This window comes from Haemaphysalis longicornis, unplaced genomic scaffold (assembly GCF_048455015.1).
Source record: "Haemaphysalis longicornis isolate Haplotype H1 unplaced genomic scaffold, Haemaphysalis longicornis Haplotype H1 scaffold_4, whole genome shotgun sequence".
NCBI classification, from domain to species: Eukaryota; Metazoa; Arthropoda; class Arachnida; order Ixodida; family Ixodidae; genus Haemaphysalis; species Haemaphysalis longicornis.
In genome coordinates, this window is record NW_027526361.1 from 1,376,658 (window position 1) to 1,448,746 (window position 72,089).

At 48.9% G+C, this 72,089-nt stretch overlaps 1 long non-coding RNA gene across 1 annotated transcript; it reads right to left on the reverse strand.

Annotated features, from left to right (window-relative positions):
* Positions 1 to 35,727: 35,727 nt before the first annotated feature.
* Positions 35,728 to 41,628, reverse strand: LOC144178111 (uncharacterized). The gene is made up of 3 exons (XR_013323946.1): positions 40,961 to 41,628; positions 38,428 to 38,512; positions 35,728 to 35,952 (listed from the first exon to the last, which is right to left on the reverse strand). It is a non-coding gene; the product is annotated as an uncharacterized LOC144178111 (long non-coding RNA).
* Between the last annotated feature and the right edge of the window lie 30,461 nt (positions 41,629 to 72,089).

Sequence of the window (72,089 nt, forward strand, 5' to 3'; positions counted from 1 at the left end):
AAATTGGCTCAAGATGTGCGACGGTCTGCAAGGTCAGCTGTCCGTGGGGAAGACGTGGAGACTCCTGCACCACCTCATCGACCCGACGAGCAGCAAAACGGTGACCAACCGCACCCTCACCAAGGTGATCAACTCGTACAATGGCGACGGCCGCTGGCTACTCAAGGCTCTCGCGGACAAATACCTGCAGACCGGGAAGGGCGTACACCCCATCCAGGAAAAGTACGAATGACCCGAGAACGAAGAGCTGGACAGACCGTTTACTACGGCGGAACTGTGGTCTGCTATAGACGAGAGCAACAAGAGAAGCGCACCCGGCAAGAACGCCATAACTTACAAGCTTCTCGCCAACATGAGCAGCACGGCGGCGCGCGAGCTCCTTGGGCACGTCAACGAAGCCTGGGAGAGCTCGCAGTTGCCGCGCGAGTGGAAGGAAGCAGAAGTGCTATGCATCCCGAGGCCCGGAAAGGCTCCCTCGATCGACAACATGCGTCCCATATCCCTCACGTCCTGCGTCGGAAAAGTGATGGAGCGCATGGTGCTACGTCGGTTGCAGGGGCATCTCGAAGACACGGGGCAAATGCCGGCGACGATGTTCGGTTTCCACAAGCATCTGAGTACCCAAGATGTAACGGTGCAGCTTCACGGGCTGGTGGTGAAAAAAGCCACGAGGTACGGTCCACGGACAATCCTCGCCCTCGACCTGAAAGGTGCCTTCGACAACGTGACGCACACGAGCGTGCTGTCGAATTGAAAAAAGACAAAGTGCGGCGGGAGAACCTTCAGTTACTTGAAGGACTTTTTGACCAATAGAACAGACACCATCACAGTAGGAGGGGAGAAATCGGATTCTATAGAGCTCGGCCAGCGGGGCACCCCTTAGGGGTCTGTCCTGTCTCCCCTGTTCTTCAACCTGCCTCTCCTCCCATTACTTCATTTACTCGAGTAAATAGACGGCATTCACCACGCCCTTTACGCCGACGGCATCACGGTGTGGACGGCGAAGGCCGGCTCCGATGGGTGGACCGAGGATTCCTTGCAGCGTGCGGACACGACCGTGCACGACTACGCCAAGTCGTGCGGGTTGAGCTGCGCACCGCAGAAGTCGGAACTTTAACTCATACTAACCGGGCAGACCCAACCGGCCTTCACGGTCAGAATCGATGGCATAGAGATCAAGCCGATGCTGCACTGTATGATACTGGGCCTGCTGCTGCAGAACAACGGGAAAGCGCACGCCGCCGTCGTTAAAATCAAAACCACCACGAAACAGGTACTTGGCATGTTACGCCGGGTTTCTCACAGAAACAGAGGCCTCAAAGAGGACGACACCATCCGCCTGGTGCGGGTGTTTGTCGTGCCGAGGGTCACCTACTCGGTCCCGTATCTCTAGTTGACGAGGACGCAGAGAAACAACATCGACACGCACATTCCCAAAGCGACGAAACAAGCTATGGCGTTCCCATATACTCGTCGACAGGACGACTGCAGGACATGGGCGCCCACAACACGGTGAACGAGTTGGTTGCAGCTCACCTCTCTAATGAACGCGTCAGACTAAGTAGCACAGAACACGGAAGCGCCGTCCTGCGCAAGCTGGGATGGCGGATCGAACCAATACCCACGACGGCGCCCCTACCCGAGAGGTAGAAGGAGGCAATCAAAACCAAGCCCCTACCCAGGAACATGACCCCGGGCAAGGATGACGGGAGGCGCGATGCGCGGGCCAAGGCCCTGGCCCGAAAGCTGGAGGAAAATCCCCGGGTTCTATACGCGGACGCCTCGCTTACGAAAGGCAGCGACGGGGCGGCGGTAGTCGTTACGATACATGACCGACTGATCGTAACGGCGTTGACGAGGAGGAGAGATCCCGTGACGACCGAAGAAATGGCTGTGGCTCTGGTGCTCGTTCAACCGGGCGTCGAGGCCGTGGGCACGGACTCCAAGACTCCATACGGCAACTACCGAAGGGGACGCGTTTCCTCCGCGGCATTTGCGATTTTGAACAGAAGGGGACACCGGGACGAGCCGCTGAGCTCGTGTGGGTCCCGGCTCACTCGGCGGTAGCAGGCAATACCATCGCCGACTACCACGCCCGCGAAATGACGCTCCGGGCAGCCACCGAGTCGCGCGATGATGCCGACACCCCGACCCCAACAAGCTACAGAGAGATTACCCGAGCGTACAAAGAAGAACGGCGCACCTTACCCGAACAGCACCGCACTCTAACCAGGAAACAGCAAACGATCCTGCGCAGAGTGCAGGCGGGGTCGCTCGCGCACCCCGCCCTGCTCCATCGCATGTATCCCGAGTTACACGACGCCACCTGTCCTTTCTGCAAGAATACCGAAGGCACCATATTGCACGACATTGCGGAATGCACGTTCCTCAAAAGTCCACTTCCCCCTACTCCCTCCCTTATACACCTCTATCCTACCTCCACTTTTCCACCCCCACTCCTTGAGCGATGGGAGACCTTGCTGCCCAGCCCCGCCCTGCCGAACCAGCTAGCCCTGGCGGTCAGGGGCCAGGAGTTGCTGGCGACATATGGGTCCTGTGAATAGGGAACCACCCCCGTCTGGTGCCTGTGGGCACCACCAAATCTTTCGGGCTCAAGAAATGTTGTTTCTTCTTCGTCTAGGTCTTGGTTGTCAGCCACGGTGGCAGCGTATGCGTTGCGTTGACTGTAGGGGGATGCGCCGGTGTCTCTCGTAGTGTCTTGGTGGCCGCATGTTGCCTGAAGCTATCTCGGCAAGCAGCGTGTTGCGTTGTGTCGGAGCCGTGTTGAGCTGTTGACGAAGGTGTGCTGGGCCTTGTGGGGTTGAGCTCGACACCAGAGTGATTTGAGGAGTTGCAGTCCGATGGTTGTGCGATGCACTTCATAGAGTTCACCCCCGTGTTGTGTGCCCAGCTGTAAGAGCGTCTTCGGCCATGTAGTGGGGCCAAGAGCAGTTCGATAGGCTTGTCGAATGAGCTAGCATGCCCACTTTCTTCATTTCAGCGGGTGTGCGGATAAAAAGATAGCGCCTAATAGAGCTTATTTGAGCTCCTACGCCACAGACGTGCACTTCCTTACTGCTAAACCCTGAGGTCTAACACTTTGTGCTGGGAGTTGCTATACCATCTATTTTCACATAATGAGGGATGTAATCTCGAAAATTCCGCTCACACTTGTACAGTGGGCCACACGCTTGTCTGTAGCACACGAGCGGCCTGCTCCGGACTGCACCGCCGACACCCACAGATAGCGCCCGGTTTGAGACCGGCAGCGTGGGGGCATTGCCGTCTCTTTGCTCGCTGCGCCCTTCGCCTTGACTTCCGCACCCACTTTCGCCCTGAGAAGCCCTGCCTGCGGTGCTCGGCCGGGAAACAAAAGGTGAGACCGTGAGATTACCGGACTGGGCTTTTTCGCATTCATTATTGCTCGAGTGCAGCCGATCGTAGCGCCACCGTCTTGTAATCCTCTGCTTGCGAATCACGTGCGCCATAGTCAAATTTCTGCAGGGCTTGGCTGTTACTTTCTGGGATACGACTCATTTCTCTTTATTGAAACGGCCTTTGTTTTTACTGCGTCAACATCACTGGAGCATCACTTGGCTCAGTTTGTGAAAAAAGCAGCCTCCGCCGATCCCCGTTTACAGAACCTTCTAGCGCTGCTGTTATGGTAGAGCCATGAAGAAAGAAAATGGCTGCGTATCTGCCTGCTTCACTGAAAATGTATTCCAAGGGCAATAGTCATCTGCCGGCGCCGGCCTAACAACTCCACTCTCCGCCTATCCCCTGCCTTCTCGCTCCTCTCGTGACATGAAGGTAGTTCAATTTTCGCGCTGCTCGAGCTCCATCCGTTGGGTCAGCGCGCCTCTTGTGCTTTACCTGCTCTTGCGTGTTCTGCAAAGAACAGCACGAGCGGGAGCTCTGTTCTTTTTCTGCTAGAGCCTTTATGCGCCATTTTTAAAGTGTTTGTTTTTTACTTGCTATCGCAAAAGCCAATCCAGTGCATATTCCTAACCAAAAGAACGCGGGTACTACCCATTGTGTTGTGCATTTATTCTTTCGCGCTAAATAATGAGGACATGCGTCACTTGCTACAGCAGCTTTAGTACTTTGGAGCGTTCCTGCCAATATGTATAGTTCTTTTTTGACATAATTTTGGCCGGAAGCATGAATCAACATTCAGACAGACGGACGGGTGAACCAAAATTTTCTTGTTTAAGAAGCCAAAGAAAGACTTTCGAATTTAAAAGAGAAAAAAGCAGCTTGTTGGAAACATGCGCATGTCATTTTTGTTATGTGGTTCTCCTTAATTGTCCCTCCACCTCACCTATTGCGCATTACAGCCATCATGGGCACTTAGGAAGCATAGATCCGAATGTTCTGCCGACTTCCTTGGGATCAGGGTGTTTGTTCTTGTTATAGATTTTTTTTATGGTTTTTCGCTCTTTGCATTTTACTGCACGTCCGAGCGCTGCGGACTTCAGCTTTGCAGCCTGGCCTCCAAGGTTAGAAATGGACTGCGTAGCCCTGTGGCCATGCAAGAACGCGTTCTGACTCAATGATGGGTGCATCGATGGGCCGAAGACAGAAGACCTTCGCACTTCAGGGTGAACAATGAAAACGTGCCTCGCATTGTGAACATTAATGGATGAGTATCCTTTTCTGTTTCTAATAAATTTTTAGCCGCAAATGCATGATTTATTTTGTCGGCGTCCTTCATCTTCTCGACTGATCGATTGATTGATCAATTGATTGATTGATTAATTGCTTAATTTATTTATTTATTTATTTATTTATTGCAAGTTTTAACGCGCCGAAGCTACACAGCCGAAGAGCAGCGCCATAGTGGAGGGCTCCGGAATGATTTTGGCCGCCTGGGATCTTAATGGGCGCCGAAATATCAAACACATGATTGTTTTCGCCTCCATAACAAAAGCAGCCACTAGTGTCACTAGATAAGGTTAGATAAGCTTATCTAGTGACACTAGCGGCCACCGCGGCTGGGAATCGAACCCGCGTCCTTGGGCTCAGCGGCGCAACGCCTTAGCCACTGAGCCACCCCGGCGGGCGTCCTTCATATTATGTTATTTTAGACAGAGAATAGCCTTTCTTGGGCTATTTAAACCCATAAATTTTGGTCTGTCTGTCTGTCTGTCTGTCTGTGACTCGATTCAGCCACCCGGCCAAAGTGAAACGAAGCCTACGCAATAGCCCTATATACTCTCAGCCAAATCTAAACGTCTTAGTCCAGTGTATATGTTCATACTTGTAACATTGTTGAACAACATTACGCAAATATTAGAGAGAAAATTAATACAGAAGATATATTTACACTGTTCCTTTATAAAAAAATTACGCCCATCTTCCCGCGAGGGAACCTTGGTGTGATGCGACGCATCGGGGGGTTCAATTGGTGTTTCCGTTGGGTTGATTCTCTAAATCGGGTGAAACGTGTTGTGACACGAAGTCGAACGAGAGCGAGCGCTGACTGAACCGCCGCAGCACGCTACCCGCTTTATATTCACGACAGGAGCGGAGCGAAGCGAGCGAAGCGCGCGCACGCAGCTGTTGTTTATGATAATGAGACGGAGTGAGAGTGTTGCGCACAGCTGTCGCAGAGAAGAGCGGAGGAGAGTCGCGCATGCGCAGGTGACGTGCGGACGCCGCTGACGCCGCCGACACCGACGCCCACGCAGGAGGGAAATGCCTCAAAGCAAGAGATGCGTCGCATCTAAAAAATCATAGATGCTTGATTTTTGCGAAATAAAATACTACGTCCATTGCAGAAAAAAAATCACACTGTCGACTGCTATCGCCCGGGCCACTATAGCTTCTGGCAGCATTTTAAGAAACCAAGCGGCAGCAGTTACCAAAGATTCCAATAGATAGGTTCTGATTGGCATAGACTTTCATACTAATATACGCTAGAGGGGACATTGGCGCTAGTGTCTATGCGAGCCGCTGAATAGCGGCTTCAACCTCCCCAGGAGGCGGCCATGCCTGAAGGATGCGTGATTTTCAAACTTGGCTGGACCCAGCCGTTATCTTACTTGACTCAAAATACTTTTTTAAATAGAAAAGCTATAACTTATGTTTATTAGTGTTAAATTCTTAATAGTGAAAACAAATTGTTCTTCCTGTTAATTTGATATTGCGGTTTAGAAGCATTCTTCGATCAGACGAGAAGATATTTGTGAAGTGTATACACGGATGAGCTTACCGAAGCCGACGACTAGGCTGACTAGGCGGCGAAGCGTTTGTTTTTTGACCGTGCGAGTCGGCGATGGCGTACGGCTGAAGCAGGGCGGCTGTACTGTATTCCACAAGTTTGCAGGGTCACGGGCGGTGACAGCGATTATGTGTGCGCCTTGTTCACTCCAATAATTACAGGAAGCTGATTACCGGCGGAAAAAGACAGCCTAGCAGGTGACGGTTGCATTGGCGGGATCTTTCTGGGCATGGTATACCTACCCTCGCTGGTAGGCGGCATGCGCCGCCTTTTACAGTGATAAGGTGCTGACCACGATCAACTTGGTGGTGACCCACCTGCTGGGTGAAGCTCCCGCGATATCGTTTTGTGATGAAAAATGAGGCGGCTGCACACATATACTTCCTGGTGTACGTGAGTCTGAGATGGACATCCCACCAGCAACGACAGAAGAAGTAAGGAAGGCTTTGGAAGAAATGAAAGGGGGCAAAGCACCTGGTGAAGATCAGATAACAGCAGACCTCTTGAAGAATGGCGGGCAAATTGTACTAGTAAGACTGGCAAACCTGTACACGCACTTGAACAATTACCGGCCGATCAGCTTAGTGTCAGTCGTGTACAAGGTACTTACCAAGGTAATCGCTAACAGAATTCCTGCCACCTTAGATTTCAGTCAACCTAAAGAATAGGCAGGGTTTCGTAAAGGCTATTCAACAACCGGCGATATTCACATGATCAATCAGGTGATATAGAAGTGCGCTGAGTATACTGAACCCCTATATATAGCCTTCATAGATTATGAGAAAGCATTTGACTCGGTCGAAACCTCAGCAGTCATTCAGGCATTAGGGAACCAGAGTGTAGACGAGCGTTATATAAGAATATTAGATGATATTTACAATGGGTCCATTAAAGATCGCTCTCTCTCTCTCTCTGTCTTCATCCTCCACAAGTAGAGCAGTAAAATACCAAGGACGTCACACAAGGAGACACAATCTCTCCAATGTTATTAACAGCATGTTTACAGGAAGTATTCAGAAAATTGTATTGGGAACAGGTGGGAGTAAGGGTTAATGAAGAATACCTCAGTAACATCAGAGTTGCTGATAACTCGGGGGACGAATTGCAAAGCATGCTTGCCCCACTGGACAGAGTAGAACCGTGGGCCTCAAAAATTAATATGCAGAAAACCAAAGTAATGATCAATAACCTCGGGACCGCCCAGCGGTCTGAGATAGATGGCTAGGTTATGGATGTGGTAAGCGAATATATCTACTTAGGCCAAGTAATGACCCCGGACCCCATCCATGAGGCAGCGATAGTTAGAAGGATAAGAATGGGGTCTAGTGCATTTCGGCAGACATTTTCATATAATTAATGGCAGCCTACCATTGTCGCTGAAGAGGAAACTGTATAACAGTTGCATCTTACCAGTACTTATCTACGGGGCGGAAACTTGGAGGCTCACTAAAAGGGTTCAACGTAACTTGAGGATGCCTCAGCGAGCAATAGAACGGAAGATGATAGGTGTAACATTATGGGACAAGAAGAGAGCGGAGTGAGTCAGGGAATAAACGCGTGTTAAGGACATATTAGTAGAAATTAAGAAGAAGAAATGGACATGAGTAGGGCATGTAATGCGAAGGCAAGATAACAGCTGGTCATTAAGGGTAACAGCGTAGATCCCTGGGGAAGGCAAGCGTGGCAGGGGCGGCAGAAAGTTAGATGGGCAGATGAGATGAAGTTTTCGGGAATAAATTGGTCGCAGTTAGCACGGGACCAGGATCATTGGAGATGAATAGGAGAGGCCTTTGCCCTGCAGTGGGCGTAGATAGGCTGGTGGTGGTGCTGATGATGATGATGATGATAACGACACATATACTTACTGCTGGTAAAGGTTCTTTATTTGGATTAGCCGCTACAGCACTCGTGCTCTCCCAAGCGTCGTCATGAATGGGACTAGGATGGAACAGCGTGCTCGTACCGTCTACGTTGTGCGATATCTCGAGTTCGCGCCAGTTTTCATAAATGTCGTAGGGCATGACAGTGACTAGTTCTAGTGTAGGGGCTACACGGCAATTCTACTGCATTCCCCATCAACTTCATTCCAGCCGAGCAGTATTTGATAATTGCAGCAACCTAAATCGGGGGCTAACAGCAATCCTGCCCCGGAACGAGCTCTCGACGCTTTCGACGCCGAAGCCGAAACTGATGGCGCAGAAACATCCGAAGCCAAGTGCACATAACAACCGCCACGCCTCAAGTTAACCCAAGTTCGAAAATAACGAATACACGTCACACAATCAGCCACGTGGTGGTTAAACGATTGCAGCGCCAGTGTTCCCGCTAGCTTATATTGCCGCGAACCATGCCTTGGGTTTGTTTATTTATGTCTTGCTTTTGCCGCCCGGCTACGCCGGTCTGTGTTATATGTGTGCCAAGGGAAGCGCGTGTTCCATTCTTTATTTCTATGCCGCACGTGTTATCTCTTTCTCTTTTGATAGTGAGAGCGTTTACAACTAACGTCAACAGCCTGGAATAATCTTCTTTGATCTACAAGGGTGTCAAACTGAAACGTCCGCCTCGCCCGCGCTGGCCCATCTGCACAAGCAACGGTAACGCGGCTGGTGGTCGCATCGACGGCGGCGTCCACGAACATGGCAGCTTCTTGCAGGTGGGCTCGCGCCGCGGCGGCGGCGGCGAGGTCCTCTCTGTGGTGGCCCTTCCTGCAGGGTTTGGGGGTACGGATAAGCTCGTCCTCCCAAGGCGGGATTGGATTCGGCGGTGGCAAAATCGGCGACCCATCGCTCGCTGTGTCGTTGATGAGACGCTGGATGTATGCCCCGGCATTGGTGGTAGCTCATCTCGTTGTGTGCCCTTTGTACCGGTCCTCTATGATGTGGCGTAGCGGAGGAAGCCTCGCAAACCGGTAGAACTCCTCGGTTCTGGTGTGCCTGGGCAGACCCGTGGTAGCTCGCAGGCACTCGCGCTGCAGCGTTTATAGTTGCGCGTGTTGCGCTTGGGTGAGCTCGAAGCAAACCGCCCCGTAGCATGTCTTCGATGTAAGCACCGCCTGAGTCAGCTTACGTATAGCTTGCGTCGCCGCACCACCGAAGCGGTTGCCCATCCGTCGGATGATATGGAGTAGTTGCCGCCATGTAACCTTCAGCTGTCAGACCCACTGATGGGCGGCACCCTGTTCGTGCAGTGGGACCCCTAGGATCCGGATCCAACGGGAGGCAGCCCGGTAGATGCGGCGACAGCCTATCCTGACGTCGATGGCCTCCCTAGTCTGCTCCGCACCACCTAGAACGATGTACTGGGTCTTCTCTGAAGAGGCGCGCATGCCTGTAGCCGTGCGCCCCCGTTCAATGGCGTCCAGTCCACGCTGCACCGCCGCAGCGGCCGTCTTGACGTCGGTCGAGCCATCAGCCCATATCGTACACTGTGTGTACGATATATCGTCCGCGTACACCGCGTACACCGCGTACCCATATCGTCCGCGTACACTGTGTGCTTCAAGTGGTCGATTGTCTCGAGCTCACGAGCTTTGTCGCGCATCACAAGATTAAATAGCATAGGAGACAGGATCGCCCCCTGTGGCACCCCGACTACATTGTTGAAGGTCTGTTGTCGGTGGCTGTAGGTGTTAATCTCGAATGTCCGGTCTTTTAGGAAGCCTTTCACAAAATTGCTGATGCGTGGGTCAGCTCCACACTCGCGAAGTACTTCCACGATCCGGGTATGGTTGACCGTGTCAAAGGCCTTTTTCAGGTCTACGCCTACAACGATGGCTGGAGTCTTGGTGGGGCAACGACGGCGCCCCACCGTGCGGCGGAGCATTTGGAGGCTATCGTGCGTGTTCCATTCTTTATTTATATGCCGCACCTGGTCTGCATGGGCCGCACGTATCCTGTGTGGTGCTCTACTATGTAGGTCAACCGCGCCAGCACCATGCGCTCTAACAGCTTACATAGTGTGGACGTAAGCAAAATGGGTCGGAGGTTCTGCACTCTGTCAGGTCTCTTCCCGGATTTCGGAATTGGGCATACGATGGAATGGCGTCACTCTGCGGGCAGTTCTCCGGACTGCCACACAGTGTTCAACTCGTCCAGGAGCTGTGTACGGCCCTCTTCGTTTAGGTTCCGCAGCATTTGCCACGTTATACCGTCCTTGCCTGGGGCGCAGCGGACGTTTACCGCTTCCAACGCCACAGACAGCTCCTGTAGCGTGAGGAGAGCGTTCGAGTCTAGTTCGTTTGTCCCTGGTTCTGGCTCGTATACGCTGGGATTCGGCGGTGTCGGTGGCTGTGGCAAGGTTTCGGCCGCCTGTTTCTCAAACTCCTCGACCCTCAAGAACGTTGCCAGCCTTATGTTCTTGGTGGTGTTTGGCACCTTTGTTTTGCCGACCATGGCATGGTACGTGCGCCACATTCAATGGCTGCCGGTTTTCTCGTCGAAAGACGTGCAGTGTTCCATCCAGCGAGACCTCGCCAGGTGCCTAGCGCAGCGTCTCGCCTGGGCCGTCTTGTTCAGCACACGAACAAGATCTTCATATCTCTTCCCGTTTGTGATGTAGCGCATGTGCAGGTGCTCGCGGGTCTCCCAGAGGTTGGCAAGATGCTTGTCCGGCGTGGGCCAGTCTTCGTTCACTTCGGTCTTTCGAATGGTGGTCTCCACCGCTCGGCCCAGCTTCTCCGTGATGGGTAGGTTTCGCTCGCACTTGCCTACGGCCTCTCGAAAGGAATCCCAGTCGACGGCACGCGCTATGCGTCTCCGCTTGTTTTTAGCTCCAGTGTCCACGCAGATCCAGATTGGGATGGTCGGAGCCCATGGGATCCACGCCACACCGCCACTCCCGTACAGTTCCCTGGTCTGCCCAGGTAAGGTCGAGCACTGTGTCTTGCTGTCCGGCGTGTAACCCGTGTCTTGTTGGGTACTCGAGGTCATTGGTGAGCACCAGACGTGCTACCTCCGTCGTCTCCACGAGCTTCGAACCCCGTGCATCTGCCTGGCGGTGTCCCCAGTCGGGGTGGTGCGCGTTAAAGTCCTCAGCGATCAACATCTTATCTGACGGGTAGCGTCTTCGAAGGTCTAGGATCCACTTGTACGTCACCCCGCCACCCGGAACATCTCTGCGACCTCCGCAGCTGGAGTCAAGGCGAGCGTAGTACGACGCCAAAATCACATTCCGACGTCCTAGCATTGCACCAACTGCCACTATTTCTTTGTGTTTGGTGCAGTGTTCGGAAGTGTCTATGTAGGCATGTGGGAACATCCCGGGGCACGAAAACCACGACTTGGGCCTCCGTCCTTGTTTCGCTTGACCCCCGTGGCATTCTATGTTCGATTGTGGGTTGGAAGTATCCCAAGTATCCAGATATTATGGGTGTTTCGCCTCTAGTCTCCTGCAGCAGTAGCACTGCCGGTACGCCGGCGACGCGGAAGAGCTCGGTGAGCTCCGTCACACATCCCCGAAGAAGGCGGCAATTCTGCTGCAGGACGTCCGGGACATTAGGCATAGGTGGGCTGCTCCTGTCCATGTTGGTGCGGGAGGTTCTGCGTCTGCGCGTCCTGTGGTCTTGCCGCCGTCCCCGCTGCTGTTTGCAGCGGTGCGATGCGATGCGATGCGATGCGAGCTGGAGGCGGTACTACTGACGGCGAACCACATCGAAGAGCGCTACCAAGCGGAGGAGCACCGGGGCCGGCAATTTACCATATATACTGACAGCAGAGAGGAGCTGGCAAGACTCGGTGGCACCCACGTCATCGGATGCACAAGCCACATCATCAAGACGATTGCGAAAAGACTTCGCACAACGAAATTCATTACCGTGCGGGTGTACTGGGTGCCGGGACACGCGGGTGGCGTCGGGAACGAGGCCTCCCACGCGTGGGCGAGGGATGAAGCAAGTATCCGCTCCGACCCATTACACCCTGTTCCCCCAGCACGGCACGACCCAGACCCTGCGGACGACAGAGCCGCTGCCAAGCAAGAGAGCAGGGCGAAGCTCCGTGCCGCTACACCCCATGACCCACGATCCCTGCCAGGAGGACTTCCCAGAGGGGCCAAAATCCTGCTACACAAAATAAGAGCAGGGGCTGCTCTTACGGAGGACGTGCTCGCAAAGTGGCGGGCATACGTTCCCCGACGCTCACGACACCTGAGAGAACCCCTCGAGAACTCCAGGGAGACTACCATCGTGACCTGCTTCTTGTGTTACGCGCCAACAAGGCCCACAATGCAGCACATGCTGTGCGAGTGCTCGGGGCTCGCGGCGGAGAGAAGAGCCCATCTTCCGCCATACATCAAGGCCCTTCATGAATGGGCATCGCCTCCTCTGGGCCGGGCTCATCCAAGAGAGACTGTTATGTCCCTGTGGACTTTCGCTTGTACCACGGGGATACACAAGAGAATGTAGACGCTCTCCCCTTCTTTACCGCCTTCCCCATCCCTGACTAGACCTCGAGTCTCCCTTTCCAAATAAATAATTGTAATAACAAGAATAATCTACAGTGTTGTGGATGTAAATCATAGTTCGAGAAACACACCCGGCGAAAGACAAAAGCGTGTAGAGCAGACGCCCCGGTATTCGACTCACCGATGCTCGCATGCGCACGTCACTTTGTAGACTGCTGCTTCGCCGCCTGTGCATTCTTTGAGTTGTTAGGGGAGCACAAGTTCGCTCCAATAAACATGTTTTCCTTTAAGACAACTGCGTCGTCTTTGGCTTTGTGAAAATATTAGTATAAAACTCTACGCTTCTTGGAACGCACGTGGACTAGGGCAACGCGGTTCTATAAACGTACAAGGGTGCCTGGATTCACGCACGTCTCCGCCGTACGGCAGCGCTGGCATCGAAGCACCCGGCCTGGAGCAGGCGAACGCGGTAAATTTAAATTGACTTGAGCAATAGTTTAGCGTGTTTATTTTGGCAGGAGCGCAACGCAAAAGGAACAACATGAGAAGTGAATTGGAAAGCGAAGGGAAGCATTTACTCGGCAAATGTCGATAAAGACTATCGCCTTCTTTCGACATTCGGAGCGAAAGGAGCAAATACGCGGACAATTTTTTGTTTGCGTTACTTTATCTTTCAGCTAAGTGAACTAATAAGGACCATTAAAAGTACATCATTTCTGCATTTCTTTGCTGAGAAAAAATTGGAAATTTAATCTTCCACACAAAAATACAAACGGCCAGTTTTATCAGAACATTTCTACACGTGTAAGAAACAAACCTCAAGTTCTCTCCATACCAAGTGAAGAGGGCAACAGAGTATGGTGATCCGTGTTCGATTTGAGCGCAACCAATATCGATCGGAACGAAATTGCTAGTGCGTTCACTACGCGGATGCTTTGGGGTCCGATCGGCAGCAACGTTTGTGGCTCCGTCTCATCAGTGCGCTCGCAATCCTCGTTAGGGAGCCAAGATAAACAAGCGTGCGAGGACAAGGCATATTTTGATTGTGGATGCGAGCTCTGGCGGCGTACAGAAAAAAAGAAAACCGGGCTCTCTTAAATTATGCGCACTTACTGCGAGCGACCGTTTGATCTTTCGCATCGGTCGCGTAGCAGCAGCAGCAGCCTCCGCATGCATGACTTATCGGGATGCATTGCCATGTCCGAGTGCTCTCTCGTACTGCGTGCGTCGCCGACCCTAAATTATGACGACGAAAGCACGGGCTGCCTCGGCGGAAGCGAGGCAACCCTTTGCGTGCGTTCCCGCAGCCGACCTCCGCCTGGCGCTGCAAATGTTTGGAGGGCGCGTGACATCAAACGCGCCCTCAGGCATGCACGTCACTTCATAACCGCTAAAGCGACGGTCCGAGATCGTCTCGCCAGCGGTTCCGCTCCTGTTGCCTTTCGCTGGAAGAAGGCTTTCAGGACAAAGTGCTCCCGTGCAAGAAGGCTGCTTCCGCACTTGACAATCAAACTCCCTTTCGCGTGCTGACAGTTCTCATGTGTAGGGAAGAGGAACTCGACTGAGAGTTTGGGTTCTTTCGATAAGAGAAAGAACAGGAACAGAACAGATATGTTTTTTTCCATCGCGTTATTTCTTCGTATTCTCATTACAAGGCAACAAAAACTTGCGCAGCTATCAAACAGAAAGCCGAAGAGAATATATGATTATGCGGCCACTGGTTGATATCGAAATTTTCGTTATTAAAAGAAACAGGAAACCAAGAAAAACAACAGGGTAAGCTTCTGGGGGAAACTAGCTTCGCGTGGGGAAAGTGTGCATACCTTTGCACGCACAAACCACGCAAGATTCAACTGCGGATGCAGGGAAACAATGACAAAAAGCATTTTCTTGCCCGCATCCTCGAGACAAATGTAATATTTCAAATAGACAAATCGTTCTGGAATGAATATATCGCATTTAGTTCCTTTTATATTCAACATGGCTTCCTTTCGAGAGGTAACCATGCATGCTCATTGTAATTTCTTGCAAGTTTGTCGGGTGGGGTTTGAGTCCCCAATATCGACATTATGGGAAAGGCGGGTCTGGCGTCGCACATGACCCGTCGTTAACCCGCACTCACGACGCTCCTACATAACCAGGTCGCCATGTGTCGCCGGAAATCAATTCAGTTTTCCCATCCACTAAACTGACCATTCCTTCATTAACGCTTGGCAATAAATCCACCCCTTTGCTGCCGGTATGCTTCAATGATTGACAGGGATCATAATATTTACGACAGGCGCTTCTTTTGTCTGCGCGGACAAACCGCAATATTTGTCATGCCTTCAACGTCTGCAAGCCATAATTCTTTACCAGGCAGTCCGGCATCTATGCTTCAACATTAAATGATCACATAAATTAAGACCACCTGTTGCTTGATTGATTGATTGATTGATTGTTTGTTTGATTGATTGATTGATCGATCGATCGATCGATTGATTGATTCATTGATTGATTCATTGATTGATTCATTGATTGATTCATTGATTGATTGATTGATTGATTGATTGATTGATTGATTGATTGATTGATTGATTGATTGATTGATTGATTGATTGATTGATTGATTGATTCATTCATTCATTCATTCATTCATTCATTGTGGGGCTTAACGCGCCGAAACTGCAAAGGTTAGGAGGCGCGCTGTACTGGAGGGCTGCGGATAAATTTTGACAACCTGGAGATCTTTAACGTGCGCCGAAATCTCGAACACACGTACGTTTTTGCTTTTCGCCTCCATCAGAAAAGCGCCGCCCAGGCCGGGAATCGAAACCGCGACCTGTGCTCAGCAGCCCAATGCCGTGGCCGCTGAGCCACCACGGCGGGTACCACCTGCTTCTCTTTATTCTTAATTTTTTTTAAACAGACGCGTAGTTCATTTTATGCGAATGTTCTCCACTGCAACCATTGCGTGATATTTTGACTGCGAATATCTCACAAACTGCAACTTCTCATTGGGGCCATTTTAATTCACCACGTCGTTATAAATATAACCAGTACAAATAAGTTCCCCCCTGCGAGAAAGACGCGTGTACTGCGCTGAGGGTAGAAGATATCCTTCCCCGAAGGTTTCTCTCTTGGACAATGCGAAGCATACATCGCCGTCATGGCTTTGATAAAGTGGGATAGGACAGGTACGAACTTGTTTCCGCGAAACTTCCGTCGAGACATCCTTGGGCTGAGAACGCACGGGCAAATACAAAACGAACGAGACGGCAAACACAACCGGAGCTTGGCAGCCAAAGCCAGCGAACGGCGGAAGGATGTCACCGGCCCATTCGTTCAGAAGCGCTATCCCGGGGGCAGCGCCACATGCAAGCTCCCTTCTTGCGGAGAGGATGTTTATCGCTAGAGTGGCGCAGAGGTTTCTTGGCCGTTGACAAATCCGGGGCTGTAAAAAAAGCCTCACGGAAAAGGGCCACCTTCCAATGGCTCTTTGCCCGTGGCAATCTTCCTTGCAGACAAAGGCAATTCACTCGGGCATGCCTAACAGCACGCTGTCTTTTCTGTTGGCGAGTCTCAGACAGCGGAGCACGTCTTTCGTAACTGCCTGCTTCCCAGCGCTATCTTCAAGAGGGTCGCGGAGTTGTTTGAAGCGCCCGGTATTCCATATACCACAGTGAGATACCTTCGCTACCTTCCACGTCATGCTGTCAACCAGTTTGTTATTGCGCTAGTCGAATGTTCCTACCAAGTTCGGGTAGCCCGCTGCATTGCTACTTACTGTGACAGGCGGCCAAGGCTTCATGAAGTACTTGACAAGGTACGGAAGGAGCTCTGGTTTCACCTGTGAAATACAAAATGTACAATAAGGAGCTTTAACAATGAATTTTGAGGTAGAAAAGTTAACCGAAAGAAAGACAGTTCGATGCATATGAGAGACAGAGTCCCACAATATTCACCGACTGGGCTGGACGATGCACGGCTGTCGGAGGCGGTTCGGCTACCTGTGAAGCCTGGCTTCGTCGTAGGCCAGGCCGTCCGAGACGATCATGGTGATTCGAGGCCCGGGAGTACGTTGGAGTCTTCCAGGGCGCGGGTCGTCGATGGTGGTGCACAAACTGGCCGAAGCCATTGTTGCATCACGACGTCCAAACGTGACTAATTTGCTTCGGCGCGGATTCTCTCTTTATAACTGCGCCGGCGCGGAGAGAGAGGGCACAACACACAACGCGCCAGCCACCGTCAAGGGCACGACTTCCCTCTTTCTCTCTTCTAGAATCATCGGCGCGCGTTAGCACTGGCAAAGCTACGCTCACCCCCTCGAAAGAACTCGAAGCTTCTGTGAAAGCTGAGTGGCGGAGATTTTATTTTGGTATTTTCTTGCCGGCGAGCCGGCAAGTGGTCGGAGTTACCGCTGCTTCGTTCGAGAGAGTTCCAGGGTTTTCCTGGGGCGAATAAAACCGAAACTGAATGAATCGGGCGACTGTAACAAGAATTAGGCGCTGTACAATAATATGAAAAAAAACTATACGGTACTTTTAGACGTCGTACGCTCGAGTTTGTGACCCAACTTATACGAAAATTAGCCGCCTAACTATAACATTGCGCACCACAGCTTCGCTGGTCATCCTTCTTCACAGAGTGGAAGGGCACTGAATGTTCTTTCTTCATTTTCATTTAGCCAGATGGGTCGGTGAGGTCCCTCCACACATCAGCCGACTACTTTCTATACAGATCGCGGCGTTGCCCAAACTCAGTCTTTGCTCCCATTTTGTTTAACCTACGATCCGGGTCGCACGCACACTCGAACAAGACACCGCTTCTCGGTTTGCATTTTACGCGGACGGCGTAGTGGTCTGGAAAGGAGATAAGGACTGTCCCTCTAAAGGTGACATTCTCACGGAGCTCCAGACAGCCATATCCAGCTATGAACGTCCCCTTTCCCAGTTCCAGTTACGGCCAACTAAAACGGAGCTACTCAGCGCTGACGTCAAGAATGGCACAGATTCGGAGCAGGTCATTTCCGTTCAGATCGGGGACGAGCAGCTGGATTCCCATAATGGCACCACCCATCTCCTCGGACGGCCCTTTAGCAGTGGCCCCCGTAAATGGGTCCTTAATATTTCAGCAACTTGGCTCAACATCACGCAAGCCATAATCCGCCTATCCAATAAGTTTGGAGGCACCCGTCGACAGGCTGGTACAATGCTTGCTATATGATCTTGCCCCGCTCCCCTAAAGCATCTCCATACATTACATCGGCTCCTTCGCCGCACAATCGGTGCTGTTCCTCAATTCACTCACGTAGGCATTCTTCACCCAATTGTGACCCTTCCCTGCCCCTCATCAAAGAGACCAAGCTACATCTTCAGGTACACATTGAGCAGTCCCCCAAGACAAGGCCACTGTTAAGTTCGGGCTACTAATTTAATTAATGAAAGCCGCCGGTGGCTCACGTATAGGCGTCGCCTCCGCTTGTAGCTGCTACCTGTGTCCCTTTCATGCAGCCGCACGGACGCCAAGCTCGGAGCCGCTGAGAGCATGCTTTGTGTCCCTTCCTTTTGTGTGTCAAAGACGGGGGTGCTTAGCCTGAGTACCTCTGTCGCGTCGGTATGCGGTCAGCTCGACCGGGTGACCTAAGGCAACGGCGGATGGGTGCACAGCAGTGAAAACCGGTACGGCGTGGGGCTCCGCATCGGACGGCGCGCACGCCGCTATTATGGCTTGCCGACATTGGGAGGTGGCTGGGTCATTCGTCATGACAAGCTGACGGGAAGCGAAATGATCGTGTCTCTTAGTGCCGAAAAGGCGCGCGGTATAGTTTTGAGGATTTGCGAAGCCGGCGTCGGCGCCGTTCGTTGATGGGTCGTACGCATCGAAGACGGTCGCTTGGGCTTGCAGCGGCTCTTCTCGTGGGCTGGTCAGGCGGGCGGCGGCGTTCCTTAGTCTGGGTGGGAATTAGCGACGACTCCCTCATTGTCCCGGCGCGCGCGCAGATGAGGGGGCAAGGCGGACGCGGGAAGATATTAGCCGCGCGAAGACCGCTCTAAGCCTTCGGCTTGGCTTTTGAGAATATGCCGCCCGCTCAACGGAATGGTCTGTCCACTCCACGCGGTCAGTGACTTTAGGTCGCAGATGTCTTGTCGGTTGCAACAACGTGCGTGGGAAACGTACTATGAGTGCATGAGCGAGAGTGTTTGGTCACGTGACCGCAGGTGGGGACGTGTGTAGGATTGGTGGGTTGTTGTGGCCAATCAATGGCTCATATTGTTACGGTGTAGCCTTCCTTAGCGAAGTGGTGGAACCACTGCTATGGAGAGAAATCCCCCTACACACCATGAGGCCAATCGTGGAGGGCGAGAAAGATGACGATCGGTGTGGCGCCCAGCAAGAGCTAGAGCGGTCATCTGCTGTATCTCTCATTTTCCCCTTTTGTAAATAGCGTAAATACATCTAATTCTAGCGGCGTCTACCCCGTCTCATCCTGGTGGAGGTGCTGCAACTATCCCCTGAGACGACGGAGCTTCGGAGCGGACGCCAGCTCTCTCAGGACACCATGCCTACCGACTCTGGGCAGCACCATCAACCGACCATGCCACCATCGATTGTATTGACCCACCCCCGGGGTCCTGGATTTTTCTATGGCACCGACAACGTCGACGTCGACGACTGACTCACCATGTATGAGCGTGTAAGTCGCCATAAGAACTGGGATCCCACGTTCATGTTGGCAAACCTCGTGTTATATCTTAAGGAGACGGCCCTCACGTGGTATGATACCTGTGAACATGAGCTGACTAGCTGAGATATTTGCAGAGAGAGGCCGAAGTGGGTGTTTGGGAAGGCCCTCGGACGTCAGCTCGCAGCCAAGCAAGAACTTTCGACGCGTGCTCAGACGGCCAAGGAGCCGTATTTAGCGTACATTCAAGATGTCCTTTCCCTGTGCGCCAAGGTCGACTCCACAATGTCTGAGTCCGACAAGATCAGCCACATCTGAAAGGCATCGCCGACAACGCCTTCAACCTACTTGTTATCAAGAACTGCTCGACCGTGGATGAAGTCCTTGCTGAATGCCGAGCTTCGAGGAAGCAAAATGCCGCCGCATTGTGAAAACTTCACTAGGCTCCCCAACACAGCGGCCACGTCGTCCTGCGAGAGCTCACCACATCCTCCGCGCGACTCTTTGCCCGAAAATGTGGTACGTATTGTGCGCCGAGAGGTGGAAGCAATGGCTCCACCAACTCTCATTTCCCCACCAGACCACGTAACACCCACGCTATCCCTGATCCAGACCGTAGTACGCCAGGAACTTGATAATCGCGGCCTCGATTCGTTGTGCTCCCTAAGTCGCCCTTGCACCCACGATCTTCCCCCCGCCACTGCTCTCCGTGCCCCGTACATGCCTCCTCGATATCGCAACCCGTATAAATGGCGTACACATGACGACAAACCAGTTTGCTTCACCTGTCACCGCGTCGGCCATGTTTCTCGCTACTGTCCAAGCCGCTGGCCACCACGACCCCGGTCCGGGTTTTATAGCTACCAACGCCCAATGACGACCCGACCTTTTGTCCCTCGCCGAACCCATGACGCCTCGGATTCCCGTTCGCCTGTCGAACAACGTATTGGCCGCCACAGTCGCTCACCGTCCCCTCGCTGTCGCCTATCGCCGTCGCCCCAGTCCCGCCGTTTCTCTTCTCCCCCTATCCTGGACGGCCCCTTCCGGAAAACTAGACGATGCAGCGCTTAGAGGTGGCGCTGCATTGACGACCCGGCCCGAAAATCCTCTTTTGATTGTTTCGCCCCGTCATAACCGTCTGGATATCACTGTCGATGGTGTATGTGTTCAGATGTTAGTGGACACTGGTGCGCAAATTTCTGTAATAAGTTCGGACCTTTGCCGACGGCTCAAAAAAGTTCGCACTGCTTCCACTTCCTGTGTAGTGCGAGTCGCCGATGGGGGCACGCCACCCATTCTTGGCACGTGCACCGCTCGTGTCACCATCGCATATAACCACATCTCTGTATTGTTTCATGTCCTACCGCACTGCCCTCACGATATCATGCTTGGACTCGACTTCCTTACAGAAACTTCTGCGCTCATCGACTGCTCCACGGGTGAAGTTCGACTTGGGCTGTCAGTTTCTGCTCCTTTCACTGATGAGGTAGAATGTCGCCTTCGGTCGGAGACGTTCACCCGTTTGCCACCAAAAACTGTCCCATACGTTAATTTTTTTCTACTCCTACCGTACCCGATGGTTCGTACGTCCCTGCCCTGATCACTGACGTTCTGCTGTTACGACAGGTGACTCTCCCTCATTCCCTCATTACAGTCACCAACAATGACGCCACCCTTCCGCTTTTTAATTTTGGTTCTTCCCCGCAAGTCGTCTACGAAGGAATGTCCTTGGCGAACTTGCGTTCCCTTGACCACTGCCACATTGTGACCTTAACGACTCAAGGGCGTTCCAAATTTCGGAATGATATGCCGAACCGCGAGGCCAAATGCGATGAATTTGTTAACATGATTGGACCTGATCTAACACCAGAGCAAATTAACGACCTTTGGACTCTTTTGAGCTCCTTTCGAGACATTTTTGACTTCGACGACCGCCCCTTAGGCCAAACTCTTTCGTTACCACGCCTATTCAAATCGATCACCGGTGATCGATGATTTACATTGCCTATTTCGACATGTTGTAGTCGTTTCTCGTACACCTAATGCAGCCAGTGATTAGTCTAGGCATTGCCCTTTTAGAATCAGTTTAAATTTTCCCGCTCCGGCGACATTGAGATTTTTGGCGGCGTTTTTTGCGAGCTGAGGTGCGCGTGTTTTTGACGAAGGGGGCGTGGCTGCTGCACTTGAGAAAAAAGGATGCAGGTCGTGGTTAGGCTGCATTAACATAACATTTTTTTTGTCGAAAGGCTCCTGGCAAGTCAAATACCAAATAATGGGGTCAGCGTTGTAATCCGACAGCATTGAGAGGTGATAATTACTTGAAAATGGCCCCAGCTATTCACTAATAATCTTTGGTTCGGACAAAGGGCAGCTTTATTCTCCCAAAGCTTATTTCTCATGGTCCCCCGCATGTCTAGCAAGTGTGCCTGATATTTTCAACCAGTTTCCAGAAGTTCCGGTTTCGTTTTCGCATTGCGGAATTCGTATTTGGCGCTACTACGCAGTTACCCAACTACAAGCTCATTTGCCATGGCGCCTCCGTTGCCCGCTACTGCTCCTCAAAACAAGCATGCCGCTCGCGCTTCCACTTTATCTACGCCTTGCTTCTGCGATAAGAGCTTCCGCTGAAAGTCAAACGATAACACCAAGTCGTCGGGTATCAGTTCAGACGAGGAGAACGCTTCCAATTGGCCTTGAACACCGCCAGCTGTTCACCGGCCAGTTTCGGTTTCATACGAGGGTATTTCCGGAAGTTTAGTGTCGCTTCTTAGTAGTACTGTTTATTCTGACAGTCTCCAACAGCCTTGTATTTGTTTCTTTTCGAAATTGTTAGGTGGCGCTGCAATGTAGTAGGCTCGTAGTGTTGAACTCGCTCCACAGCCCGACGGCGGCTTGGTGAAACCTTGCTGGGCATGATTCTAGCGCATCGTACCTTATTCCTGCAAGCAGGGCTACCATAGTGAGTCAGAACATGATAATAAAACGCAAATGAAAGTTCTGACTGATGAGCGATCATCAGAACGTCAACAAGCATCCACCAAAGAGTTTGGTTCTCAACTCCAAGCGGATTTTTTCACATCGATTGCTTGCCTTCAATATTGTGCCGGTCATAATCATTGACAAGGTGTTTTCACATCACGTGGAGGCTAATTTGGGCCTCTAATAATGTCAAACCACCAGATCTCTTCTAGAGAACTATCCAAAATAGCAAAACTTGAAATAGAGGTTGGGCTTCACCACATGGCATGGGCACCACGTGGGCTAACATTTTCTTTTATATCTGACAAATTGTACTGCGCAACTCAATTTTTTTCTAGGACGGGTTTTTGAAATGTCTACCTACAAAATGTATATTCTAAATTTTTTCTACTACACGTGGTTTATTATACACAACTTACTTTTTTCTTTTTTCTTCGACGCGCGGACAAAAATTTCGAATTCGATAATTTTTTTCGGAATCATTATTTAGGAAAACATTAATAAAACTGGTGTCGTTGGAAAGCGCGTGGAATAATCTACATTGTATGTCACTGCAATGTGTGCCTAACCAATATGTATAGCACAAAAAAATGTTTTGTTAGACCCTTCAAAATTGGTCAATTTCCCGCGGTAACGAAAGAGTTAGGCCAAACAACCTCAGTGAAACACCGAATAAACACTGGCGACGCGAGCCCTCTCCATCGGCGGCCATATCGTGTTTCCGCCGCTGAACGCCAGGTCATTCAAAAGGAGATCGATAAGATGCTTGAAAAAGACATCATCAAGCCTTCGTCCAGCCCTTGGGCATCGCCGATGGTCCTGGTCAAGAAGAAAGACAACACCTGGAGATTCTGTGTCGACTATCGTCATCTCAACAACATTACTAAGAAAGACGTTTATCCATTACCCAGACTAGACGATTCCCTCAACTGTTTCCATGGCGCCAAGTACTTCTCCTCTATCGACTTCGCTCAGGCTACTGCCAAATCGCGGTCGACGACATGGACAGAGAACAAACTGCTTTCATTACACCGGACGGACTTTACCAGTTGAAGGTCATGCCGTTCGGCCTTTGCAACGCGCCAGCGACATTCGAGCGCATGATGGACTCACTCCTTCACAGCTTCAAGTGGTCCACCTTCCATTGCTACCTTGACGATGTGATCGTTTTCTTCCCTACTTTTGCGACTCATCTTTCTCGTCTATCGGCCATCCTTGCCGTTTTCCGCAAAGCCGGTCTCCAGCTTGTTGGGATATACGAGGGGTTCCTCGGGGACCTCAGCCAGTCCTGGCGTAAGGTCACCACGCTAGCTCCCGGCGTGTCAACCACGCGGGCTCCCATGGCTACGGCAGCCCAGCGAGGTTCGCCGATACGAGAACACAGTAGACAGCAGTGCCGAAGCACAGCCGTTTATTTGGGGAATCCCAAAGCATGCGAGCACAAGGCTCGACGGCGTTCACGAATCACGCCGTCCGGGTCGTGACCGCGAACGGGAGGCAGGCACTCACGGCACTCACGGCGCGCGACAAACAAAGCTCCCACCTGAGATGCATGTATCCATCACCGCCGCGTTCCGCCGATCTCGCCCCAACCGGGTCTCCGACGAGACTCTCCTGACTCCCGTGCGCGCACGCTCGCGCCGCCCGCGCCCGCGCGCCTATCCCCGCCATCCCCGCACACATTGGTGGCGCCATCTCTCGGGGGACGCCGACGAACCAGCGGAGCGCCGGACCGGTTTCAGCGCACAAGCGTCTATCCCGAAGCGCGCGCTGGCTCGGGATCGCAGGTCGCGGTTCTCCACGATTCCCACAAGCTGAACTCCTCCAAGTGCCACTTCGGACTCAAGGAAATTACAATCCTCGGCAATCGTGTCGACGCGCGGGGCGTACAACCTGACCCAGAAAAGCTCAAGGCAGTTCAAAGCTTTCCTGTCCCTACTTCTTCCAAAGACGTACGCAGCCTTCTTGGGTTATGATCATACTTTCGACGCTTTATTCAAGGTTTTGCCGACATCGCACGCCCTTGGACACAGCTTCTTAGGAAGAATGTGCCTTTTACCTGAAGGCCTGATCAAGAACGTGCCTTTTCGACTTTAAAAACTCGACTGACAACACCTCCCATCCTTGGTCATTTCGATACTTCTGCCCTTACAGAAGTTCGCACGGATGCGAGCGGCCATGGGATTGGAGCGGTTCTGGCGCAACGCCAACACGGCCAAGATCGCGTGATCGCATATGCAAGCCGTCTCTTGTACCCAGCCGAACGGAACTACTCAATTACTAAACGTGAGTACTTGGCACTGATATGGGCAGTCACCAAGTTTCGACGGATCTTTATGGACGGCCCTTCTCTGTGGTCACAGACCACCATGCCCTTTGCTGGCTCTCATCATTGAAGGACCCCACTGGAAGGCTCGGCCGCTGGGCTCTCCGGCTTCAAGAATACTCATTTACTGTTGTCCATAAGTCCGGACGGTTACACCAAGCCGCCGACTCCTAGTCGCGCTATCCCGTCGACAGCCCAGATGGAAATGAGATTGAAGACCAACTCTGTTCTATCTCATGCCTGCTTAACATCGGGGTCGAACAACGACGCGATGAATACTTGCGGCACATCATCGAACGCCTACACTCTCCCGAGCAGGATGCTTCCCTTCGTCACTATCTCCTCAAGGACGGGACTTTGTACCGTCGAAATCTTCGTACAGATGGCCCCGATCTTTTGCTCGTCGTTACTGAACACTTGCAACTGTCCGTCCTTCAGCAGCTTCATGACGAACCAACTGCAGGCCACCTAGGCATCGCGCGGACCTACGACCGCGTTCGCCGCCGGTTCTTCTGGCCGTAAATGTACCGATCGGTGAAGCGCTATGTAACATCATGTGATCCCTGCCAACGACCCCTACCGTGGCCCCCGCCGGCCTCCTGCAGCACAGCGACGTCCCCATTGAACCCTTTTACCGTGTCGGCCTTGATTTGCTCGGACCTTTTCCTACTTCCACTCTGGGAAACAAGTGGGTTGCCGTTGCCATTGACTATGCAACTCGCTTTGCAATCACCAGGGCCCTTTCCACCTCCTGTGCTACCGAAGTGGCGGACTTCCTTTTACGTGACGGCATTCTACACCATTGAGTCCGTCACCAATTTCTCACCGATAGAGGGCGGTCCTTTTTAGCCCAAGTTATCCAAGACATCCTGCGCTCGTGCGGCACTAAGCACAACTTCACTACTGCGTATCATCCTCAAACGAATGGGCTCACTGAACGCCTTAATCGTACGATGACCAACATGATAGCCATCTATGTTTCACCGGATCATCGCAACTGGGATGTAACGTTACCGTTTGTGACATTTGTTTACAACTCGTCACGGCATGACACCGCCACATATTCCCCATTTTTCCTTGTGTACAGAAGGGAACCTTCCTTGCCGCTGGATACCTTACTTCCTTCGTCCAACGTTTCTGTGACAGAATACGCGACCGATGCCATCGCCCGCACTGGTAACACCCGACTGATTGCCCGTGCCCACCTTAACCAGTCCCAAGCTCACCAAAAGGCTCCTTACGACAAGCGCCACCGTCACGCAGACTATGCCCCAGGATCATTCGTCCTTCTGTGGTCTCCTCGCCGCCACGTGGGTCTGTCATCAAAACTACTTTGACGCTACACCGGCCCTTACAAGGTGTTACGCCGGTTTACCAACGTGACGTACGAGATCACCCCGATTCAGTCTTCCTCTTTCGTCGCTACGACAGACATTGTCCATGTCGCTCGGCTCAAACCCTACGCCCCTACGTTGTCGGCTCCTTCATAGAACACGCCGGGACGGCGTTTCCGCCGCCGGGGGTTATGTTTCGGTGTAGCCTTCCTTAGCGAAGTGGTGAAGCCACTGCTATGGAGAGAAATCCCCCTGCGCGCCATGAGGCCAATCGTGGAGGACGAGAAAGACGACGATCGGTGGGGCGCCCAGAAAGAGCTAGAGCGGTCATCTGTTGTGTCTCTCATTTTCCCCTTTTGTAAGCAGCGTAAATACATCTAATTCTAACCGCGCCTACCCCGTCTCAATATTAATTATTTTGAAAGGGGTTTTCGCTCTTTCTTGTACGCCCCCTTTGGAGACGGGGTTTTCGGGATCAAAACCGGAGTGTTGGGTTTTTGTCCGCTGTCGGTCGAGAGGGATCTAGTTCAGTATAGATCTTGGCCAAATAGGCTGCTGCGGGCAGAGCGACAATGTAACCGTCATTCTGTCCAGATGTAAATACTTGGAGTAATGTAAATAGCGTAAATAAACCTAATATCCGGCAAGAAAGGCAGTCCTCATCCCTCACTTGCTCCAAGCATCGGACGTCGGTCATCGGAGCGAGTCGCGATCATCCTCTCGGCTCGAGCATCTTCAAGACCGTCATTATTGCGTCTTCATCAGTCACCAAGAAGATGGAGAGGCGAAATTTAACTCCCACATGGGACCACATGGACACTTAATTGGACCCCACTCGTACCCTATTGTCCCTTCCACCCTGGGAGTGGCCTACGATGGGCATCCCTCGGCGTCGCCCTGTACCTTGGCGCCAGGCGCCAGCACGCGAGTTATGCGTTCGTGGTATCCAGAATGACAACATGAAGAAAATCGGGGAAGTTTGCACGCATGCGCAAGACTTGAATGGCGAAGCTGTTCTATAGGTGATCATTTAGTATCGTTGTGCTGCCGTAGCTGAAGTCGGCGGCATGGCATTTCAGTGACCTTATGTTGAATGAGGCCTGGGTACAGCTCGTCGTTTCAGTCAACATTTTCGTACGCCACTGTGCAAGCGGGACTTATCGTCTGTTTAGCGGACTCTTTGCACAACGAGCCTCTCGAAGCGCGGCCTCTTCGCCAACAGCATCTTCGACATTGAAGTCGCGGCTCATCTATTGTATATAGCGCATTCGCACGACTACACAAGCAATTACAATCGAGGGGCCTACGCTATGTCGCGTCTTTCACGTTCCGAGCAAGTGTTGCCACGATACGGGGAATGCTGCAGCCTTCTTTTTCTTTTTTTGTGTTCATGTTGGTCAATCTTCCTAAGTGGGTAAGCTCGGCTTGACGAACGTGCGCTCAAGGTACGCGTGCGCGAGTGCTCGGCATTTTCTTGGTATTTTTTAAAACTGCAGACCCCGTGCACAAACAATTTTTTCAACAGCTGCGCTGTGAAAAGATAAGTTGACATCTACACGGAAGCCGCCGTGCGCTGCACTGAGGCTGCAATCACACAGACATCTGCGGACGCCCCCCCCCCCCTTCCCCCCCTTGCTGAACGGTTCCCGGCAGATCTCCAGCACACGCCCGTGTGTACGATATTTCGGCGCACGTGAAAGATGCCCAGATGCCAAATTAATTTGGATCTCTCCACTACGGTGCGCCTTATCACCAGCGTTGTGTCGGCGCGTTAAACCCTACAATCAATCAATCAGGTAGTCAATCAGATGTTCCATACATATGGCCTAGCTGGAGAATGGCACCTTGGCCGCTGTCCCCTCCATCACGACCATTATGGCTGTCTCATCATTACGGACTTTCACGTCGCCCTTAAAGAATTGAACAGAACATTTTCACCTTATTAAACCGCCACGAATAAACTTTATGCCATCCGAGACCTTTAAAGGGACACTGAAGTGATATGTAAACATTGCGGGATTACTTGCGCAAATTGTAGTCCGGAGTCCCCAGACCATGTTTCGACCACCCTGGGCGCGTTTACGCGATTTTATTTAGTAGAAAAATTAATTCGAAAATGCTGTCTTCCTCTCTTTACGCTCGACCATTTTCTGCGGCGTTTTCGTGTGACGTCGAGAGGAGCCGAGCTCGCAATTGGCTGCGCTACTGCACGGCTCCCCTGCCTTCAGACAGTCAGTCGGCCCAGCGTTTCGTCCGCCGGCCGCCGACGGGTCGTCGCAATTCGTTCGCTCAGTTGAAACGAAGCCAGGACACGTTTGTGAATGGTAGAATCTGCCTTTCTTTATTTGGTTAGTTTGTACTATGGTCGTTTGTACACTGTATCTAGGTCCAAGTCAAGGTCGCTTCACACAAGCGCTGCACAAGCGCACATGCGACGCTTCGCTGACTGGTACGCCAGTAGGCAAATATAAGGCCTCTTGAAGGCGGGAGAAGAGTCAGCGAAGTCAATAAAGGTACTAAGGAAATGATATTTTTACCGTACAGCGTAAAACTAGGGTGCGGGAAGCACTTTTTTGCGCTGGGCGAACAAGCACAGCGGTCAGCAGCACGACTACGCATCTGCGAACGCTTTTCCGTCTACGAAATGCAATTGCTAGACGTGAGCTATTGTAGAAACTCGGGCGACGCTTACTGCACGAGCGCAATACAACAAATAGTTGTAATGCCAAATATAAATGCCAAAAATAAATAAATGCCAAAATAAATAAAAGTGTAAACTGGTTGTACAATATATACCCTATATTACCAAGGCCAGCGTAGCCCGCTCCGTGGCCGAGTGGTTTGCGGCGCTAGATGTGCACTGCAAGTATTTTGCAAGTCAGGAGTTCGAATCCCCGCGGGTACGTGCTTTTTTCTGTAAGTTAACTTTTCGTTTTCCGCCGATGTTTTCTATATTGAGTTATTGAGTTATATATAATACGAACTGGTTCACAAAATGCGCGCAGGCTGGCACTGGCGCGCTAGCGAGTTCTCGTTGGCGTGCTGTTGCCATAAGCACCGACTGCTTGCAGGCAGTGAGCACAGGCCAGGATGAACAGACCCTTGGCCTGGTGCGAACACGCTTTTTACGATACAGGCATGAGGGAGGCAAGCTCCAAATATGGGGGGAAAGCGCATGACATTTGGGCGTCTGCGGGTACACGGAGGGCGTTCATGCACTGCGTAGGTTTCGGCTAGTGAATGCTACGATTCCAAGCCGTCCTAGGAGGCTTATCTTTATGCATTTTTACAGCTGACAACATGACAGAAGCGTGGTACAATGATTACTGAGTTATTGAGAATGCCCATCCAACAACGCCAACGGTTGTGTTTTACAGAACCGAAACCGAAACCGAAATTGTTTGGTTGCTCACCTTGGGCATCGTCCAATCACGGTGCCCGCTCCTCCTAACGTCACAGCTTTAGTTGGTGCGGCCGCCGCAAACCGCGCATGGTAGTTTTTCTTCTTTCGCGCTTTGTAAAATAATTACCGATTTGTCAATCGTAAAAACGATGAAAAGTGTGCTAATTTGAGCCAGTCTACGCAGTGCAAGCAAAAACGGGAGCTTGACAAATTCACTTCAGTGTCCCTTTAACAGGAAGGATCCGCATCGTCGGTTCCCCGGGGCACACGCCAGGGGCACATGGCAACCACAGGGCTTCCAACACCGCCCGGGGGGCGTGTTCCCAAACCATATCCCGTAGGGGCCCAGGCCGACCACACCCTCTAAGCAGCGGCGCAGCCAATGTGGCTAAAAAATTGCCATTTTTTAACCTCCTTGGACGCAGAACAGTAACGCCACTACCTATATGTGCGCGACTTCATGCGAGGTTGATTTTTTTCTTTTTTCCCCCTCCCCTCGTTTCGGCTGCTTTGCGGGCGGCTCACGGTTTCGCTCCGTGGGTGGGGCTGGCCTGCGGCGCTGGCGAAGCTGACGCACATGTGGTAGAAGTTAACCATTTGTACCTGAGCCCCTGATCTCTCCGCGCTCTTCATGCGCGCCTGCAAGTTGACGCTGACCTCCGATCGTGTTCCTAGATAAGCGCTCGGAGCGGTGCTCGAAGTGCGCGCGCGCGGATGGACGCTTTCATGTACATGTGGCAATTATACAAGTTCCGGAAAGCAAACACTCTCATAAAAATGAAGACAAAAATTTGTTTTGATCTTTTGTGAACGCGCTGCTTCGCGGCAGCCGATGGTTTCCCTCCTAGCACAACCCTGGCGTTCGCGCTGGGAAGATGAAGCTCGCTCTCCGCGCTCTCTTGTGCGCCGTCAGTCGCTCGTCTCACATGGTGTTCCTAGTTAAGCTAGCGCTCGGCGCGTTGCTCAAAGTGCGCGCGCGGATGGATGCTTTTGCACGTACATATGTAGTTATTGTTTACGTTCCGGAAAGCAAGCACTCCCAATAAAGTGAAGGCAAAAATGTTTTTTTTTTTTTTGGTCTCCCTACCGAAGCGCAGAACGTTTGCTCTCATGCGGTCGAAAGCACACGCTTACGTCGGTCGCTCGTCTGCTGCGAACATCAGCGAGCGTGTTATTCGCCATACTCGTCTGTGCCTCGCACTCGCGCAGAACTGCCCATCACAAGGTCCGTTCTCATAATTGTGTGCGCCACCCGGGTCCCCCGCGCATTCACGCGATGGTCGCGAAGCTTATCACTTCTGCTTCATGGATAAGCACGAGCAGCCGCTCGAGGTCGTCAGAGATGACCTCGCGTCAACAAATCATGAGTGTGGTCCGCGCTAACCTGTCTGACGAAGTAGCAGTCAACGCATTCATGGACACGTAGAGCGGGTGCACCAACACAACCTGGATTGCCCAAAAGGTCCAGAAACAGGGCGAAAGGTACGTTTTTCGATACGAAGCGTTGTAGTACTCGATGCGGCGTTTTTAGACTTGTGTTGTACTATTTATATTTTTATTCCTGCTATTTCTTGTTTATTCATTTGTATACTTTTTTGCGTGTGTGTGGCTTACAGTTGAGGCGCGAGCTGTGACACAATGCTGGCGAATTAAAAGGCCAAACACTACAGAAATCTATATATGTGGTAGCTAAAAATGCGTCGCCGGAAACAAACACAAACTGCTTAACTATACCAATCAGTCGATCTCGAAAAGTGACAATTTTTTGCCGCTATTTGGACTCCCAGATCACTATCGCAAAAATAGTGCACCAAGGAGATAACTTTTCTTTTTAACTTAGTTTTATCTCTGCTGCGACTGCCGTGACCTCAAGCTCACGCGCAACTACTCATTAGTCCCAGCGAAAAGAATATGCGTATCTGAGTGAGTAACATTTTATTAAATGAGAGGCCATGGGGCCCTGGAGGAGCAAGGATGAGGAGAAAAGGGGAAGGTCACAACTGGCACAATGAACAACGTTGCAGTCTTGGGGTCCTAATTCCAAAATGAACACATTAAAGCCAGTCAGTGGCAGCAAAACGCACAGTTCACACTTAAATGTACAGTTCACACTATAGAAAATGCGGTTCACACTGAAAACAGTGCACGCTGCAGACAGTTCACATTGTAGACCGAACGGGGAAGTCGGCCAGGCTGCTACACCAATTTGTAGAGTCCGTTTTCAAGGGCGTACTCGGTAATTGCTTCTAGTGCTGTGGGATCGTCAGGGACCCGACTAACATGTTCGTGTTCAGTCGCAGGGGCGGAGACCTAGAGTTAAAAGCTGGTGGCGATTACAGTCGAATAATGTACAGAGCCGAATTAATTGGTAACGATTTGGTGCGCCTTCCCGATTACAAGGGGGGGCATCAGCGCCATTTCAATCCTGCTGGAGCTGTCTATTTATTTATAGACAACGTATCTTACGCAGCAAAATCTCTGTGTGCAAGAAGCACAAATTGTTAAAAATAACTAATCGACATTGGCAACAGTGTGAGTGGTAGCACGCATGATTACTGATATCAAACTGCGCCCTGGTGGCTTCAGTGAAGAGACTGTGGTCAATAGCCCTGTACAGAAGATATATATCAAACTCCTCGAGTACTTCAGTAGCTGTACAGTCCAACTATTACTTAGCCATTGGTTGGTATATATTTTCGGTATTGTTTCCCTAAATTGTTATGACCAGCAGTGCAAATTATGCAGAATTCATGACCGAGTGTAAAACGTGTACATTTGAGCAGGTGTCTTTCTTATAAACGTATCACCCTTTCAAGAACGATTCACACCTTCCATTGCTGTTAACAAAATATCAATGTTTTCCTTAGTGGCACTGTTCCTGATAAAGAATTAATGCAATGAAGTTAATGTTAACGAAATTCAATGTAAAAGCGCTTATGAAAGTGCCAAAATGTAGCAGCTCATGCAGCTGTAATATTTTGCAAGAGTAGGACAGTTTGTAAATTTGGTCATGGGTAATTGGCTGCCTTTTTTGTAATCGCTACCTGCAGCACTGAATCGTGTTTTGAGGTGTGTATATAGTGAAAGCCTCCAAGTTGGAGGCTCACTTGGAGGCTCACTAAGAGGGTTCAACTTAAATTGAGAACGACTCAGCGGGCAATGGAGCGGAAAATGATAGGTGTAACATTAAGGGACAGGAAGAGAGCGGAGTGGGTCAGGGAGCAAACTGGTGTTAAAGACATATTAGTAGAAATTAAGAAGAAGAAATGGACGTGGGCAGGACATGTAATGCGAAGGCAAGATAACCGCTGGTCATTAAGGGTAACAGAGTGGATCCCTAGAGAAGGCAAGCGCTGCAGGGGGCGGCAGAAAGTTAGATGGGCAGATGCGATAAAGAAGTTTGCGGGGATAAATTGGTCACAGTTGGCACAGGACCGAGGCAATTGGAGAATAATGGGAGAGGCCTTTGCCCTGCAGTGGGCGTAGATAGGCTGGTGATGATGATGATGATGATGATGATGATGATGATATAGTGAAAGAGCACCCAACTCAATTGTATACCCTTCTGTGTGCTGTAGAATGAGCTTTCAATGAGGGTGTTTGCTTTCCGGAACGTGTATAATTGCCACATGCGCGTGAAAGCGTCCATCCGCGCGCGTGCACTTCGAGCAGCGAGACGAGCGCTTATCTAGGAACACGATCGGAGATCAGCGTCAACTTGCAGGCGCGCAAGAAGAGCGCGGAGAGATCAGGGTCTCAGGTACAAAAGGTTAACTTCTACCACATGTGCGTCAGCTTCCCCAGCGCCGCAGGCCAGCCCCGCCCGCGGAGGGAAACCATCGGCCGCCCGCCAAGCAGCCGAAACGAGGGGAGGGGGAAAAAAGAAAAAATCCACCTCGCATGAAGTCGCGCACATTGACGAAGCGACGTCACGATGCTGTGTCCTAGGAGGTTAAAAATTGCAATTTTTTTAACCTCATTGGCTGCGCCGCTGCTTAGGGGGTGTGGTCGGCCTGGGCCCCTACGGGATATGGTTTGGGAATACGCGCCCGGGGGAGGCTTGACACACCTCCACTGGTTTCAAGTGTAACACCCACCACGACCAGGCTCGCAACTTTGCTTGAGAAAATTCAAGGCGGAGAGTCGCAAAAGCCCGCAACACGCCACAACAGACCAGGCCCGCTGAAGACGCTCGGGTGCGGTAATGGTTAACGAGATCTGTGCCAACGCGGCACCAATCACTCACGCAGTACGGAGCTAGCTCGCACATCCAACGCTGCCCGTATACTGCTGCATGGACGAAGAAGGGCATTTGGAACGCGTTCGAGCAGACCCGTCGTCGCTAGGTAAAATAATAGAATATGCACAAATCAGGGGTCCACATTAGCTATTGGAATAACCTGGAAGGACTCGTATCATAAGCATCCTTGCGCACATGTCTCTTCACGAAACCTACGAACTATTGTGTGATCTTCACGAAACCATGTAATTCGAAACAATCTGCAGCGATTCAAGGGACCTGTGACCTCACAAAACGTCTCCAAACCGCGTAACCTTGAACCGCGATATCCTTTCGATGAAAACCTCCCTCCGTGTCCCTCTCCTTCCCTACCAGGGCATTCATGCCCCCTCAGACAATAAAGCTACAGATTTTCTCTCTCTCTCTCTCTCTCCCTCTCCTCATTTTCATGCATCTGGTCTGTTTACGGCACCGTTTCCTGAGCCTAGATGGGCCTGCGTGGTCTTTGTTTATGTAAGAACGAATCCGCAGTACGCTTTTATTAAAATAATATCGCTACTCTCGGTTGCGTAATTGTGCCACGATTTATTCGCGTGCCTTAGGTCTGAATCATGCGGCCAGTTCTAGTACTTCGCAAAGGTGTACTTCGCCTTTGAACACACCGCTGTGACAGAAGTGTTTGTTGCAGTGGCCTGCTTCGTCATGTGCGCACGGCGGGGACAGAGACACCAAAACATGCTTTCTCGTCAATGCCGTGTGGCGACCCCACTTTCGACCCTTTGGACTCTTTGGTCCAAAGCTTAGAACGAGGACGTGTTCCAAGCATGCGCTATCATGGGAGCTTCTTCTTGTGCGCTGGTGGGTTTGTATTGGGGCGCAAGCATCGTGCAGCATGTCTCCGAGAATATCCGCAACACGTGATGTTCAACAACGATGCGTCATTTGGAGTGTGAGTTGGCAAGCCTGGGTGAAGAGGCTTTTCTTTTACGCTGGTTTGATCGCCTTACACAGGTCACACACAAGACCTCGAGTATTTGCATCGAAGTGCATTAATTCGTTCTTACGTGGTTCTGTGTCGGTCTCAGCAAAATCTTTCCTGAAACTTTTTCTGAACTTAACTCTTCAGCTCGTCCTATGTCCGACCCCCAGGTTCTCTTGTGTAGTGTGTGGCTGGAAACACTTGCTCGCAATATTTGCTACTAAATACACTGTAAATTTATTTATTTATTTATTTATTTATTTATTTATTTATTAAATAAATAAATAAATATTGCGAATCGCGAGCCCTCGCCCAACCTATCGCTATGTACACCCGGAAGCGGTGAAAAGAGAGCAGCCGACAGCGGGGATTTCGGTCTATAGTAACGCCCGCATGCGGCACTTCGCCATATGTCTGTGGGTGCGTCTGTGGGCATGGCACCCTCACACTTACAGACCATGTGCCCAGGTGCGGCGGGGGGAGGGCGCCAGTAGAGCAAAAAAATGTTGCGTTTCGCTGGTCGTTTTAGGGGAGAAGCTCCTTAAGGCGTGGGTCTGTCCATCCTCGACGTATGTATGTAGCCACCTCTAGTTTAGTTCTTGGATTGTTTACTAGATGGCGTGGCTACCTCTAGTTTAGTTCTTGGATTGTTTACTAGATGGCGGTACTTGTATATGATGAAAAGATGCGCTTGGATTGTTTACTAGATGGCGTGGCTACCTCTAGTTTAGTTCTTGGATTGTTTACTAGATGGCGGGGAGCGTTGTAATAAAATGCGTTCGCTGTTGGCGCGCGCTCGGAGTCGCCCGATGGATAAGGCTGCAGATATCCCTTATGAAAATTTCTATGTCCAGTCAAAAGACAGTCTGCGTCCCGAAGGAAACAGACTGCGTGCGTCCTGTGTGTTTCCTCTGTGTTGGAATTTCGCCACCGACTTTCTGCGTACTCCAAGTGTCCCGTGTGTTTCCGTCCTCCATGCGTCCAGTCTATCTCCCAAAGGCAACACAGACACCATACGGCCTTTGTGTGTCCCCTATATGTCTTGAAGGCAACAGACCGCATTCGTCCCTTGTGTGTCCCCTGTATTGAAATTTCGCCACCGACTTTCTGCGTCCTCCAAGAATCCTTTATGTTTCCGTCCTCTACGTATCCCACAAGCTTCCACCTTTTGAGTGCCCCACAGCCAGCTGCATGTAGAAAATGTCAGCCAGCTCCACAGTCACTGTTTCATGCTGCAGCTGTTTCTGTAAGAGCAAGCTGACGAAAATCACATGAATCACACGACTCTTGCAAACCTGACTATTTTATTCAGGTTGGATCCATACGTGCTGCTGCCGCCTGCCACACCAGGTGTCGCCTCATCTTTACCCCTCACCGGACGGGATAGCCACTGCCACGCTTGAACCTGAAATGACAAACGCATTGATCGCATATGAAAGGGTTTAAACCAACACGTCTCAAAGATTTGCTGGTTATGCTTATAAATATAAAGGAGTGTTCCCATACAAAACTGAACCAAGTATCCTGAAAGAGAAGGTATAATTTCTAGGTTGCAAAATTAGCCACAAAATTTAGACGACATAAATTAACTAATGAGCTTACGAACATCAAATATGACATACTGTTACATAGGCAACACAACCCAGAACTAAGTACTGTTTAGATTCATGGCCTCCTCATGACGGGCATTTATACAGCCTCGAAAGAACATTTGAGATGAGATTATTGCAGCAGCACTGTGGGAACAAAGCAATATGGGGGGGGGAGGGGGGCAGGGAAGGCAACATAAAATTGCATGAACATGCTAAGACAGGCATTGATCAGTCGTCATCATGAGTAGTTGCTTGTGTCTACGCGTTCTTTGGAACCTATAAAGCCAGCAGCTTTATTGTGCATTTCGTTTACGAGACAGCACTTGCATTGTCTAGTTTGTTTGTCTGTGCTTGCTTACAAAAAGCAAAATGTACATCACCATGAACTGACCAACCTCTAGGTTATCTCCTCACTTTTTATATTTCCTTGTGTCGATGGGTAGCAGACATGGGAACAGAAATAAAAAACAACCCTAGAAAAACGTGGTGGATAGCACACTTGCACCCATCATTGCACGCATGCCACGTGGTCACTCATCCCAACAGATGTACAGTGCACGGAGTGACCCCCAAGCAGCGAAAGCTGGGCGTGGTCGCTCTGTACTTTGTGAAAATACAAGCTACTAGAAAGATTTGACAGATAGCACAAACATTGCAGGTGCGCCAACTTTGCACCATGGCACGAATTTTTCAACGCACAACAGAAAACGCACCGGTATGTCAGTGACACCGTGGAGGAGAAATTCGAAGACAAACCAGGACATCAGTGACAGTGAAAGGGTTAAAGCGGTCGAATACAGCAAATTTAATTTCAGGGTTTATGCTTACCAGCAATGAGGAAAGCTACCGCAGTAACTTGAGCTGACTACTCTGTAACGTGTACTCAAATGCTAAAAACACACAAGCATTTTTGCATGTTTGCACACAGAGCATTCACACTGTTCGGAAATAATGCAGGTTTTTCCTACTATAAACATCATAATATTGCCCCCAACCACGCCATTTGATTTGTTTACAAAATATTTTGTTACAAGCACCTGGCCACACCCTGCAATCTTATCCTTTTTTAAGGGAACCGTCTTTTTCCCCTTTTTCCTTTGTATGCTGCACCAGCAGTCCTGTTTGATATGGAAAGGGTGTTGCTTTGCGATCCCTATCCTAGCTTTTCCTGTTTTTTATTGAAAATGTTCTCGATCTAAATGAATGAGTGCAAAAGAAACCCTGCAGCATTCAATTCGCCAACGCTCATCCATGCACGTCCCTTTGCTGACTCCTTCGAGGTTTGTGTTTTTTATGTTTACTGCGGAGCACAAGTTTGCTCCGATAATCTATATTTTTACAAAAACCCTGCATTATCCGTGGCTACATAACAATATTCCAAACAAAGTCTGATACACAAACCAGAACCCCCCACAGCTCTTTCTTCAATTGCTGAGTACCCTTCTACAATTGATTGATTGTAGGGTTTAACGCGCCGACGCAACGCAGGCGATGAGGTGCGCCGTAGTGGAGGGCTCCGGATTAATTTTGACCACCTGGGGATCTTTATCGTGCGCCGAAATCTCGTACACACAGGCGTTTTTGCTTTTCACCTTCATCAGAAAAGCAGCCGCCGTGGCCGGGAATCGAACCCGCGACCTCGTGCTCAGCAGCGCAACGCCTTAGCCACTGAGCCACCGCGGCGGGTACCCTTCTACAATTAGGACCATCATTATATTTGCTAGAGTAAATAGCTGTTCGGGGGGGGGGGGGGCTACGATGGCCAGTGAGACTCATTACACTACATGAAACACAGTGGCAAAAAGGCACGCAATACACCCTTTTCACTGCTAGGCACAAGTTGCATCTAGGGCATTGAAGTGAATTCACCTAAATTCTATTTCTGGGTGCATGGAATCGTTTCACTCATGTAATGTAATCCATAATATGACTTTTGAGTAGAAGTCTAAAGATCTAGTTCATCTGTAATAGGAGGTAGAAGAAAAATCCCCACACACTGTCTGTGGGCACCACGCAACTACCACAGTGAACAAGGGTGACTAAGTCGTTATTAATTAATTCATGGAGCAAGGACGCAGCCCTGATGCGACAAAAAAAATAAGAAAGGTACCAGGAAGTTTCTCACCCTCATCGGTTCCTTATTTTTTGCCCCATCTCTGCAATGTTCTTGTCTTAATATCACTAAGGTACCACAAGAATGCCACAATGGTTTTCTATATTTTCATGTTCTCTCAGCCTTCAAAATCGAGATTTTCATGCATTTCACAGCCGTAATGAACTCCACTTACAGGTCGTGCAGGATAGATAGAAACAGGAGGCAGCCAATTCTTCTGGTAGCTCACAACGTACATCCTCCATGTCAAACACCTGGCCCTGTAAAAAATGGAAGTTCAAGTAGTAAACAAGCCGTAAATATGCGGTATAATGCCGTGAAATACTCGCTCTGACAGGACATGACAGAATTTGTTTTTTGTAGGTGCAAAAAAGGCACCTTCAGTTCTTTCAAGCTAAAAAATAAGTACAGTGCTCACTGATTGAAACGCAACACTGCGAGCGCGTGGCCGCCAATACATGCAGCGCCGTCCATGGACGCCGCTGTCGCTGACAGCGCACCGCTGTCGCTGCGGGGAACCACTGCCCCGCTTATTGGCAACCGGAAGCATCAAGCTTATGGTCAAAACACTCTCATCCTCGTGGTATACCACAATGCAACACCTAGCTTCCACGGGCGTCCACTGGCGGCGCTGCATGTAGTGCAGGCCACGCGCTTGCAGTGTCGCGTTTCAATCCGTGAGCACTGTACATACATGACAATCCTTAAAAGGCTTTCAGCCATACTTTAAAGGAACAGAAGCATCCTTACACTGAATTAATGTTAAACTAAGCCTATTAAATATCCCTAGGTGGTAGAAATCTGTGTCCCCAGATTTCCACTGTGCAAGCATATTCTCTGGTCCAGAGGGTGCGAAACGTGGTTACGGCTTTTAAAGGAGCCATGAAGAGAAAACACAAGTTTGGTTCATTCAAAGGATTCCGTTGCTAGAATCACGCTGACACCATTTTTAACATAAACTCCACTCAAATAAGCTACAAATTAGGAACAAAGGAAATGGCCATGCGACCCACTAGCTCATTTCCCGCAACAGAACCTATGTCATACCAGCCAGCTCTGCAGTTAGCGGAGGGCGGCAACAGCAAACGCGAATTAGGCAGAGGCTATAAGCTTGCCGAACGAACTATTTGCGCTTAAATTTAGGGCACATTCTTTTTACAGTAGTAAGAATGGTGGGACCAACAGTAAAGGTTAGGAAAGCACACGTAAGCATAGAAGTACCGATGCGTACTGCTGTTGGTACTGCGTGCACTATGCTTGGTTTAGCTGCACAGGACTGCAGGGCTTTGGGGTTGTCTCGGACAACAATGGCCGATTGACACAAGCAACGGTGTCTTACGTGACCATATTTGTGGAGCGAGCACTATGTTTCACGAAACGATTATTTTCTCGCTGAACAAAAACAAGCCACGTTTAAATACGGTAAAAACAAAACAAAACCAGAAAGCGGCTTGCCACGGTATGGTGGCACCATCTAGGTTAACTAACGGTAAAGAAGGTTTCCCAATCGGCTGCAGAGCGGTCGGTTCCTGTGATGTCATTGCAGACCCTGAAAATGCACGATTTAGCGGGAAAACCAAAATTTTAGCTTAAATTAATGAATTTCTCAGTGAATAAAGCATCGTTTGCATTTTGACAAGTGCTGGGGGCACCATACCACACGAAATCTTTCGAATAACACAAACTTGTATTTTGTCTTCATGGCGCCATTAAAATTCTCTCTGAGGCACATGGTGAACGTCTCAGCGTGCCAATACCTCCAAGGGGTAGGCAAGTTGAAATGCTGACGAAACGAAAAAACAGGATGGTGAAGGAGCACGGTGGCAAGCCCACGCCCTGTTGAATCTTTTTCGCACCGTGATTGTATCCCCATCACATGCATATTTGTAAGAATCAACACGTTTAACCCATGCTCAACATGTTACGGTCAACACAATTTATGCAAGCCAGCTAGAAATAATGTCACACCACACAAGAATTTGTCTGATCATGACGATGCTGGATGAGCTTAGGAAGGTGGAAAAAATTCTTGCATTAAAACAGTGAAAGCTGCCCTGTGACTGCACCAGCAACGCAGGCTGGAACAGCATGTTTTCAAGCTGCGATGTCTAAACAATTATCTGGTCAAATGTTCACTGCCTAAAGACCTTGTGCATGTGGTACTACTTATAAAGTTGCTAGCAATGCTTAAATGTTGAAAATTCAACGTATATGCAACTCTTACGTATTATAACTACAAATGTAATGCAGCCTCCTCGCATTTCTTTACCCGTAAACGAAAACTACCCGTTAGAACAATGCTAAGCTGCCTACGTCCTGTAAAAAAATATACTGCGGGTTAACTGCCTCCTAAAAAAAAAAAAAATCGGGGAGTGGGCGTTTTGTTTTACAACCATTAACGCAGTTTTCTTTTTTTTTTTTCATGCAACAAGCTTTAGTGTCGAATCCACCCAAGCCAAGCGGCGGCCGCTGGGCCGTCAGCATAATGTTTTCGTTGCCGGCAATGGCAAGGGGGTCGATCACTCACACAGCATACTGGCCGCCGCTCCTGGAAGCTCATTATGACCGCGCCGACGCATCCGGTAATTTACAATAAAAGAAGCGCGGCGAGCCGAACACCAAGGAATATACTCAACACGTTTAACAAAACAGCACTGCGGCAACGCGTAATAAAATTTTAACATGCACCACGATAAACAATTACTTACGGCAGAACACGCAGCATTTTTCACACGTCGCGTTGACAGACTGGAACTTGCAGTAGAGACTCTTGATTCACGTAGGCACGCACAACTTGTCAGGTATTTTGTCAAATGGCGACCTCGATGTGCGTTCGCTACAGCAGCGCAGTACGGCGACGACACAGACGCTTTGCCAGCACTCACGATGTTTCAGGTGGCACAAGAGCACTAACACGTAATATTACGGCAGGAGGAGCACGTAGTAATTCACGTAACACCAGCAAATCGAAAACAAACCACCAAAACCACGCACAACGAACCAACCACGTCTTTTCTTGCGCACCTATAACAATGACTGCATATATGCTAGCCTAGACTAGACTTATTACTACAGTTGGCTATCTAGCAGTCATAGAGTTTTAGCAGTTACTTTCTTCCTTCATCATCACCCCTGAAGCAAACTAGGCAGACGCCATTATAGTATTTTGTTAAAGTTGATAATAGCAAACATATATATAATGGCAGTATATTTTCTTAATGCGAGCAACGTCTTTTGTTGTCGTAAGTTGTTGCTACTCAAAAGCGAATAAAAATGGATTAACAAACGAAGTTATTATCATCGTCATCTACATCTAGATTGACTGTTTTGTGTTTTGTTCAGCGTCCAAGCATTCACCATTCACTGTTTGTGGGCTTTTCACAAACAGAAGGGCCGGATAAAAAAATTATTCCCCGCAGACATACGCAAACACACGCGCACACGCATACGCACACATACACACACACACACACACACACGCGAGCGCGCGCGCGTGCGCACACACACACACACACACACACACGCGCGCGCGCGCGCGCACACACGCACACGCACGCACACAAAAGCACCGTGCGTCAAATCCACGCAGGCAAACAATTCACTCAAATGGAGGCTTAGCAAGACTATGTGAGCTCAAGTATTTATACCTAGGTTTACGACCTGATAGCAACACGGCGATGTATTTCTGGCACGAAATACAAGCGTGCTTCAGAACATCGTGGAACGTCACTTGGCCGGGCCTCAAGTTCCTGTGTGTGGACACAGAGCACCCCGCTTTCCGTGATTGTGTCCTAGCCATCGGACTTCACTCCCTCTGGAAAGCGAGGGTAGATTCAGTGGAGTGCGCCCTCCACCCACAACCCGCATGGCGACACTTTCTGCGGGAGGTCCAATGGACGGTCAGCGCATTGGGCACATCTGACTGCGACCTGGAACTGCGAAGGAAGCTCGCCCGAGGCAGCCATGCGCTGAAGCGCTACAAAACAAATGAGGAAAGGCGCAGGCAGGGAAACGCCTAAGCCATTAAAAAAAAAAAAAAAAAAAAAAAAGGGGGGGGGGGGGGCCTGGAGCGTTCAACGGGCCAGCGTATCTACGTTGACCAAGTCCTCTTTTGAGAAACAGGAAAGATAGCACCAGCCATAGGACACACACAATTCCTTTAGCCTTTGTTTTTGTAGAGCCTGTGCTGCTGTTTCTCATTGTCCTCCTATTTTTGTTTCGTGTCTGTTTGTCCCTTTTTTTTGCTTCTCCTGGTTTCACGTTCGTTGTCATCTTACCCGCCGAACATGTAACCGACACATCCACTGTCAGAGCTGCTCCTGAACCATGTGTAACACTCGGCATGACGTGTATATTTATGTGTAAATAAAGTTATTGTTTCAGAAAAAAAAAAAAAAAATGGTGGCTTGGAGGTTAAGTACTCGCCTACTGATTCAAAGGGCGGAGGTTCGACACCCGCTCAGTGACCTTTTTTTTTTTTTTTTTTAACCGTGCTTTGATTAAAGTTTTTCTGCCGTAGGTTATATTTTGACATTGTTGTTGCTCTTGTTGCTCTCGTCTGGCTGTGTCCCTTTTTTTTCTGTCGCAATATATTTCTACCGCAAGCTCTGCCCCAAAAAACACTACACCGCTCAGCATTTAGTTGCAAGGATAAGCCATTTTACAACGACCCTGAAGGAAAACACAGACTAGGACAATCGGAAGCCACTTTTTAGGTTGTTTTTGTTTTCATTGCTTCGTTTTCTATTCGGATTTTTGTGTTCTTTTTACTTTTTCTGGTCTGTATATTCTTCTCCCTCCCACTTTTTTTTCGTAATGGGAGGGACGAGGCACTTCGAACAGCCTCGTTCAATATGTATCCTTCTTACGCCACTGTTTCATACAAACGTACCAGTTGGTAATATTAATTCTGCGAATTTATCAGACCTCACTAGCACGAAATAACGTATACAGTGCTGCAGAATTTCCACAAACCATCGGCATTGTTTCTTACTATCTCTAGCCAAGCCAAAAAACTTAACCTTTCGAGTATAATTAAGGCTTACATGCTCGACTTTATGTTTACTTGAGGAAGCACAATCTTCAGAAAAAGAATGTAAGGCAACAAATAGTTATCCTTCCTCCCAGTGTCCTAGAGGCAACACAAAAGACATAAGTCAGTCTTTTGACTTCATTTTGCCTTCAGTACATACATAAGCAACAGCATTACGGCACACAGAATTAAGAATTAAGACAGCAAATTCAAGTTCTATCTTACAGCCTTTGTCCTAGAGGCAACACAGGGGAAACAGGCCAAAGTCTTTTGACTTCATTTTGCCTTGAGTACACACATGGGCAATAGCATTGCGGAACTCAGAAAGAGAAGAAAGCAAGTCATTTTTAAAGTTTTATACCTCTCATCCGAAATAAAATCTTCGTATAGAAATTTAAACTGTGTCTTTACCATAGTACATATAAAGGTAAAACATCATGGCTGTTTATCCGGCAGTCTATAAAAAGTACACAGCCTGTTTATGTCCTAGAGGTAACACAAAGGAAAAGTCAAAAGAAAGGCCACACAGTCAACATGCAGGAGACACAAAGTAAACAGAAAGGAAAAGTTCATTTTCATAAGGGATGTGCGAGCCCGCGAGGCAGAAGTGCTCCGTGAAGCTGCGCGACGCCGCCGCCAAGATCCTGCCGTACGAGAGCGGGAGGCCGAAGCGTGTCGTCTGGCTGCGCGACGACGCCGCCAAGATCCCAGCGTTCGAGAACGAGAGGCCCAAGCGTCACGGCAACGGCGCGAGGACCCTGCCGTACGCGAAGCGGCACGGCTGCGGCGCGAAGAGGATCTCCAAAACGTCAGAGAACGGGAAGCGGCGAGAAAGCGCGCGTATCGACAGGCAGACCCCGATGCAGTGAGAGCTCGTGAGGCGTCTGCAAAACGCATCAGGCGAGCTCAGCCCCAAGGTGCCGACGCGCGGTTTAAGCGAGACTTTCTAGACGTTACGTTCGGACACAGATGTAGTGGGCGAACTTTCACTGAAGAGTCACGGTTTTACCGATGATTTCCCCTCAGGAGCTTCGCCCACTCATCATCATTCACCCCGTGGATATGCTGTGAATTTTTTTATTTCCGCCTGACCAGGGCATCCCGGACTAAGGACGCCCCCCACAGGGCTGGTGCCCCTGCCATCTAGCACCAAATTTACTCGTTTTCATTAAACGTTCATTTCTCTCTCTCTCTCTCTCTCTCTCTCTCTCTCTCTCTCTCTCTCTCTCTCTCTCTCTCTCTCTCTCTCTCTGACTGTACACGTTTTGCACGTATGTACGTGCTCCACATATCGAATTTCTTGCAACTCACGAACAAAACAGAGGCTACACATGCATGTCCGTTGTATTAGCCCGTGGTTCCCCATCACCCTCGGCCTCGTTGTAACCGGTAGAACGAAAAGGCCAGGAAAGATAGAGCCATCAGGAAAGCGGAGGAGCATAGTATGGCAAAAGTGTGAGAGGGAGGGTGGTATGCCGAGGCTGCCTTGCGCTGCGAGATAACGCCAGAGCACTGTGCGCAAGAGTTAGCCGCGCCGTCGTGCGTTCGCTGGTGCCGCGATCCCTTCCTGAGACGCAACAGCTACGCTCTGTCGCCGGGAAGACTGCAGTTAACGCTGCGCTCAAATTTTGCATTATAGTATATCATAATCGTCAGCCAAATTTCTTTTTCGCTCTACCGTACTTGTACCTTCCAGCGAGCTCGGGGAGCCGCAATTAACAAAGCACAGTGACAACCGTGCCCTGCAGCGCTCCTAAAATGCAACCCGAGTTGACCGCGTGAGCTATTCGCCCGTAGTTCTGCGACTCATTTTTAAACTCTCTCGCAAGGCTTCGCTGAAACGTAGACGCGCGTTTTCGTTACTCCACTTTCTTCACTGAGAAGATGGCGTTCGCGGCGACAACTACGAGCTTGCAAGCGCCAACCCCCTTTGCACCTCGCGCTCGGCACGTGCGCTTTTTGGTAGCAAAGATTTGCCTTTTGCCCTTTGTGTCGTCTCCGGTGAAGCGCGTAGCTACTTGTAGCAGTTTACAAGTGCAGAGACAAAAGTTCACGCGTGCGTGGCTCCTCCGCGAGAGGCTAAAATTGGAAGGAAATTCCCCCCCCCCCGCCTCGCGACACAAGCGACGACGATGGAGTGGCGACGGCTGCATATTGAGCCTTCGTCCGACGCGTGTTCGCACAATGGCTTCCTCGTTGGGCCCCGTGGCGGGGCAGGGCGCATTTGCAGGCGCCAGAATGCGCCGCTCCTGTGCGCATTTTTTAAAGACTAGGCGAAAATTTTGTTCCGCCTACTTGTGTGCCCCTCTGTTTGTCGGCCGGTTCCACCGCCCGGCCAAAAAAGCAGTCGAATGGATGCTTGAACGCGAAGTAATAGTGACGTTCGAGACCGAGCCAAACTACTAAAACTGCTGCCACGGCTCCTATACATCCACACTATTCAACACATAGGAAACCGAAGGCATATTTCAAACAAAATACGAGTACTTACCTGTATGTAGCAGCATTCATTTAATTAAGAACATGAGAGGTCGCATTGGTTCTGCGGTAGCAAAGAAACAAAACGTAGCACGTTGAAAACGGCGCCGAATGAAGGCTAGATAAAAGCAAGCGCTAAAAGCGAAGAGCTCGAGTTGGGGCAGCTTCAAGCCCGAGAGAAACGCAACGTCCCCGCAGGTGGCGTGCCAGCAGTGCGGATGCGAGAAGGCGGCATCGCATGCAACTAGCCTCGGTTACGCTAATGGGGAGAGAAGCGAAAGGGTAAGAATGAAAGACCGCAGAGGAAATACGGGCGGCAGAACGCTGTCCTGTTTCCACGATATTTTCAGCAAAGCGAGAATCATGGCCATTTCTTTTTTATTTGTTTCAGAACACTTCTTTCACGCACATCATCATCGCGCTTCATGTTAGCGCATACGATATCTTTCTGCGAAAGCAACACTGTGACCATTCATAATCAGAAGACAGCTAAAAGAAAAATGGCAACAGCAACCACAACAACAACAAATATAGGTCGCAGTGTGCTGACGCCGGTGTCCATAACAGAAGCAGGCAGAAAAGGCGTGTCAAGATTGAGAGCAGACTCGGCAATAAAACCAGAAAGAAAGAAAGGAAGATAAGGTCGACCCCCGTCACTGGAAGGGAACGGAACAGGCGTGAGGCTGGACGAAGACTACGATGGGGGAAAGGCGGGGCCTTGAAGGGCGACAACATATTGGCTGGCGGGCGTCTGTTTATATGGCGGCGATGGCGTTGTGTGCGCGGAGCGTAAGACACTGAGCAGAGAGTCGTACGACAGCAGAAGTAGCCTGCTGCTGCCTGGCATGTTTCGTCCGGTGTTAGGGCGACTGATTGTTTATTCAGAGGCCTCGCTGGCTCTGTTGTTTCCGGGACCATGGGAGGGCAAAATGGCGGAATATGTTATCAGACAGTCTACACTATGCGCCATTACACGCAGGCATCACGAATAAAGCGCTCTGTTCCCAGCAGTTATCAGACGAAAAAAGGAGTTATGAGGTAAAAAATACCAAAATAATCGAAAAACAACAAACAAACGACAATCAAAAGGAAAGAAAAAAACTCAAGCAGCAGGCACAATTTAAATCGAAGCTTTCTGGTCTCATTGATGGCGGTGGCGTAACGAAAACGCACTGCAGGAAAGCCAGCTTTAACCAATGATATGGCACGTGATGACGATGACGATAATGATGATGAAGACGACGAAACAAGAAAGAAAACACCTCCTGTGGTCGGAACGAAACCTTGGTTCCTCGCGCTATGATACCAACGTCTAGCCGATTGCGCCAAAATCAAACCGAGTCGCTCAGCGTTTCCTTTGGGTTTGTTGCGCGGGCGTTGGCCTTGGGCTTAGTTTGGATTTTGGACGGCGAAAAAGAACGGCTCAACTTTTTCCTGAGGGACTCGTTTTGTGTCATCTGAGTTTGGACTTTCACTAGCAGTCAGTTATCGGTTTGATTGTCGACGCGTTGACTTCGCTCTCAGGCAGTTTGCAATTTCATCGTTGACGATTTGAATTTGGTTGCAGAGGCTTTGACTTTGGCACTTCGCCATTTGATTTTCGCACACAAGAAAACTTCGCATTTCAACCCTCGTCGTCGTTAGACAGACTGGCTTCTGATTTTTTGTTTACTGCAGCGAACCGAATGACTGCGAAGACCCCTGTCAGTTTTTATGAAACGTGGCAAGGAAAGCCGGTAGGGACCGAACGTTTCTTACAAGCTGTAAATTAACGAGATTTTTTTTTTTTTTGGGGGGGGGGGGGTGACCCGGGAGCTTCACGAGGAGGTATACGTCTAAGGGTGCGTTCCAATTGCCCCAGTCAAAGGCAGAGCAGGCTGCGTGAGGCCTCAGCCATCTGGATGCCAGTGCCAAATGTTTGCTAACATGATTCAGTACTAGGGTTAAAAAGATGATATGTTAAGGCTACAAAGATGCCGGCTACCTTACTTTCTTAACAGAGATAGCGAAGGCAGTTTATTTGGGAAATTAAAAAGATTAGCTGACGATTACGACACGTCGTAGAGTGAAATTTGAACGCTCTCCAAAAGTTATCGCGCCATCAGCAAACGCAGGGTTGTCCGTGCTACTATGGCGTTATCTTGCAAGCAGCGCGTCGGCGCCGCTGAGCATGTTTCGCGCGGCCTCGTCGTGCCACCTTCCTCTTCACACTTTCGCAATATTTTCCTCCGCTGCTTTCAATGCTCGTTCTATCTCGTCTATTTTCGGTGTCCTAAATGTTCGCTCGCGTTTACAACCAGTGTTGTACGGAACGGCGTTACAAGGAACGGCGTTCCTGGAACTAGTTTCTTTTTGGAGGAACGGAGGAACGCACGCCAGCGTTCCATTAAGGGTCGGTGGAACTGTAAGGGTAACTCGTTAGGTTTTTGAAGGAACGGCGTTCCTTCTGCAAACGTTACATTTCTAGGATTTGGCTGTTTTCGATGCCAAGGCTAGAGCACAGAACTCGAAAAGTCGCTACAGTGTTTCTCTTCTTATAAGCTGGCCATTTTGTCCGCCCTTCAGCGGTACGTGCTTCCTCGAAAGTGAAATGCAGAAAAATAACCACGCAGCGGGCCGCAGCGTGTGCTTTCTTTCATGCTGGCTGAGCTTACGCGGCTTTCGGCTGGTGAATAGTGTAGGCGCGAGAATGCTTTTCACCTTTCATCGTTTGTTGGGGGAGGCCAGGATGCGCGTCTGGGCGACAGAACTGTCCCCTGGCGGGGAAAGTTTGCTTAAGACAGGATCCGGACATTTTGGTGTAGGACATTTCGGTGCAGGATGTTTCGGCGCGGACATTTCGGTCCACGGACGTTTCGGTGCGCGACGTCTTGGCGAGGACATTTTGAGGCACGGGATGTGCCAGGCATTCCCTGAAAATTTAGGTTTAATATTGTAATTTCGTCACTTAATATGATTTTACGTTCGAGACTTGTGTTTGCGCTGCCGTGCGTGGAAACGAACGCTAAACCGAGGCGGAGCATCGCCACTTAAAACCCAATTTCGGTAGTAGATGTTAAAAATTAACGTTGTTAATTTGCATCCGTTGAACCAGTTATTTTATTTCACCATTCATGTTAACCACCCTACTACTTTAAGTGTTATCGAAGCGCTTTGCTTTGACTTCACCCAACGGTGCAAGACGCTGCTGCTTTTAGTTCATCCCTTTCTCCCCTACCTCCTCCCCCCCCTCTGCGCCAAACCACCTCGGAAAAAAGAATAAAAAAATTGGCAGATTAAGCGCGTGTGCATTCCCTTTTAATTTTCTCAGTCAATCTGGTCTTCATTGCATTCGGTGTCGGTTCTACTTAAAACTATCTAACGATCGCACTTACGGTGGCGTTACTTTGGGAGGGGAAGGATGAACCCCGCCGGCTACCAGCCCTCGTGGTAGAGAAAGAGGCGTGTCACCTGTGCTTCACCATTGTGTAAACTGGACTTCGAAAACTTGAAGACGACCGTTGCCCCTCTCGTTACACCAGCCTTTTCAATTTTCTTCTGCTTATGATGAAAGAAATCGATGTATGACTGGGGTGTCCAGACGCGCGGAAGGGTGTAGCCAGCAAGCTTGTTCCTCCGGGGGTGAGACAGAGCCCAACGATAGTGCTTTTGTTGCGCATTATAGAGGCTTTGTGAAGTCATGGTGAATTTAAAGCTTTTTCCTGTAGCACTGCGGTGACGCTTCGGAGACCGTGAACTCCACCAGGCCTGTAAAATTTTCAGAGGAAACCGAAAACAAAATGACTGAAAAAGAAATCTGCTCGATATTCAAGCGTAAAGGAGGGGGGGGGGGGGGGGCTGCTAGGAATAAGAATTAAAATGAGGTGAATGTAAGCATGTAAACATAAAATGAAGGATGGTTTCCCCGAACAGAATGGGTGGTATTTGTATGCACAACCCGTACGCGCTTAATCAGCATTTACGAGATATAGAAGTTACGGCTGATTTCAAGAAGGCCCGTTCTTCCTCCATGACAAAATCCTAGACGAGTGTTCGCAAATTCATTTTGCCAAGGCAGCTGAGCCTACGTAATACCCTTCATAGGGTTTTCTGCATTGCGGGGGCTACCTAATGTTTTTTATGTTTTCGATGTTGAGAGTGTGCATGTAATTTATGTAATTTGAGTGTATGTAATTTTAAAAATTCACAAAGAAGGCCTCAGACCATCGTAAACAACGGTTAATGGTTTTAGCTGATTTGCATGCTGCAAAAAAGAGCGAATTTAAATTAACAAACTCTCGTAAATGAAAAAAAAACGTGTGCTAAAGAATTCATTCGGCTGCATAACAGGTGTCCCCAGGACGAGGTATTAAACAAAGAATATAAATGTCGAATTTCCAAAAATACCTGGCAAAGAACAAGCACGCGATCAATCAAAAATAAATTCACTGCTCTAGATTGCTGTCCATAACCCACGTTAGGCAAAAATAAAAATATAACGGCTGTCGCAAACAGGCAAGCAGCAGACAATTTGGTCGCCGAAAAGTTTTCGTGCCGAAATATCCATACACCGAAATGTCCGTGCACCGAAACCCCCGTACACCGAAGCGTCCGTACACCGAAATGTGCGTACACCGAAATTTCCGCACCGAAATATCTTGTACCGAAAGGTCCTAGACCCGTCTGGAGTCTGTCCAGTGCGCCCTGAAAAATCGCCCAGGAGCGCTTCTTTGGATTACTTTTATCTCCAGATAATCTGCTGTCGGCGGTATAATATACGAAGTGAGGTTTAAATTTCTCACTTAATTTCGCCCCGGGAATATTCGACAATATATTTTAAGAAATGAAATGTAACGTTAATGTAACGACACGTTCCATTGCTCGAAGTGGAACTGGAACGCGTTCCTTCCGCAATAAAAGAACTTGTAACGGGAACTCGTTTCAGAATTGCGAAGGGACGAGGAACGAGCTTTCGTTCCTGTTTTAGAAGAACGTGTACAACACTGGTCACAACGAGGCCGACGGCAACGCGTAACCACAGGAGCGGGGCCCTCTAAAAAGAATATCGCCTTTAGCTGAAGATATTTGTTCAGAATGTAATTCGAAAAACTTACGATACTCACCATGATGGCGACTGCTTCAAAACCGACGTGAAGGCCGCCGGCAGCTAGTATCCGCACCGCCCGGACTCGGGAGCCGCTCCAGCCCATGATCCACCTTTTGCCCGAAATTCACAAGGCACACGACCCTGGTCGTGCAATCGTATCTCGTTTCCTTACCCTGAGTGTTATTCATAACATTATTCGTTCCATGGCCCGTTGAACCGACCCAAGTCTGCCGTCTAGTTGTTTAGCAAGGTGCAAGTTTCAGCTCCATATGTCATAACCGGCAGTCTGCAGTGGTTGTAGACTTTAGCTTGCTTGTGATCATTTGAGTGTGCTTGCGGGGTGCTCCCCAACCAAAAGCTATTCTGCACCGGATCTGTCTCTCGTGTTCGGGGTCAGCAGCAACCATCTGCCCGAGGTAGTAATATTCTTCCACTTCTTCTAGCGTTTCGTTCCCTGAGCTGGAGAGGACGTTTGTAGCACGTTTATTTCTTACTTAGATTTATTCACACTTCCTTCAAGCATTGTTTGTATGTGTTATGCATTCTTACACAGCAAGACTGTCGTCTGCAAATCTCAAATGGCTCAAGTACTCCCTGTTTATCCTTAATCCTATGTTTTCATAGTCATGCTATCTAAATACACCCTCCAGACATGCTGTGAATAGTTTTTGGCGAGCTGGTATTTTGCTGTCTTACTCCCTTTCGGATCGGAAATTTATCGCTTTGCTTGTGGAGGCTTATCCTGCCTGTGAATTCCTTATAAAGGAGACCTACATGAACGTCTTCTAGACGTTTATGTAGGTCTCCTCTATTTTCTGGTCTCTTACTGTTTCTTGCACGGCTGCGGTGAGCACGGAATCAGACGCTTTATTATAATCTATAAATGCCATGTAAAGGGGTTTAGTATAGACCTTTTCATCTGTTAATCTTAAATAAGATCAGAGCATGTCCTGCGCTGTGTTGGGCATGCGCAGTTACATCTTCCTGTCCATTGCGCCAATTGTAGGGCCGCTAGCACAGCCCACTGATAAAATGGAAGCCCCCAGGACGAAGAAAATAAAATGGTCTATACTCTGCTTATTTGCCTATCATTTGATTGACGACATGTATGTTATCCATGGTTGAGTACTCTTTCCTAAACCTAGCCTGCACTTTTTTTTTACTGCTGGCCAGACGCCGAAGCAGGAGGGGCAATATAATAGTTATCATACACAACATTTCAATACAGCATCAACAAAAGAAAGAAGAAAATGAAAAGAGGAAAGCGTAACATTATTATACAAAAGCAACGAATGGAAAGAGTGGGGAGGGAAACGCGAAACAGTTGCAATAGTTTGAAAAGGGAATTTCAAATTTCGGCGTAAATAAGCTCAGGAGTGTAAACTGCTTGCACGCGAACCGTTTCACTCCTCAATGGTAAGAGGAAAAAAAGAGAATTTGAACGAATTAGTACGAGCAAAATACGAGCAAAATACGATGCCGGGTCTGATGTGTTCTTAGTGGTGTGAGGTAGGGGTCAGGGTTTAAAAAGAGGTACAAAAAGTTTAGGCGCAAGAATCTGTGTCTTGACGGCAAAATTGGGACACCATTTGAAAGCATAACATTAGTGACAGAACTACCAGGGTTATAGAGAGAATAAGTGAAACGAACTGTCATCCGCTGAATTTTTTCTAAAGCATCAATGTTAGTTTTAGTATGAGGATCCCAGGCAACGCATGCCAATTCTTATTTTGGGAGTGTCGAGGATTGGTAAACTAAGTGTTTAACTTTCGTAGGAGCACCCCCAACCACGGGCTCCGAGAGCTTGGTGAGGGTCAGTCCTTCCCTGGGCCTGATAATAATATCGTGATCCGCGCTTGGAAGGCTCGGCAGGTGCGGCGCCACCGAGCACTCCCAACGCCACCTAGACTGGATTTTCCTCTAGGTGGCGTTGGCACTCCGCGAGCTTTCTTCCCTCCGCTTTCAGCGAGCGTCCCCCGCTGACGCCATACTTGTTGTCATTGTAGCCGGCCGATGCCATCTTGCCGGCGTCCCCATCTCCGCCGCTGAGGGTCGTCGTCTTTGCCGCGTCATCCTGGCGCGCCCGTTTTTGGTCATCAGGATTCATTATCGAGTTAAGAATATGACGTCGACTTGGCCGCCTTTATCAATCACAGATGCAAGAAATTGAATGACTGTACATAACTGAGTTGTTGTTTAGAATCCTTTTCGAAAACCATGCTGGTACGGAGATAAAATGTTATGCTCATCAAGGTGTTTTGATATGAATGTTGTGACAATGTGTTCTAACATTTTGCTGCAAGACGATATAATCGAAATTGGCCGATAGTTGGAGATGGAGACAAGAAGAGGGTCCCCCTTTTTGAGAATTGGCTTGACACGAGCCATTTTCAATTCTTTAGGTAGAGTTGCAGTACGGATCGAAGCCTCAAAAAATTGTAACAAGGTATTTGGACAAGGGCTCGGCGTACCGTCGGAAAGATTCATTCGGTATTCTCTCTGGCCGGCCGGAAGATTTTACTTTTATTTAAAAAAAAACATGTTTAGAACTCCTTCATGTGAAATTAAATTACCTGGTGGAATATCTGGATCATGTACAAACGCTACAGGCTGAGAAGACTGACAGAAAACACTATGGAAAAAGGAGTTAAAATGATCAGCAATCGCTTTCACGCCCGATATCAGAAAATCATTCACGGAAATTTGACCTACATTCTTTTTGCGATCGCTAATGTAGGCCCAAAACTTGTGCGGATCATCTTTAATGAAATTAGCCAGTGTAGTATTGAATAGTATTGAAATAAAAGCTTTTCTCTCGTTGAATCGCTTCGTGTAAAGCAGACCGAACTTCCGTTAGACGCTGGGAGGCTGCCCTGTTTTTCCTGAGACGTTCGGCCTTTCGCTTTAGCTGCAGTATAGGTCTCGTGACCCACGGAGTGAACATAAATCGTTTTTTAGCTTGTTGGGAATAAATGTATCTAAACAAAACTTACAGATGTTCTTAAATTTCTCCCAAAGGTGTTCCACAGTGTAACCACAAAACTTGTTCACATGATCATCCAAAAAATAAAAAATGCGGAATCTTGAGCGTGCGCAAAATTTTTAACAGATTTTTTGGCATGCGTATTCTTAGAAAGACTTACATGCAAAGAAAACGAAACGCTAACCAAACTGTGGTCCCATATGCCACAGTTTTTGGGTTATTGAGGATTCAGGCTGTCACCTATGCGGCTAGCTTTGGTAAACTGCTTGTAAACAACAGAGAGTAGGCTAATGGGTCAGTAATTCTTGAGGTATGTGATATCTCTGTTATGAATCAGAATAATGTTGGCATTTTTTCAGGCTATGGGCACTTTTTGAGTTTTCAAGCATTCCGAAAATAGTACAGCAGGATTTTCCAGTACAATACATCCTTCCTCCTTCAAAACACCCACGCTTATGCCGTCGTCACCTGCAGATTTTCCTTGTTTCATGTCTTTGAGAGCCTTTCCAACTTCCGCTTTAGCTATTGGGAAATCGCAAGTTGAGCTTGTACTCTCAGTCGTTTCCCTTGGTCTAATGTCGCTGGCATGCAGCTTTGTGTATAATCGTTCTGCTACATTTATTACCCAATTAAAGTTGTGCGTAATGTTATCCTGCTCGTTTCTGAGTGTGGACATCCTTGTCTTTGCCGATGGCTAGCTTTCTCTTAGTTGCTTTCAAGCTTTCCCCTATTTGCAGCGTTTCCTCGATCACTGCCAAATTATATGCACTAATGTCGTTTGTTTTACTTATGTTAATCAGTTTCGATAAGCTCCGCTAATTCAATCCGATCCGCCGTACTTGAAACTTTCATGTTCTTACGTTTGGCAATTGGTTCCTTAGTTTTCTCAGTTAGTTTTTCAGCTCGTTCCCTACATGCTGTTTCTCTCACAGCTGCTGCTGATTCACTGAGTGCCAGTGTTAGGTTGTCATTTACCCTGTCTACACTGACCTCCTTCTGCTCGTTCACAAGTGCGAATTTGTCTTGAAGAGTTATTTTAAACTTCTGCAATCTGGCTCTGACAGAACCATCCTATGATCGCTGCTGCTAATCTTACTTAGCACGCCTCCGTTTTGCCCGATACTTCGTCAGATAAGATGAAATCATTTTCGTTTTTTGTATTACCATCTGGACTATTCTATGTCCATTTTCTATACTTTCGTTTGTAGAAGAATGTATTCATCAACCCTCGGTTCCTTTTTCATTTATTTTTCTCAGACAGTGCTTAAGAGGGCAGCGAGGCTAAAAGCAAAAAATGCCTCATGGGGCCTCGGTACCTTTACAACATTCAATACATGCATTCAGAACATAATGAATAGTTCAGCTTTGCGGTTCTGTACATCAAAAGTAACCTCACAAAAATAATGCCATAATATGCAAACACAATGCATATACAGTGCAGATTGTACACCAATCCAGAAATTAATAGGGAAACACCGTATTCAGATGCAAAATTTTCATCATTAGAGAACATAGCCCAGTCATCAAATCGGCACATAACAACATGAGCATAGTAAGTGGCAGATACTGAAATTACTGCATGGTAGTCAGTTGGAACGTGCGATCACATCATCCAGGATAGGACTGGACGAGAGGTGTTCTGGATTTCTTTTCAAAGCAAGGGAAAGATTGGCCAAATTTGCATTGACATCTAATATATTTACCAGTTTATTGATTTGATACTGTATTGTTTGTCGCCCTTAGTTTGTTCGTATGGGTGGTAGCTTCCTTTTCGGATGGCGAGTTGCATACGTACTTACATTTCCAGTTGGCATTTTGTGAGTCATTGTTGTGTATCCATTGCATGAGTTGAAGTGCATGTTTGTGGCTATCCAGCGGGTTTCGAAGATGGGCGACTGATACCTGGTCAGCACCAGGCATGCTCCAACTTCGCTCCTTCGAGGGCACGGTTTAGTTCAGCCATTGCGAAAGGAGGGTTGTAAGCATCGGCAGACGTATCGTCGAGCACGCACACAGTTCCAGAAGGAGGAGGTGGCGACCTCTCGTTTACGCTCACACCTCTGCGAAGAGTGACCCGCGTACACTGTTGTTTGCTTTGCGCTGTCAAAGGAGGAATCGGAGAATAGCCCACACCTTCGAGGTGTGCGTCTGCCCATTTAGGATCTCGCACACATCCATCCACCGCTATGTGGCTAGCGCGTTAGTGTAACGTTTGATTTACTTGTGAACCTCAAGGAGACATGACCAGACTGTTTGTGTTTACCAGGAATTCGCAACCGGCGATTTTATAGCGTCTCCCAATGGCTGTCTGGGTCTGGGTGATTTGTACGTACGCGCAACTTTTTGGTAGATTATTCCTTCGCCACGCACAGATGGTCAGTGAGATTTTGAATTGCAGGGGCTGGTGGCTCTTCCACTAAAATGCGCCGATATTTGCCCCAGTGCGTTATGCACACTGTTCTTCCGTGGTACCCAATGCCAGTCCGGTGAAGTCGTGGTCCGCCACTGCGGAGATGGTCCAGAACGGGCAGGTGGTTTCTCCTTTCGTGTCTTCATAGAGTTCTCACCTGGCCAGCTTCGGATGTGACACCCACAAAAAATCTGGAGTCGTTTCAGCTTGTTTTTGGGTTTCACCAATTCGAGTGTTCGTCTGCGGTGCATTGAGCAACGTCAAGAGCATGCCGTCGCGGCTCGCCATGATGCTCTTGCAAGGTACAGCTTCTGGCAGTGCTGAACGAAGCCGAGGCCTGTGTGGAGCAGTTGGGATTTTTTTACGTGCGCCTTCTGGACTGACGTAAACCGAAACACCAAAACAGCTCCGTATGGCAATATCTCGACTCGACGCCCCGCTACTTCAGTGGATGCGTTACACCACGCTTGAGTGTCGAATTCGACATGCGCAAACCTACGGTGGAGGAACAGTGCTGCTTTGCCAGGCTGTATGGGATCGTCGTGGGGAACATAACCTTCGTTCGCGGGATCATCACGAGTGGTCCGTTTGCCTTCTGAATTGCTGTAATTGTTGGATTGTTTCTTCTCTGACTTAACTGAAATCTGGCACTAAAATCCCCCTTCCTCTGCCTAAGTGAACGGAAGTTCCATTGCAACAGGGTTATCCACGGGTGGGAGCCCGTGGAGTTTAGTCTGATTGATTGATTTGATTGATTGTGGGGTTTAACGCGCCGACGCAACGCAGGCGATGAGGCGCGCCGTAGTGGAGGGCTCCGGATTAATTTTGACCACCTGGGGATCTTTAACGTGCGTCGAAATCTCGAACACACGGGCGTTTTTGCTTTTCGCCTACATCAGAAAAGCGGCCGCCGCAGCCGGGTATCGAACCCGCGATCTCGTGCTCAGCAGCGCAACGCCTTAGCCACTGAGCCACCGCGGCGGGTCGTGGAGTTTAGTCTATTATTTTGTGTTGTTATGACTGGTGGAATCAGTGCGCGCTGTGGCTGCCGAAGACGTAGCAAGAGAGGAGTCCTGAGAGGGGACGATGCCCTAAAGTATTAGTGTGCCCATGATTCTTCACATCCACGTCTAGACGATACACTGTGCCGGGTCCTATTCTTGCGGTCAACTTCGCTACACGATTGATGGTGAGATACCCACGGTCGTCGAGGCGGGATTCATGTGGTCGCCCCGCTGACACGGTTAGAGCTCCTTTGGTCGCGCAGTCTTCTCAGCAATGCGGGCTTTGACTTCAGCCAGCGCCCGTTCCGTCTCTTGGCGAATTTCTTGCACCTGGGGGAGCATGACAAACTCCTCTTCGGGGAGAGCCCCGATCACAGCTTCCCAGTTCATGATCTGGTGAAGGTTTCACAGCGGGTGAACCTTGAGTGGAGGGCGGTTGGGCCGATTGTTGTGCACGAGGCATGGCTAGCGCGGTGGCCGATGCGTACGTTACCTTTGTATTGGTCTTTTCGTCAGAAATGTGTGAGCAGTGGAAAATTGTGTCTTTCTTAGACTGTGGCCCAGCGGAGGCATCAGCACTGCGGCTCCTGCTGTGGCTGGGCTAGTCTCAGAAAGCGGCATTTTACGATTGCCGTGCTTCTGGCTGGAAGTGCGACGCCTGCTTCTACGGCGATGGAGACGACGCGAACGCCTATTTTCTGCCCGCTTCTTGCACCGTTCCTCGCATCGGTGACGCGTGGGTCACTCGGTGTCTGCACTTGTGTGTCCGTCCTTCCTGCAGTTTCGACAATATGCGTCTGGTCCGTACACGCGACAACAGCAGCGCGCTCTCTTCCGCATTTGACACAGGTGCTTGGGCGGGTGACCGCGACAGGTGTGGCAATCCAGACTGCGTGCTCCGTACGAGGCAACCTTGGCGAGTACCCTCCAGTGCCTGATAGTCCGTGGTGGTCCGATTCCCTCGAACGTCACGAGGCAGCTTCCTGGCTTTCGCGTGAGATGAGCAGCAGTGTCTCTCCGAGTACAGGGCACTCCGAGGGATTCCGCCATCTCCGACGGGTCGACGAAATAGATGTCACCGCAACATGTGCCTTTTCCAGGGTCTTGGTGCGCGGTGACCGGGGTCAATTCTCTCGGCGTCACTCGAATGGGCGTGAGTCGCAAGAGGCCTTGGGCGTGTTGGGCGTCGTAAGCCCCTATCACCACTGTATTCGATGCTCAGTTCACAGGAATGACAACGGGATGCTGAAGCTCTGACGGCGGGCAGCTGCTATCGCCGTCGTGTGAAGCAGCCGTTGTGACAAGCTCGCCAGAGCAACACGCGTCATTGATCGAAAGGTGATCAGATAGCTGGGAAGCCTAGGCCAGGGAGTTTCTTCAGGTGGATCGTCAGGCTTTGCGAATGCTGAGCGACGCTTGGGCTTCTGTATAGTCCACAAGCCAAACCGTTTGTCGTTGTCACGCACTAATGAGTTCCTTGCCGACCAATCGGCCCGGTAATCAGAGATACGAGTTCGATCAATGGAGCTCCGAGAGTGCAGCGACGATCTTGAAGGGAACGAAGTTGGTGTCGATGGAGATTCCTTCGAGCGCGTGGACGGGAAGGCTACGCAGGAGAGCCTACTCAACGTCGACCATTTGGGTCACTGACACCGAAAGAGGGCACGGGGTGGACATCGTCGTCGTAGCACCCGGGAACGTAGGGGAATGCACCGAGGCTCCGTCGGCTTCGTCGGTCAAGCCGATGTTGTGGGTAGGCCTAGGCGAAGCGGCGGCACACTCACACTTGTTGCAGGTAAACTGCCGCTCCCCGCACTCCAGCGTGGTCAGTTCTTCATCAGGCCAGGTGATGCACTTGACATGCACTCGAATTTGACAATCGGCACATTGAATAAACTTTTGTTTCACGTAGAAACCCTTTGCGCACAGAGAACACGCATTCGTGCTCGGCGCCATTTGGCAGCGCACCCCGCCAGGTTTGTCAAGCACGCTGCCAGGGCCCTTAGCGCTGAGCGACGTCCTCGCGCAAATAAGCGCGCCGATCTTCGCGAGCTTAAAAACGCATTCCGCAAAAATTCGCTTTCGCAAAGAGATTTCTCTGACGCGCGAAGATGGGTTTCGAAACCGTTTCGTGCGGGGAGAGACAGAGAGTAAACATTTAATGAAAGCTGAAGAGGTCAGCCCCACTAATGGTGGGGCTTGCTACTCGAACCAGAGTAAGCCAATCAGACGCGGTGTGGGTCACGTTGGCTCCGAGCTCTCCTGAGGCAAGCCGAACTATACGCCACAGCGGCTCGCTGGGACGAAAAATACCTAATCACCTTCCTGTAATGAAAACATCGTTCTCCTACTATCTCGCCAGCTGGTGAACACATCGAATGTTGAACCTTCGCGACTATAAAAAGGCGAAAAGCTGATAAATAATGTTTCCTGGTTTAATAAACTGATCCGGAGTTTATCTAGGGAAATCATATCAACCAGATTTCTTCCAATTTTCCAACTTTCATACTTGTCTAGCGTTTACCCTCTCCCGCTCCTGGAATAAAAAAATTATTATGCCGAAAACAATTCATTGTTATTCGTTCCGTTTCTGTGAGGTAATTTTGAATAGTTATGCCCGTAGTTAAAGCATCCGAGTGCTAGCTGCTTAAAGCCCATGCTGCCTTATTTTAATTTTCCGGCGTTGACAGTTCGAGTTAAAACTCAACGCCAAACCGAGTTAGGGCGAAGTGGTATTCACCTCCATTCCAAAAGCTCGCTCACTTCGTTTTTAGCGGCCCTTCCGGCAGCGGTGCCAGCGGCGCGTCCTTGTCACTTTCCCGCGGCAGGCAAATTCTCTTCCCTGAGCCCTGTCAGGCTACGATCCACTGGGGGGGGGGGGGTCCGGTCTTTTCATTTCAACACGCCGCCGCCGTACCGGGGCGCGTAATGCATTTTGAGCGCTGCCGCCCAACCGCAAATACTGTTGAAAGGAACCTCGAGTTTTGGCCGACTTCGGCCTTGATTGCGGACACACCACTTAGCCCGATGTTAATCATCATTATCATCATAATCATCGTCGTTGTCGTTGTCGCCATTGTCATCGTTTATTTTTCGCTTAAAGCAGGGTGTCGAACCGGATCTGAACCGGTATTTTTTCCGGAACTGAACCCGAACCCGAACCGTTATTTTTTGAGCTCGCTGAACCCGAACCGGGACTGAACCGAAAAAAGAAATAACGGTTACCGGTTCATGCCGAAACCGTTGACAGTCAATGCAATTCAGACCTTTTTTTCTTTCACGTACCATCAACTTCGTACCCGCTGGCGCACTTCCTCCTCCAGACAATTGAACACCATCACTCTCTACGTAACAACAGGGGAAATGAATGAGCACCAATGTAGCAATGGTCTGTTGCTCCTAGAAGCGCGAGCGTAGTGCAAGCTGACCAAAGAAAATGTCATTCTCGGCAGCTTGGAGGGGATATTAAACGACTTTGCCTTTCCCTAGCTGCGACTTCATTGGAGCAATCAGGCTGCAGGAGTGCTCCGCTGCTCAACAGCGAAAGCCCACACTCGATGTGTGCCAACTTTTGGCATTTCATAATTTGTTTAAAAGGTCCGACACCTCCAAATTGTTAATACTTGACAAGTGTGACCGCAGGAGCTGCTCAGTGGCTAAGCCGTTTGCTGCTGACCACAAGTGGCCTCGATCTCCCTTCCCCACGGCTGTTTTTCTGAAGTAGATGGAAATCGAGAACGTCCGTGTATCGAGATTTTGATCACCGTTTAATATCACCAGCTGGTTAAAATAAGTCTTCCGGCCTGCAACATATATAAGCTGCGCCTCGGAGCAGAGATATAGCACGGGGCATCAGATGCACCGACTTTTTTTTAAAATGTGTTTACACGGAAAACAGCAAAAAAGAAAAGGCGAATCACGTTGTTTTAAAATATTACGCAAAAAGTAAGTAAAGCCGAATAAGTAAAAAAAAGCACCAAAACGTGGATATTTCTCTATACTTTTCTTTGCCCTGCCTTTCACAACCAAACATGTCATCAATGTGAGTTCCGTGCTCAGTTTTTGAGGACAGTACACTGCACAAGTTCTATTTTTTACAGATACAAATAACAACAGATATGTCAGGGAAAACTGTTAAGGTGCGCACTTAATCCCTTGGCAAGAAACTGCAGCCCTCGACCTTGTCTTGGAAGCAGAAACAGGACTAAAGCAGATGACACGTGCAGAAAGGCAAGCCGGTACCTCACACTGTCCCATTCGCCCAGCGATCATCTTTTCTGCTTGTTCTGCAGTTTTGTCCCTTTCAGATCTGCTTTTTTTTTTCGAAGGTGCACTTGTACTGACTGCCCAACTCGCTGCATTACTTCTACTGCTACTCGTTCCGGAAGGAAGTACTGCTGTGGATGAATTAAAGAGTGTCTACCCAAAAAAGTCCCATCTCAAGCTCCGTGCGTCAAATTTCCTTTTCATTTTGTAACAGCATAATCTGTTATAAGATTCCGCAATCTAGCACACCGAACGATGGCCGGGGGTCAGACGGTACGATGACATACTGATTGTAATGCACACACCCGCTATAGCTATCGCAAAAGGAATTGCAGTGGTCAGAGCAATAATGCAGTGACTGAGCGTTAACTAAAGCTTACTTTCAACTAAAGTGTGGCTAACACGTTCGATAAGGTGATAGCTAAAAATTATTCAGGGTTGCGAAATAATCTAATTCATTGGTAGTATTTATGTGCCTGATGTAGGATTTTTCTCTTTTGTTACAAATATAAAAAATGTGCGCCACTGGTATTAAGCGCTGGTATTTGAACGCGCCAGTACGCAGGCCTAAATATAAGGCTTCAAGGTTAGCCTGATGGGCGATTCCATAGCGACGATTGCGATTTCAACAAAAAAGGAAAGGGCAGAAAATATATCCCACCGTAATATCTCTTGGCGGTGGCTTACTGGCTTTATGGATAGTCTCTAGGACAACATAATGTCTGGGCGAAAAAGTAGGTGATAAATCGTCGCCACTTCATCTGTTTTTCTAATATCTCGTAATTTTTTAAAGTTTGCTTTGCAATTGCGCCACTGCCCTTGGGGAACAGCAGCATTTCTAATTTTTGTTTATATTTTGATTTGGCTGTTGTTTTAAACTACACAATGTTTTTTTTTTTCTAATTTCAGTGATAATTCAACTCTTCGAACGGGTTCGCGAGCCGGTTCAAGCTTCCGAACCGGTTCGCAAACCGGTTCGGTACGTGATTTTGTCGAACCGTAACTGAACCGGAACGAAATAATTTCGCCTGAACCAGAACCGTAACCGAACCGGTATTTTTTTCGGTTCGACACACTGGCTTAAAGGCCCCTTTAGGGTGTTACGTAAGGGGCGCAAAGCTTGCGCAGAACGGCCCTTTACGGCCCACGCGAAAGTGCCCAACCTCGGCCAGTGTAGCTTTCACTACAAAAACGTTTCCCGTGGCCGGAATCGTAACTGGTTTCCTCGCGTTATGAAGCTGTGGCGACCATTGCGCACAAACCTGCGCAGCCTCCGTCTCGTCACTGTTTAGCGCAGCGTGACACGGCCACTCGCTGCAACACGTTTCCGATAAGGGACAGCGACACCGCAGTTTCGCCGGAGGCTTACGTCACCACTGGGGTCGATAAAGCCCAAGCCGCTAAGCTCGAGATTATGATTGTTCCTCTAACCTTTCGAGCGCAGGCCGGCATGCTTGCCCCACTGCTGCTTCCACGTTAATAAACAGTTACGTTTCACGTTGGGATGCTGCCTTCCACCGACGCGGCACCCCACAAAGCCGACGCCTGTTCAATCGCGCCTTTCCGACACGGCTGAAACAGTTTGGATTTTGCAATTTTACTTGGGTTGCATGCAAGAAAGCTTCGCGTTTTAGCTCTCTTGCCCTTGAGAAAGAGGTCTTGAGTTTCCTTGTCTCTCTCTCTTATACCGAAAGCTTTCTCGGTGGGATCGATAGCGTTCTGTCAAAAGACTAATTCACCTCCCCCCACAGACCGGTTGGTCGGCAGAAAAACTCTGGTAAGACGTCCGGACACACGGCGCGTTCGCCAAACCGGGTTTCCAATGTGTCAAAGCGGTTGCTTGAAGATCACGAAAGAGAAACGGTTCCAGATAAGACAATTGCATCGATCGTGATACAGGAGTACACTAGTATACCGTTATCTCATAAACTACGTATCGGTATACGCCTCGAGCTTCGCGATCGCTGTGCCGCCTGCTGCCGCTTCTCCGCGGCGCTTACGGGATGTCCGCTGCGCAGCTGATAGCGGCTTATGCAATGTTTTGGTTCTATTTCGCTTCTTTTTGCCTTTCCGCGCGCTACACATCTTGTTATGGTGATGTCTGTAAGCAAATAGTACTCAAAATGGACTCAAACTCAAAATGGACTCAAACTCAAAATGTACTCAGAACTCAAAATGGGCTCAAACTCAAAGTGTACTCAGAAGTCAAAATGGACTCAAACTCAAAATGGACTCAAACTCAAAATGTACTCAGAACTCAATATGAACTCAAACTCAAAATGGACTCAAAACTCAAAATGTACTCAAAACTCCAAATGAACTCAGAACTCAAAATGGGCTGAGAACTCAAAATGACTTCAGAACTCAAATGGCCTCACAACTCTCTCATGCTGGGAATTTACTGGGGGTCAGATGCACTCTGATTTCATTAGCAGTCAGTGTTTTCGAATTCACGTGTGGTAAAAATATTACGGGTGCAAATTCGTGAACTCAAACTCTTGCATTCGCCACGACATGACACCGTAGCTCCTGTGAGGTCGGAAACAATTTTCGTTGCAGATTTAATACAGCTATACCTGCTGCTCATGAAGAGTAGCGCTGGTTGGAAGCAATTGTACGTATATATTGGATACCAAACTCTTGATGTAGGCTTCATGTTCGTGTTCATGACAGAGGCGGTCCAGGTTCGATGGTATGCTCGGTCCCCAGGTCGAAAACGAGCAAGATTGGGCGAGGGGACGTGCGCTCACTGCTCCGTTCATTTATGTCGAAGTTGTTTAGGGTTACGGTTCCGTGCATTCTTGCTCTGCATCCTGAAAAAACGACTTGTGTCAAAGCGAACTGTCCCCGCGAATCTCTGAAGTGCGAGGCGTTCATGGATATACCTTTGCTGTTTTATTGCGTAGCATTCTTTGCCGAGCACACCCCTCCTCCTTCCCCCATGATCTTGTAACGCCCTGCATATACACAAAAATGCAGATATCACGGTAGTTCAACCTGTAATCATTATAAAAGCGTAAATGTAGATAATTGATAAAACTAAATGTTAGAAAATCGAAAAAAGAAATAAGGAGAATATCGAAAATGGCGAACCGTGTAACACGGGAGTCATAGATCGTCTCAGATTGGGTAAAAATGCAGAGAGGTGTGGCGCTAAAGAATGTGGGGTATCAAATTGAGGGTCTCGAGGAGGGAAATCACGCGGGACAAACAAAAAAGTGCCTCGTTGTTTGCTGAGGCACTTGTATTAGTTTTTATTAGCATTTGCTAGGTGGGATGAGCTCTCGTAGCTCGGAAAACCACCACGCTGTCGTAAGCAATAACCGCCACCATACCCAGCTGTTAACTTCCAGCATGCACGTGTGTGTGAGTGTGTGTGTGTGTGTGTTTGAGAGAGTGTGTGAGTGAGAGAGTGTGAGTGAGAGTTGAGTGAGAGTGTGAGTTGAGGGTAAGTTGAGTGAGAGTGAGAGTGTGAGTGTGAGTGAGAGTGCGAGGGTGAGAGTGTGAACATGAGTTAGAGTGAGAGTGAGAGTGTGAGCGAGAGTGAGAGTGTGAGTTGAGTGAGAGTGAGTTGAGTGTGAGTTAGAGTGTGAGTATGAGTGTGAGTGGAGTGTGAGTTGAGTGAGAGTGTAAGTTGAGTGTGAGTCTGAGTGAGAGTGAGTGTGAGTGAGAGTAAGAGTGAGAGTGCGAGTGTGAGTATGAGTGTGAGAGTGAGAGTGTGAGTGTGAGAGTGAGAGTGTGAGTGAGAGTGAGGGTGTGAGAGTGAGTGAGAGTGAGAGAAAGTGAGAGTGTGAGTGTGAGCGAGAGTGTGAGTTGAGTGTGAGTGAGAGTGGAGTGAGAGTGTGAGTGTGAGTGTGTGAGTGTGAGAGTGAGTGTGAGAGTGTGAGTGTGTGAGTGAGAGTGAGAGTGTGAGTGTGAGTGAGAGTGACTGAGAGTGAGAGTGTGAGTGAGAGTGAGTGTGAGTGTGAGTGTACCTTTTGCTGTATACTTTTTGCTATATCCTCATAATTATAACCCGAAAGCATTTTTATATTTGTCCCACGTGATCCCCCTCGACGAGACCTTTAATTTGTTACCCCACACACCCTAGCAGGGTCATATAGAATTCATACCAGTCAAACTAACCATGACTCTCATGACTGTAACCAGGACGCATTATTTAAGTGTCCGACGTGATTCCCCTGACTGGAACCTTCAATTTGTCACCCCACATGCTTCAGCGGCCTTACCTTGAATTTAACCCAATCTATGACTCATAATGACTATCTCATGATTCTAACTACGAAGCCTTTTTTTATTTGTACCACGTGATTCCCCTCGTCAAGACCATAAATTTGACACCCTACACGCCCTAGCAGGGTCACTTCGAATTTTACCCCAATACAAGACTCGCCATGACAATCTCATGGTTATAACAAGGAAGCATTTTTGTATTTCTCCCACGTGATTCCGCTCATCCAGACCATTAATTTGATACCCATCACATCCTAGCGGAATCAATTTGAATGTTAAACCAATCAATGACTAACCATGACTATCTCATGATATAGCCCTACCACATTTTCGTCCCACGTGATTTCCCTTATCGGAACCTTCAATTTGATGCCCCGGACACCCAGTGGCATCATTGTGAATTTTAACCTCATTTATGACCCATTTTGACTATGTCATGATAATAATCAGGAAGCACGTGATTACCCTCATCGAGAACTTTAATTTGATATGCCACACGCCCTAGCGTTATGAACTTGAATTTTAACCCAATCTGTGACTTACCATGACTACGTCATGATATATTCATAACGCATTTTTGTCCCGAATGATTCCCCACATCGAGACCTTGAATTTGATTCCCCACATGCCCTCGCAGCATCATTTTGAATTTTAACCCAATCTATGACTCATTATGACTGCCTGATGACTACAATCAGGAAGCATTTTTTTAATTACCCTGCGTGATTCCGTTAATCCAGACGTTTCATTTGATACCTTACACGCCTTAGCCTCATCAGTTTCACTTTTCACCCAATCTAATGTGGTCATTATTCTTTCTTAAGGGGCACTGCCCAGTCAATTTAGCTAATTCATTTGAAACAGCAGAAAAGACAGCCCCCGCCCCCATTTCCCCCCGGCTCTCACCTCTTCCTTTGTGACCCCTAGTATATCAAGCCGTTAACAGTAGCAGGCGAACAACCAGCCCGCCAGCGCCGCCGTGTGCTTTCCCACCACCCTTTCCCACGCTCTTAGTGGATCCGTCAGGAGAAAAAATTAAGACAACCCTTTTTTATGACCTCACCAGTCAATTATCACTCACGCGCCCAGCCATGAAAACTAGGTATACAGCAAGTGCTTATGGCCATGAAAATTCAACAAGAAATTAAAAAAATCAAACACCCCCTCCCTCCCAACCGATCATGAAGATCGCGATTGGTGCCGTACCCGCAGGTAACCTCAATTCCGAGCCCACAGTGACGCATGAAACTTAACAGCCAACCATAGCTGCCTGCTAGGCTACTCATGTGTACTCAAACTCAAAATGGACTCAAAACTCATGTGTACTCAAACTCAAAGTGGACTCAAAACTCATATGTACTCAGAACTCAAAATGTACTCAAAACTCAATATGTACTCAAACTCAAAATGTACTCAAGCTCAAAATGTACTCAGAACTCAAAATGGACTCAAACTCAAAATGTACTCAGAACTCAAAATGGACTCAAACTCAAAATGTACTCAGAACTCAAAATGGACTCAAACTCAAAATGTACTTAGAACTCAAAATGGACTCAAACTCAAAATGTACTCAGAACTCAAAATGGACTCAGAATTCACTAGGTCTCAGGCGTACTCAAACTCAATCGGACTCAAACTCAGTCGGGATCACTCGGCTCAAACTCACTCAAGCTCAAACTCACCATGCCACACTAGCCTCGCGCTCACTCAAACTCAAACTCACGCGTGTTTGAGTCCAAATGAGTCAGAGTGAGTGGACTCATGAGAGAGTTTGCCGACCTCTGCCCAAAACTCAAAATATACTCAAACTCAAAATGGACTCAAAACTCAAAATGTACTCAAAACTCAAAATGAACTCAGAACTCAAAATGGGCTGAGAACTCAAAATGAATTCAGAACTCAAATGGCCTCACAGAGATTGACACAGTGAGAGAGTGAGTGTGAGAGTGAGAGTGAGTGTGAGTGAGAGAGTGTGTGAGTGAGAGTGAGAGTGTGAGAGTGAGAGTGAGTGTGAGTGAGAGTGAGACTGTGAGTGTGAGTGTGAGGGAGAGTTAGTGAGAGTGGGAGTGGGAGTGAGTGTGAGTGAGAGTGAGAGTGTGTGTGAGAGTGAGGGAGAGTGAGAGTGAGTGTGAGGGAGAATGAGAGTGAGAGTGTGAGTGAGTGAGAGTGTGAGTGAGTGAGTGAGAGTGTGAGTGTGAGGGAGAGTGAGAGTGGGGGAGAGTGAGTGTGAGGGAGAGTGAGAGTGTGAGTGAGAGTGTTAGTGAGAGTGTGAGAGTGAGTGAGAGTGTGAGTGTGAGTGAGTGTGAGTGAGTGTGAGAGTGAGAGTGTGAGTGAGTTAGTGAGAGTGTGAGCGTGTACCTTTTGCTATATACCTTTTGCTATATCCTCATAATTATAACCCGAAAGCATTTTTATATTTGTCCCACGTGATCCCCCTCGACGAGACCTTTAATTTGATACCCCACACACCCTAGCAGGGTCATATGGAATTCCTACCAGTCAAAATAACCATAACTCTCATGACTGTAACCAGGACGCAATATTTCGGTGTCCGACGTGATTCCCCTCACTGGAACCTTCAATTTGACGCCCCACATACTTCATTGGCCTCACCTTGAATTTAACCCAATCTATGACTCATAATGACTATCTCATGATTCGAACTACGAAGCCTTTTTTTATTTGTACCACGTGATTCCCCTCGTCAAGACCGTAAATTTGATACCCTACACGCCCTAGCGGGGTAACTCCGAATTTTACCCCAATATAAGACTCGCCATGACAATCTAATGGTTATAACCAGGAAGCATTTCTGTATTTCTCCCACGTGATTCCGCTCATCTAGACCATTAATTTGATACCCATCACATCCTAGCGGAATCAATTTGAAATTAAACCAATCAATGACTAACCATGACTATCTCATGATATAGCCCTACCACATTTTCGTCCCACGTGATTTCCCTTATCGGAACCTTCAATTTGATGCCCCGGACACCCAGTGGCATCATTGTGAATTTTAACGTAATTTATGAGCCATTTTGACTATATCATGATAATAATCAGGAAGCACGTGATTACCCTCATCGAGACCTTTAATTTCATACGCAACACGCCCTAGCGTCATGAACTTGAATTTTAACCGAATCTATGACTTACGATGACTACGTCATGATATATCCATAACTCATTTTCGTCCCGAATGATTCCCAACATCGATACCTTGAATTTGATTCCCCACATCCCCTCGAAGCGTCATTTTGAATTTTAACCCAATCTATGACTCATTATGACTGCCTGGTGACTACAATCAGGAAGCATTTTTTTTATTTACCAAGCGTGATTCCGTTACTCCGGACCTTTCATTTGATACCTTACACGCCTTAGCCTCATCAGTTTCACTTTTCACCCAATCTAATGTGGTCATTATTCTGTCTTAAGGGGCGCTGCCCAGTCAATTCAGCTAATTCATTTGAAACAGCAGAAAGGACAGCCCCCGCCCCCATTTCTCCCCGGCTCTCACCTCTTTTTTTGTGACCCCTAGTATATCAAGCCGTTAACAGTAGCAGGTGAACAACCAGCACGCCAGCGCCGCCGTGTGCTTTCCCACCACCCTTTCCCGCGCTCTAAGTGGATCCGTCAAGAGGAAAAGATAAGACAACCCTTTTTTATGACCCCGCCAGTCAATTATGACTCACGCGCCCAGCCGCGAAAATTAGGTATACAGCAAGTGCTTATGGCCATGAAAATTCAACAAGAAACTAAAAAAAATCAGTCACCCCACCCCTCCCAACCGATCATGCAGATCGCGATTGGTGCCGTACGCGCAGGTAACTTGAATTCCGAGCCCACAGTGAGGCATGAAACTTAACAGCCAACTATAGCTGCCTGCTAGGCTACTCATATGTACTCAAACTCAAAATGGACTCAAAACTCCTATGTACTCAGAACACAAAATGTACTCAAAACTCAATATGTAATCAAACTCAAAATGTACTCAAACTCAAAATGGACTCAAACTCAAAATGTACTCAGAACTCAAAATGTACTCAAACTCAAAATGGATTCAAACTCAAAATTTACTCAGAACTCAAAATGGACTCAAACTCAAATTGTACTCAGAACTCAAAATGGACTCAAACTCAAAATGGACTCAAACTCAAAATCTACTCTGAACTCAAAATGGACTCAAACTCAAAGTGTACTCAGAACTCAAAATGGACTCAAACTCAAAATGCACTCAGAACTCAAAATGGACTCAAACTCAAAATGCACTCAGAACTCAAAATGGACTCAAACTCAAAATGTTCTCAGAACTCAAAATGGACTCAAAATCTAAATGTACTCAGAACTCAAAATGGACTCAGAATTCACTAGGTCTCAGGCGTACTCAAACTCAATCGGACTCAAACTCAGTCGGGCTCACTCAGCTCAAACTCACTCAAGCTCAAACTCACCATGCCACACTAGCCTCGCGCTCACTCAAACGCAAACTCACGCGTGAGTTTGAGTCCAAATGAGTCTGAGTGAGTGGACTCATGAGTGAGTTCGCCGACCTGTGGGCACCGGAATCTTGGAAGAACGCGAACATCATCCTAATCCATAAGAAAGGCGACATGAAGGACTTGAAAAATTACAGGCCGATCAGCTTACTGTCAGTCGTCTACAAGGTATTTACCAAGGTAATCGCTAACCGAATTTCTGCAACCTTAGATTTCAGTCAACCTAAAGAACAAGCAGGGTTCCGTAAAGGTTATTCAACAATGGACCATATTCACACGGCCAATCAGGTGATAGAGAAGTGCGCTGAGTATACTGAACCGCTATATATAGCCTTCATAGATTATGAGAAAGCATTTGACTCGGTCGAAACCCTAGCAGTCATTCAGGAATTACGGAACCAGGTGGTAGATGAGCATTATATAAGAATACTAGAGGATATCTACAATGGGTCTACAGCTACCATCATCCTCCATAGGGAGAGCAGTAAAATACCTATAAGGAAGGGTGTCAGACAAGGAGACATAATCTCTCCAATGTTATTCACAGCATGCTTACAAGAAGTATTCAGAACGTTGGATTGGGAACAGGTGGGAGTAAGGGTTAATGGAGAATACCTCAGTAACCTCAGATTTGCTGATGACGTTGCCTTGCTAAGTAACTCGGGGGACGAATTGCAAAGCATGCTTTCCGCACTGGGTGAACAGAGTAGAACCGTGGGCCTGAAAATTAATATGCAGAAAACTAAAGTAATGATCAATAACCTAGGGAGAGCACAGCAGTTTGAGATAGGTGGCGAGGCAGTGGAAGTGGTAAGCGAATATATCTACTTAGGCCAAGTTGTGACCCCAGATCCCAACCGTGAGGCAGAGATAATTAGAAGGATGAGAATGGGGTGGGGTGCATATGGCAGGCATTCTCAGATAATGAATAGCAGCCTACCATTGTCGCTGAAGAAGAAAGTGTATGACAGCTGCATCTTACCGGCACTCACCTACGGGGCAGAAACTTGGAGGCTCACTAAGAGGGTTCAACTTAAATTGAGAACGACTCAGCGGGCAATGGAGCGGGAAATGACAGGTGTAACATTAAGGCACAAGAAGAGAGCGGAGTGGGTCAGGGAGCAAACTGGTGTTAAAGACATATTAGTAGAAATTAAGAAGAAGAAATGGACGTGGGAAGGGCATGTAATGCGAAGGCAAGATAACTGCTGGTCATTAAGGGTAACAGAGTGGATCCCTAGAGAAGGCAAGCGTTGCAGGGGGCGGCAGAAAGTTAGATGGGCAGATGAGATCAAGAAGTTTGCGGGGATAAATTGGTCACAGTTTGCAGAGGACCGAGGTAATTGGAGAATAATGGGAGAGGCCTTTGCCCTGCAGTGGGCGTAGATAGGCTTGTGATGATGGTGATGATGATGATGATGATGATGATGATGATGATGATGATGATGATGATGATGATGATGCAAGGCTAAGTCCGCCTCATTCAGCAATACTTCCTACTACTATGTAGGTTGTTTTTTGTTGAACAGGCATACTCCCGGAGATGTTAGGAATTTCTCTATCAGGCGACCTCTGTCATCCGTACGAAAAGAGCCCCAAAGAATATTGTCCGCAATAAGGTCGCCTATTAGAATGAAAGGTTCAGGTAACTGATCTACAAGACTCTCGAAATCTGAGCTCGAGCGATGGAAGTCAGGAGGGATACAAAGAGAGCATAGTGTTATAAGCCTATTCAAGGTTATGGTTCAAATGGCCACAGCCTCTAGGATGGTGGGTAGTTGGACAGTGTGGCACGCCAAGGATTTTCGGGCAATGATGGCAACACCACCTGAAGATGTGCCAC